Below are 71798 nucleotides of genomic sequence, written 5' to 3' on the forward strand. Positions count from 1 at the left end.
GCTGTGTTTATTTATTTATTTTATTTATTAATCAGATTTGTATGCCGCCCCTCTCCACAGACTCGGGGCGGCTCACAGCAATAACAATACAATGTAAACAAATCTAATATTTAAGTTAATTTAAAACCCCAATTTAAAAACCAATCATACACACTAACATACCATGCATAAATTTCATAAGCCTAGGGGGAGGGAAAGTCTCAATTCCCCCATGCCTGATGACAGAGGTGGGTTTTAAGGAGCTTACGAAAGGCAAGCAGGGTGGGGGCAACTCTGATATCTGGGGGGAGTTGGTTCCAAAGGGTCGGGGCCGCCACAGAGAGGGCTCTTCCCCTGGGTCCCACCAAACGACATTGTGTTGCTTGCAGCCCAACTCGTGTGAGCGATGGGTGCTGGCTGAGGGGCTCACAGCTCCACAATGAAATGTGCACGCATGTGCACCTGCCCCTCTCACAAAACCATCCCCCCCCCCCCTCTCCCTCCATGCCACCAATTGGGAAAGGGAACTCTTCCCAGCTGGATATTCAAGGGTGGTGGGTGATCGCCCCCTAGTGGCTGATTCACATATAAGAAACGGAAAAGCCTTGCCAACCTGCACAGGTAATTTTCGATTTACAAGTGTTTAATTTAATTTATTAAACTTAAAAGGCGCCCAACTCTTTGCAGTCATTTAGGCACCATTCAAAGTTACGACTGTACTGGGGAAAAAAAGTCGACTTGACCATGTTTCACACTTATGACCATTGCAATCCCCGTGGTCATGTGAGCAAAATTCAGACAATTGGTTCATATTTATGAGGGTTGCAATTTTGTATGTGTGTGTGTGTGTGATGCGGTCCCCTTCTGAAAGGCAAAGTCAATGGGGAAGGCAGATTCGCTTAACTCATCACATTGTTATATTTGACAACTGCGGCGATTCGCTGAACAAACTGTGGAAAGAAAGGTCGTAAAAGGGGGCAGAACTCATTTCATGGATCTGTCTCGCTTAGCCGCAGACATTCGTCCCCGCCCCTCCCTCAACGTTGGTCGTAAGTCGAGGAATATCTGCGTTCCCTAAAAGCGGGCGCGGGGGGGAGAGGGGGCGGGGCATGTGCTCGCTCTCGCTCTCTCTGGGCAGGTGGTTGTTTCGCGCGCATGCGTGTGCGCGCATCGCTTCCTCCCCTGCGGCTAGCGCGCGCGCGCGCCTTGCCAGTAACCGCCGCTGGGCCACGAGCGCGGTCGCGCATGCGCACCTCCACCCTCCCTGCGCTGGCTGAGGCGGAGCTTGGCGAGGCCGCGCCGCCTAGCGATTTCATCATGCGGAAGGCCGCGCCTGCCTCTCTGCCCGCCTGCCCGCCCTCGGCCCCGCTCCATGCCGTGGCGCTTTAGCTTCGCGATCGGCCGCCTCAGCAGCAGCAGCGCCCGCCTTCTGGCTACCCTCCTGCTCCGCGCCTCGCTCCACGCGGCCCGCCCCTCTTCCTCCTCCGCCGCTGCTGCCAGCACCCGGATCCACTCTCGCCTCCCCAGCCCTCAGGATCGCAGCCCCGGCATCGGCGCCACCATGGACGGACCCGCCTCCGAAGCGCTCCTGGCGCCGCTCAGGCAGGCGGTGCGGCAGCAGGTGAGGCCGCCTGGCGGAAAAACCCCGCCGGTCTCTCGACTACATATCCCATCTGTGGAGGATGGGCGCGGAAGTCTCGGCCGATCTTATGGGTGGGAAGGCGAGGAGGATCTAAGGAATCTCTCCCTCTCCCCCCTCATCCTCTCTAGGGCTGCAAAACACATACATATGGGAGAGGGGAGGAGCAGGAGATGATGGGAGTTGGAGTACAACCCCCTTCCTCCCACCCCTCACTCCCAGAGAGGGTCTCACGGGCAGAAAGTCTAGTATAGCAGTTGAGGTGGCTTTCCTCCCCTCCCTCCGTTATTAGATTAGAATTCTTTATTCGCTAAGTGTGATTGTACACACAAAGAATTTGTCACTGGTGCCTATGCTCTCAATGGACATAAAGTGAATAGAATACATTCATCAAGAATAAAAAGGTAGGAAAGGATAGAGTGGGATAGAATAGAAATAGAATTAGTATAGAATTAGAATAGCATAGAGTAGAGACCTGGCTTTTCCGGCAGGCCTGGGACCATGAATGACTGAATGTTATGAATGTTTTTATATTGTATTTCTTACTGTAATTTTATATTGTTTTTTATATGTTAGCTGTCCAGAGCCCACTGGAGTTGGATGGCTTGCAAACCTTGATAAGCATTAAAAATAGAATAGAATTGAATCCTTTATTGGCCATGTGTGTGAGATGCTCGCAGTGTGCATAAGGAGAATAAAATACATCCATCAAGAATAATGGGATAGAATAGGATAGAATTCTTTATGGTGGTTATGACCTTAAAAGCCCTACATGGCATTGGACCAGAGTACCTCCGGAACCGCCTGCTATCGCACGAATCCCAGCAACCAATAAGGTCCCACAGAGTTGGCCTTCTCCGGGTCCCTTCGACTAAACAATGTCGTTTGGCGGGCCCCAGGGGAAGAGCCTTCTCTGTGGCGACCCCGGCCCTCTGGAATCAACTCCCCCAGGAGATTAGAACTGCCCCCACCCTCCTTGTCTTTCATAAATTACTCAAGACCCACCTGTATCACCAGGCATGGGGGAACTGAGACACCTCCCCCAGGCTTTTATATTTCATGTTTGGTATGTATGTGTTGTTTGGTTTTAAATGATGGGGTTTTATATGTTTTTTCCCTTTTAATATTAGATTTGTTCCACTGTAACATTGTTTTTATTATTGTTGTGAGCCACCCCGAGTCTTCGGAGAGGGGCGGCATACAAATCTAATAAATAATCATTATTATTATTATTATTATTTATTATTATTATTATTATTATTATTATTTATTGGGCAAGTGTGATTGGACACACAAGGAATTTGTCTTTGGTGCATATGCTCTCAATGTACATAAAAGAAAATATACATTGGTCAAGAATCATGAGGTACAATACTTGATCATTCTCTTTGGCTGGGGAAGATGGGAATTGAAGTCCGGCATGTGTCCATGGTGAAGCCATATGCTAAGGAAAGTTGTTGCCCTGATGAGTTTTGGGAGAAATAAGATTCTGAATCAAAAGACCTCTTGAATCTTCTTCCCTTGCTTCAAACAAAATCAAAAACAAATTTCCATGATTGAGGGGAGACACTGGATCTTAAGGCTTTTATGGAAACCCCACTCCATGAAATAACCATTTCATTGGTTGAAGTCAATTAGTAATGCTTCCCCCCCTGGCCTCCACCCATTAAATCTGATTGACCTTCCCTGATGGTTACAGGAAGTAAATCTTTCTTATCTTTCTTATCACTGTTTTCTCTCTCTTCGGCTTTCTTGAAGGTAGTTGTCATGTAGTTTCTCAGCTACTGTGATCTCTTATCTGTCATTAGAGGTCTTATCACCTCCCTAGGGTCAGCTAGGACAACTTCAGAAGAGCAAATCCCATGTCTTTTATTGAAACAGTTGGTTTGGTTTGTCCCAATGAAACTGAAACTGTTCCCTTTAGGTGCTTCATGATTTGACTTCTTGCGCTTGGAAGATAATGTTGATAAGGTGTTTCTGTCTTCTCAGTAACTGATCTCCCTTTGTGACCTTTGCTCAGTTTCTAAGTTTGACCTCAGAAATCTACTCCCAGATTTATAGGCGTCGTGAAATTTTGGTACGTTTCATCCATTTTCCATTGTACAGCTTTTTGTTTTCTTTGGGAGGAAAAAAAAAATCCTTTCCAATTGTTAGTGTAACATTTTCTTTCCTTGGATCTGTTTTTATATCTTTTATATCTTATCCAGCCTCTCAGGCAGTAATTGCTACTCTTAAAAAGGCTGGGTCTATTTGGCTGTCAAATGTGACACTTATGCAAAGGGTACTATACAGGTAGCTCTTGTTTTATTACTTTAATTGAGACTGGAATTTCAGTCAGGTGTGGTCGTTAAACGAGTCATGTCATTACACCTGATTTTATTTTATGATCATTTTTGCACAGTTGTTAAGCGGATCACACATTGATCTGCTGTGTGGATCTTTAGGCGAATACAGCTTTCCCAAATGATTTTGCTTGTCAAATTGGGAAAGTTAGTAATTGTAATCAGTCACCGCAAGACGCTGTAACTGTCGTAAATGTAAGCAGGTTGCCAATCGCATGACTGTAGGGTATAATGGGCATATCTTTGAGGACGTAACGTTTTCCCAGGCTATTGCAAATTTGAATGGTCACAAGTTGAGAACTATAGAATATAGTTCTGTTTATTCAAGATTTACACTTAGTTAAATTCTGTTCCTGCAGAACTCCCCTGTGTGCCTCTTATTTTTTGCTTAGCTAGTCAGAGAGGGGAAAATGCATCAAAGTGTCTTTTAGGGAACAGGAATGGTAGCATCTTAATTGGAATAAGCTTTGTCTTTTTCTGAATCATCATGCACCTCCCAAAAACTGATTGAACTACAAGAAGTGCTTGAAGAAGAAAAAAAGCAAGGATCAGAGCTTGGAAGCAGCTAGGAAGAACCAGCAGAATAGACTTAACTCTTCAAATGCCTATGAATTTTCCATAGAAACACTCCTGCTTTTTTCCTGCCAGAGATAAGGGAACAAATTTTATAAAATCAGGTTGATCCAATGTAGAATTGGAGAATTACAATGTGACGTAATATTGCCATAAGAGGCTCCTTGGTCTGCCAAATGACGGGGAAGCTTATAAAATAGTTTTCAACATACAACAGTTCATTTAGTGGCCGTTTTTCATCGTTATGATCCTTGCAGCATCCCCATGATCATGTTATTAAAATTCAGATAGCGGTTCATATTTATGACTTGTTGTGTCCCAGTGTCATGTGATTCTGTTTCACGACCGTCTGACGAGCAAAATCAACAAGGAAACCAAGATTCGCTTAACTTTTCAACTGCAGTGATTCACTCAACAACCGTGGCAAGAAAAGTCATAAAGCAGGGCAAAACTCACTTAACAAATGTCTCAGTTAACAAGAGAATTTTTGGCTTCGTAAGTTGAGGACTACCTATAGTGACGTTTCCAGCCTTTGTTCTACAGCAGTGTTATTTACCTTGCCAACTTTCAGGTGGGTGGGTTTCAACTCCCAGAATTCCCCAGGCAGCCATTCTGGGATTAGAAAGTCCACTCATCTGAAGGTTGCCAAGGTTGAGAAACACTGCTGTAAAGTCATCCACCTTGTGTCAGTGGGGCAGGAAGTAGATCTCTTTTGAATCCACCCAGGAGATAGAAACATAGAAACATAGAAGTCGGACGGCAGAAAAAGACCTCATGGTCCATCTAGTCTGCCCTTATACTATTTCCTGTATTTTATCCTAGGATGGATATGTTTATCCCAGGCATGTTTAAATTCAGTTACTGTGGATTTATCCACCACGTCTGCTGGAAGTTTGTTCCAAGGATCTACTACTCTTTCAGTAAAATAATATTTTCTCATGTTGCTTTTGATTTTTCCCCCAACTAACTTCAGATTGTGTCCCCTTGTTCTTGTGTTCAAGATCCCCTTGATCAGAAATCAGTGTGGTTGGTAGGGGTTAATGTCTTCCTGCTGCAGTGGTGTCTGATGCAATAAGAGACTCTCTTTAAAGGGCGGATTCTCCTGCTTTGTATAGGACAAAGCTGCAATAAAATTTGCCACATCAGTATGGGGGGGGGCTCTCGAAGAAGAAGAGGTGACCATTGACCCACCCCTCCTTCTACTCTTCATCCCAGTTCCTTGCTGGAAAAGATGTCAGGAAATCTGCCCCTTCAAATGCTTTACCCAGGATTTCCTTTCTGTTTTGCTTTCACTTCCGCTAAGAGCACTGCTGATTTATTGTGTTGATTCCTGCAACAGCCAGTGTTTCTCTTTTCCTTTAGTCTGAATTTTCTCTTTAAAAAACCACTTTCAGTTCCCTCCCTCCTGCCACGTTTGCCTGCAAACAGCAGCTTTCTTTTAAAAATAGAGGCAGTTCTTGGAAACTGGCAGAGTTCTTTCTTTCCTGCTTGCATTGTTAGGTTCGTGGTTTGTCATATTTAGAGTTGCCCTCTTGTGGAGAGACCTGGGTTATAGAATTGCCAAGAGTTTGATATAACTGAATGGATAACACCATCATCATCAACAACCAATCAGAACAGTGCTGGAGAGGGTCTCAGAGGTCTTCTAGTCCAACCTCTAGTCCAAATTTCTGTTGTTAAGCAAGATACAGTGGTACCTCAAGATACGAACCCCTCGTCTTACGAACAACTCGTGATACGAACCCGGGTTTCAGAAAAATTTTGCCTCTTCTTACGAACTTTTTTCGAGTTACGAACCGGCGTTCGGAGACTGCTGGGAAGCCGCGCGGCTGTTTTAAAAGGTGACAGCCGGGCGGCGGGGCTTCCCAGAAGCCTCCCGAACGCCGGTTCATAACTCGAACAAAGTTCGTAAGAAGAGGCAAAATTTTGCTGAACCCCGGGTTCGGTTCGGGAGGTTGCTGGGAAGCCCCCCAGGCCGGCTGCGACCTTTTAAAACAGCCGCGCCGCTTCCCAGCTGTCTCCTGAAGCCGAACGCTAAAGCCGAACTTCCGCGTTCGGCTTCGGGAGACAGCGGGGAAGCGGCGCGGGTGGTTTAAAAGGTCGCAGCCGGCCTGGGGGGCTTGCCAGCACCCCCCCGAACCCCGAACCCGGGTTCGGGGGGTGCTGGGAAGCCCCCCAGGCCGGCTGTCACCTTTTAAAACAGCCGCGCAGCTTCCCAGCAGTCGCCGAAAGCCGTTTTTTTGCGGGGGGTTTTTTGGTTGCACGGATTAATTGACTTTACATTGTTTCCTATGGGAAACAATGTTTCGTCTTACGAACCTTTCGTCTTACGAACCTCCTCCTTGCACCAATTAAGTTCGTATCATGAGGTATTACTGTACTTGTTAAGCCGTGAGAGCCATCGTGGGGCTTCCAAGATTCGCCCACGTTTCTTCAACACTCCGTGGCTTGCATTGGCTGCCGATCAGTTTCCGGTCACAATTCAAAGTGTTGGTCATGACCTTTAAAGCCCTACATGGCATTGGACCAGAGTACCTCCAGAACCGCCTTCTGTCGCACGAATCCCAGCAACCGATTAGGTCCAACAGAGTTGGCCTTCTCCGGGTCCCGTCGACTAAACAATGTCATTTGGCGGGCCCCAGGGGAAGAGCCTTCTCTGTGGCGGCCCCAGCCCTCTGGAACCAACTCCCCCCGGAGATTAGAACTGCCCTCACCCTGTCTTTCGTAAACTACTCAAGACTCATTTATACCGCCAGGCATGGGGGAGTTGAGATAGCCCTTCCCCCTAGGCCATTACAAGTTATGCATGGTATGTTTGTCTGTATGTTTGGTTTTATAATAGGGGTTTTAGTTGTTTTTTATTATTGGATTGTACATGTTGTTTTTATTATTGTTGTTAGCCGCCCCGAGTCTACGGAGAGGGGCGGCATACAAATCCAATAAATTATTATTAATTATTATTATTAAGTGAGTTTTGCCTCATTTTAGGACCTTTCTTGCCACAGCTGTTAAATGAATCTCTGCAGTTGATAAATTAGTAAGCTGGTTTTTAAATGAATGTTGTTACCCCAATGGCTTTGCTTGTCAGGAAGTTGCAAAGAGGGAATCACGTGACCCCAGGATACAACAGCCACCATACATATGAACCTGTTGCCCAGTGTGAGAACATGCAGTGGTCGTGAGTGAAAAACAGTCATAAGTCACATTTTTCAGTACTTTTGTAACTGATTGTTTTGAAGTTCAGGGTAAATTCATATGTTTGATTTGTAAACTGAAATCACATTCGTGATTTGCTCTTTATTCTATTTCACATCTTTCGGAAAGTTAGAAAATTATTTATCAAATTTATTTTAGGGAGAGCTCGTTAGAAAATTGAAGGATGACAAGGCTCCTCAGATGGATGTGGACAAAGCCGTGGCAGAACTCAAAGTTCGGAAAAGAATCCTAGAAGCTAAGGTGAGTCTTCAAAATTCCTGTTTTATTTTATCCAGAGTAAATGATAAAATGTTAATTCAGAGTTTCGTAGGATAAAATATGCAGCAAGATTTTACACTTCTCCTCAGTTCCTTAGCAAAGTCAGACAAAAAAATTCATTTTTAATGAAATACAGTTACACTAAACGCCTGTTCATTTTAATCATGGCAGTTGGAAGCAAGACAGCTCCTATATTTTGTGTTGTATATAGTTTTTATATGCAGTCAAGTGCTGATTACTGCATATAAAAACTAATATCCAGATTTTCAGAGGAGCAGATGTAAGAATGAGTTGAAGTTAATTACACCAGAAACAAAATTTTCTGAGCCTTATAATTTAGGATTGCAGCAGCCAGAGGTCATTGCTTTCTGACTTCATCCTATAATACCACTTTGGTTGGCATTCTGACTGTTTCTGCTTGTTTGGAATAGGTTTCCTCTGCTCCTTTTTTGAAAATACAGGTATTCCTCAACTTATCACAATTGAGCCAAACATTTCAATTGCTAAGCGAGACATTTGCTAAGTGAATTTTGTCCTATTTTACAATCTATCCTGCCATGCTTGTTAAGTGAATTGCTGCAGACATGAAGTTATGAACACGGTTGTTAAGCGAATCTAGCTTCCCCTTTGACTTTGTTTCTCAGAAAGTTGCTAAAAGGCATCACATGACTCTGGGACACTGCAACTGTCATAAATATGAGTTGGTTGCCAAGCATCTGGATTTTAATCACACAACCACAGGGATACTGCAAAAGTCGTATGTGTGAGGAACAGTCCCTTTTCCCAGGGCTGTATAACTGAATGTTCACTACACATATTATAAGTCAGGGACTACTTGTATATCAATGTTTTGAAAAATGAGCCTGACAGCAATTTTTTATGCCATGGGGCTAGGTTACTACCCTGTTTCCCCGAAAATAAGACGTACCCCGAAAGTAAGGCATGTCAGAGGTTTTGCAGAATTTGCTAATATAAGGCACCCCCCGAAAATAAGGCATAGTCAAGTTTACATACGGTACGGTGGAAAAACATATGGTACCATTCAAAGCTGTTCATAGCGGTACTGTAATAATGTGGCGTCCCCTGCTGGCCCCTTCCATCGCTTTGTACCGTCCAGTACAGCAGACACAGTCTGCTGCTGTCTCACCGCCATTACAGTCTCCACTACAGTGCGTAGACTGTAGTTCCTCGGGTGGCTGCAAGCTGCAATAGCGGGAGTATACTGTTGTACCATATAAGTGCCGTCGTTTGTGTGTGTGGGTGCCATACTGACAGGTACCGTAATCAGTGTACCGTACGGTTCACTTTCTTTGGGGGTGTCAGCTTTTCTGCCTGTGAATTTGTCTTATTTGAGAAATATAAGGCACTCCCCGAAAATAAGACGTAGCACAACTTTTGGAGCAAAAATTAATATAAGACAGTGTCTTATTTTTGGGAAAACACGGTATATATGTCCATTCCATCAGATCTGGCAGAAGAGGCACATTTCACGTCCTGTCTGTTAAGGATCTTCAGGAAATGGCTTTTCTCCATGATGCCTTATGGAACACCCTCCCCCAAAAGATTTTAGCTGTATCCCTGTTGATTTTCTGGACATCCATGATTTTATGTGTTGCAGAATATCAAAGCATGAAAAGTATAATTGCACATTGTGGGTGCACATGGCCTATGTGTGTTTTATTTTTTAGGAGCTGGCTCTGCAGCCTAAGGATGATATAGTGGACAGGCTTAAAATGGAAGATACCTTGAAACGAAGATTTTTCTATGACCAAGCATTTTCTATTTATGGAGGTACTGTACTTCTCCACAGCATGGCATTCCTTCTTGTAAATTAGCTGTCAGTTTTATAACATTTATTTCATTCATTCATTCATTCATTTATTTATTTAATTTTTATGCCGCCCTTCTCCTTAGACTCATTTTATTTATTTTAAAAAATAAGTTTACAAATGAAAAATATTTAATTGGCAATAGATATCCTAATATTCTCAGTAATTATTATTATTTATTATTATTTATTGGATTTGTATGCTGCCCCTCTCCGCAGACTCGGGGCAGCTAACAACAATGATAAAAAAAACAACATGTAACAATCCAATTTAATAAAACAACTAAAAACCCTTATTATTAAAAACCAAACATACACACAAACATACCATACATAACTTGTAATGGCCTAGGGGAAGGAATATCCTAACTCCCCCATGCCTGGCGACAAAGGTGGGTCTTGAGTAATTTGCGAAAGACAAGGAGGGTGGGGGCCGTTCTAATCTCAGGGGGGAGTTGATTCCAGAGGGCCGGGGCCGCCACAGATAAGGCTCTTCCCCTGGGGCCCGCCAAACGACATTGCTTGGTCGATGGGACCCGGAGAAGGCCAACTCTGTGGGACCTTATCGGCTGCTGGGATTCGTGTGGTAGAAGGCGGTTCCGGATGTATTCTGGCCCAATGCCATGTAGGGCTTTAAAGGTCATTACCAACACTTTGAATTGTGACCAGAAACCAATCGGCAGCCAGTGCAGGCCGCGGAGTGTTGCAGAAACGTGGGCAAATCTAGGAAGCCCCACGATGGCTCTCGCGGCCGCATTCTGCACGATCTGAAGTTTCCGAACACTGTAGAGAGCGTTGCAGTAATCGAATCTCAAGGTGGTGAGGGTATGAGTGAACTCAAAGCAACGCAAATATTACGTACAGCTTTTTAAAAAAAATACTTATTTTAATGTTTGACACTGCTCTACATCACTGCAGCTGCATAAATATGTTAAAGAAATAAATAAACACAAAGGAAAAATTAACCTTGAAATAATGAAACAGCACATTAAAGCTTCAAAGTGGAGTGCTGGACTCAGCTGAAAGATTTCTTTCTCCCACGAAGAGAGGTAGAAGCATGTAGGAACAGAATGTTTTTCTTTTCCCTCACAGACAGAACAATGGAGGTAATATAAACCTTTAATGTTATAATTTTATAGGAACAATAGAAGAAGCCCAGTTTTCTGTAACTTATAGCTTGAACTAAGCACATACCTCTCTCCATAAAAGGTTAAGTATAGATTTTGTTGTCTGACAATCTGATTTGACTTCTTAGTATTCCAAAAGGTGATTACCTCCTTCCTTCCCATCTAGTCCTCCTCCTTTGCTTCAGTCCTCTCTCCCTCTTATCTCCTCCTTACTCTTCTATCCCTTCCTTTTCTCATATCCTTCCCTTCCCCTCCCTCAGATTGAACAGAAGATAACAGTATTTGTGGATTTGTGTTTACCAGTACTGTTTCTTGCAGGAGTAAGTGGTCTGTATGACTTTGGTCCTGTGGGTTGCGCTTTGAAGAACAACATAATACAAGCCTGGAGGCAGCACTTCATCCAGGAAGAACAGATTTTTGAGATAGATTGCACCATGCTGACCCCTGAAGCTGTTCTGAAGTAAGCACAGACCTTCTCAGTATAAAAACTAGCTTTCTAAATCCTCAATCTCTTTAAACATTTTTTAAAAAAATTCTCTTACTGCAACTTTCCACAAGCCCAGTTTTCCTTCTCATGGAATAATTATCTCTCTGTTACAAAATATGATCTGTCTGCCTAAAATTAAATTGTGTGATTGCATCTGGAATACAGTTTTCCCTCGATTTCCGCGGGGGATGCGTTCCGAGACCGCCCGCGAAAGTCAAATTTCCGCGAAGTAGAGATGCGGAAGTAAATACACCATTTTTGGCTATGGACAGTATCACAAGCCTTCCCTTAACACTTTAAACCCCTAAATTACCATTTCCCATTCCCTTAACAACCATTTACTCACCATTATTACTGATACTCACCTTAAATAAGACACTTAATGATCCTGATATTTATAAACATAATTATTTATTAACAATAATAATTAGTATTTTGTTATTTATTTGCAAAAGTTATTAGTTTGGCGATGACATATGATGTCATCGGGAGGGAAAAACCGTGGTATAGAAAAAAACCTGCGAAATATTTTTTAATTAATATTTTTTGAAAACCCATGGTATAGGCTATTTGCAAAGTTCGAACCCGCGAAAATCGAGGGAACACTATATTGTATATCTTTCTGGTCACTGCAATAACAAAGGCATAAAGTGAAGATGGTTCCAAGGAGGCTCAATCGGATGATCCAGAGACTGAAGCATCTTCCCTAGGAGGAAAAATTGCAGTACTTGGGCCTGAGCACTGAGAAACTAGTGTTCCCTCTTATTTTGGATGATATTTGTAATTTTCCTCGCAGGACCTCTGGACATGTGGACAAATTTGCAGACTTCATGGTGAAAGATGTAAAAAGTGGAGAATGCTTCCGAGCTGACCACCTTCTGAAGGGTATGCATTGTGTTATTTCATTGTCTCTGTCTAATGTCATCATAAGACCAGCTGGCATTGATGTTTAGGACCTGTCTGTGACTTCTTTTTGTCCTAACGTCCACTCCACGCCACAGCAACTGTTGGTGTCATACAGATAAAATGTTTGGAGAGTCTCAGTCATCCAGGTCATCATCCCAAAGGTGCTTTTTCAAGAGGCAATTGGACTTTGTTACCACCCACCACCCCCACCACCCTTGAGGCAGAATACAGTGATACCTTGTCTTACAAACTTAATTGGTTCCGGGATGAGGTTCTTAAGGTGAAAAGTTTGTAAGACGAAACAATGTTTCCCATAGGAATCAATGGAAAAGCGATTAATGCGTGCAAAACCAAAATTCACCCCTTTTGCCAGCCAAACGCCCATTTTTGTGCTGCTGGGATTCCCCTGAGGCTCCCCTCCATGGGAAACCCCACCTCCGGATTTCTGTGTTTTTGCGATGCTGCAGGGGAATCCCAGCATCACAAAAACGAGCACTTCAGTGGCAACAGAAGTCCGGAGGTGGGGTTTCCCAGCGAAGGGAGCATCAGTGAAATCGCAGCATCGTAAAAACACCAAAGTCCTCGAAACCCCACTTCTGGACCTCTGTGTTTTTGTGATGCTGGGATTTCCCTGAGGCTCCCCTTGTTGAGAAACCCCACCTCTGGACTTACGTTGGCAGCGAAGCACCCATTTTTGCACTGCTGGGATTCCCCTGCTGGGATTCCCCTGCTGGGATTCCCCTGCAGCGTCACAAAAACACGGAAGTCCGGAGGTGGAGTTTCCCATGGAGGGGAGCCTCAGGGGAATCCCAGCAGCACAAAAACGGGTGCTGCTGGGATTCCCCAGCATCCCAGCGGCGGTGGTGGGTTTGTAAGGTGAAAATAATTTGTAAGAAGAGGCAAAAATATCTTAAACCCCGGGTTTGTATCTTGAAAAGTTTGTATGACGAGGCGTTTGTAAGACGAGGTATCACTGTACTTTTGAAGAAGAAAAATGTCCACATTGTGGACAGAAAGTACTGCTGATTTGAAAGAGGCCACTTATGTTAATAGAGAGGGAGAGATACAACACCTCCCTCTTCACAATGCAGCTGTTCAGCAGTCCCAAGAAAGTTGTATTGGCCTCCTGATTCAAGTGATTCTGAGGGCACAGATAAACCCCCAATTGGTCTCCAGAGCTCTCGGGAAAAGTACTGATGACCAGGGGATCACAAAGAAATGCAATTTTCCCTCCCATCCTGTCAGAACTAATCCTTCTGTTGCCTCCACACCCAATTTACAACTGCTTTGCTTGGCAATGGGAATTTTGGGCTCAGTTGTGGTTGTAAATCAAGGACTATCTGTATGTGGAAGAATGGCCTATGAAGAAAATATCTCTGATATTTCTTGTCTAGGAACCCTGTTGCTTCTCAGTATTTGCCCAGGCTCCATTATTACTTAGGGGAGCATCACGGTGGCCTAGAGGTGGAGCTTTTGCCTTGCAATCAGGAGGCTGTGAGTTCAATCCTCGGTAGCTTCAGATAGTTCTCTCTCTAGGTGCAGTGAGTAATTTTTTGATGCAAACTATGTGTATGTGGCATCCAGCCAGTAAATGCTCAAGCTCCATTCCAGTTGCTCTAACTCCATCCTGATACAGGGGATTACAGGGTCATTCCACTGGTTAATTGTCCTCATTGTTAGGAAGTTTCTCCAGATTTCTTCTCTTCTTGATTAGTTTCCATCCATTGCTTTTTCTCCAAAGCATCAGAGGGGAGAACAAGAAACAATGGGTGGAAAATAATCAAGGGGAAAAACAAGCTGGAACGCCCCGAGTCTACGGAGAGGGGCAGCATACAAATCTAATAAAATAAATAAATAATAAAGAGAAATTTCCTAACAGTGAGGACAATTAACCAGTGGAACAGTTTGCCTTCCAGAGTTCCTTCCAGCTCTATTCTGATTGACTAAAAGAGGGGAAAAAACACTTATGGACACTATTTCCTTCTCTCCTTTTGCAGCCCATTTACAGAAGTTGATGTCGGACAAGAAATGCACCGCAGAGAAAAAAATGGAAATGGAGAACGTAATCACGCAGGTCAGTTGGCAATCTTGCAAGCAGAAATGGTGCTCTCATGCCCCAGAAATTGTGATTGTGATCCCAGGGACCTCTGAACCCCTCTGCACAGCATACATCTTGAAACAGCGCAGGAGTGGCTTCTGATTGTGCATCTCTTTATTATTATTATTATTATTATTATTATTATTATTATTATTATTTATTGGATTTGTATGCCGCCCCTCTCCGCAGACTCGTTGCAGACTTTGTTGCAAAAAGGCTTTTATAAAACATCTGTTTGGGGTTTTCTGTCAGCTAAGTAAGCACTCAGTGGCCTTGCTTTTCAAGTGGGGTGGGGTAGGGTGCACAGTTTGATTCCCCAAAAAGGAGAACCAGGATAAATAAGTAGCCCTTGACTTATGATTAAAATTGAACCCCAAATTTTTGTTAATGAGCAGGACAGTTTTTAAGTGAGTTTTGCCCCATTTTAAAGACCCTTCTTACCACGGTTGGTAAGTGAATCACTGTAGTTGTTAATTTAGTCACATGGTTGTTAAGTAAATCTATCTTAATCTGAATCCCCTTGACTTTGCTTCTTGGAAGATCGTCAAAGATAATGACCATCTGAATTTTGACCACCTGACCATGGGGATGCTGCATCAGGCATACATGGGAAAATTTGGTCCTAAAGCACATTTTTCAGTGCCATTGTAACTTTGCATGGTCACTAAATGAACTGTTCTACATCAAGGACTACCTTTATTAGGCTGGTTTGTATGTAAATAAGACAGTCTTCCTTTCCCCCCCCCTGCTAGCTGGACAACTACAATCAGGAACAGCTTGCGGATCTGTTTGTCAATTACAACGTGAAGTCCCCCCTCACAGGAAATGACCTCACTGCTCCCGTGTCTTTCAATCTCATGTTCAAGACCTCCATTGGCCCAGGAGGAAACATGGCTGGGTATGTGAGTGTGTAAAAATGGAGTGGAGTGGGGAGGAAAGAGACTGGCTTGGGTTTTGCTGGATTTGATGTTGTTCCTGCATTTGTAATTGCAGCTGGTTGAGTTTCCTTATTTGAGGGAGGATCTGGGGATCGTTGCTTCATTCTGTGGACAGGATGGCCCTTCTCTCCAAAGAGGAAAAAAACAGCAAGGTGTGCCTCAAAAAGTGCCTTGTACTTTTCCTCATGTGCTTTGGGAAGATCTAACAACACTAATGCCAGGGGATTTACATCAGAGATAGTTGGGGATTCGAGCAGTTGAAGTCCGTTCATCTCAGAAACCTTGCTTCAGTGGCCTAGGGCAGTGATTTTCAACCTTTTTTGAGCTGCGGCACATTTTTTACATTTACAAAACAATGGGGCACATTGGGGGGGGGGGGGCGCTAAAAAAAGTTTGGACAAAAAAATCCTCTCTCTTCCTCCCTTTTGCTCTATTTCTCTCTCCCTCTTTCTCTCCCTTCCTTTTTTTCTCTCTTCCTTCTTTTCCTCTTTTTTGCTCTTTCTCTCTCCCTCCCTACCTCCCTCTGTCTTTCTCTCTCCCACCGTCCCTCCCTCTCTCTCTCTCTTGCTTGCTTTCTCTCTCTTGCTTGCTTTCTCTCTTGTTTTCTTTCTCTCTTGCTCTTTCTTTCTTTCTTTCTCTTGTTTTCTTTCTCTCTCTGAGCTTCGCGGCACACCTGACCATGTCTCGCGGCACACTGGTTGAAAAACACTGGCCTAGGGCACAGTGAGAGTGGGAAGCATTTACTGAGCAGAGTATGAACCACAGAGTATGAACAGGACAGGTGTAGAGTGAGTTTGCTCAATGGTACGACCATTTTTGCCATAGTTGCTATTTATTTTATTTTATTAAAAACATCCGAAACATTAAAACAATTGAAAACCCTTAACATACATGTTAAGGAAATAATTCAGTTGTTATGTTAATAACATGCTTGTTAAAGGAACTGGGCTCCTCCATTATCAGAAGGAGATCTTCACAAAAGGAGATCACATGATTTGAGGATCCTGCAACCGTCAAAAAAATGAATGTTGCCAAGCCCCTGGATTTTGATCACATAACTATGAGGATGCTACAATGGCTATAAGTGTGAAAAGTGCTCATAAGTCACTTTTTCAGTGCCATTGTAACTTTGAGCAGTCACTAAACAAATGCTTGTAAGTTGAGGACTCTGTTCAACGATTAGTTCCCCAAGGTAGAAGAGGTTTTCGCAGAGATATATTTGGGAAGCTAGGCTGGCTTGTCTTCCCATCAGCTGCTAATCGTTCCTGCTTTCTCTTTCTTCCAATTATTGTTCCCCCCACCTTCTGATAGATACTTGAGGCCAGAAACCGCCCAGGGAATCTTCCTGAACTTCAAGCGCCTTTTGGAATTCAACCAAGGCAAACTGCCCTTTGCTGCTGCTCAAATAGGCAATTCTTTCCGGAATGAAATCTCTCCTCGCTCAGGTCTCATCAGAGTCAGGTAATTGATCTGGAAATTTGGGCAAAGAGCGGGAGGGAACTTGGTCCTTACTGGATTTGATAGATATCTCTGTGAAAACCTTGCAATATGTATGTATGTACGTACGTACGTACGTACGTACTTATTTATTTATTCATTCATTCATTCATTCATTCATTCATTTATTCATTCATTCATTCATTTCATTTCATTTCATTTTATTGGATTTGTATGCCGCCCCTCTCCGCAGACTCGGGGCGGCTAACAACAGTAATAAAAACAATGTGCGACAATCCAATACTTAAAAACTAAAAGCCCTTATTTTAAAAACCAATCATACATTCATTCATTCATTCAATTTTTATGCCGCCCTTCTCCTTAGACTCAGGGCGGCTTACAACATGTTAGCAATAGCACTTTTTAACAGAGCCAGCCTATTGCCCCCACAATCCAGGTCCACATTTTACCCACCTCGGAAGGATGGAAGGCTGAGTCAACCTTGAGCCGGTGATGAGATTTGAACCGCTGACCTTCAGATCTACAGTCAGCTTCAGTGGCCTGCAGTACAGCACTCCACCTGCTGCGCCACCCCGGCTCTTATTTATGTTATTTTTACTGGTTCATCCTGTTTCTTTAGCCACCCATTTCACAATCAAGGGACTCTAGTGGCACACAACGGAAGCTAAAATAATATACAGTAGTCTTCAAAATTTAATTTTGCTAACTGAGACACTTGTTAAGAACATTTTGCCCCGTTTTATGACTTGTTTTGCCACTGTGGTCATAAGTGTGAAACGTGATCACAAATCACTTTTTCTGTGCTGTTGTAGCTTCAGATGGTCCCTAGGCGAACTGTAATTTGAGGGCTACCTGTGTTGCTTTTATTGTTGCAAGCTGCCCAAAGTTGCCTTGCAGCAAAATGGGCAGCAAATAAATAGAATAAATAAACATATGTTACTTGCACAAGCTTGTAGGGGGACACTGCAGTGGTTGTTAGTGCAAGGAGTGATCATGAGTAACTTTTTCCAGGCCATTCTGACTGGACATTTGCTAAATGAATGGTTGTAAGTTGAGGACTATTTTTAACAACCTATAAACTACAGGCCACCTAATAAATCATGGCCTGTAAGATTTAAAGATCAAAATGACTAACTGATCATCTTTCTTACAAATGCCTCCTCCTTCTCGGAATCCAGTTGTACATCCAACTCCATTTGTCCTGCTATTAGCCTGAATCCGCATCTCCCCATACTCCACCCTAGTGATAAAATCACTACTCTCAGCTGCGTTGGCATGTGCTAGGTTTTCAAAAATATATTTTGTTAGCATATATCTCAGAGAATAGCAGCATTGGGGAAGGGGTTTTTTTTATGACAAAGAGGACCCTGAATATTTTGCTCTTTGAAGACGTAGTGCTTGAGTTACAATCTGCCTATTATGTTCATAAATCGTAACATTTGTAAAACAGGTTAGTCACTAGGTTGGTCACATATTGAGCACTTAGAGTTATATAATGCTTCACAGTGCTTTACATCCCTCTCTAATGGAATGGTACAACTCACCATAGGACAACTTGCTGAGGGACCATTTAATATTTCTAAAATACTTTAATTTTTTCCATTCACGTTTCATTCTGTCTCTTCCTTTTGCATCCTTTCTTTAATGATTCTATTCCACTATGTGTTTGATATTAGTGTAACTCTTCTCCCACAGCAAGTTGACCATGGCAAGTTAGCTTGGTGAGTTGACTGTGGCGAACTGTCATAGTCCCCTCTTTAAGCGGGTTACAGAGTCAGCCTATTGTGCTCAGGAATCTGGATCCTCATTTTACTGACCGTGGAAGGATGGAAGGCCGAATCAACCTTCAGCCGTCAAGACTGAACTCATGGCAGTGGGCAGGAGATAGTTAGCCTCCAATACTGCATTCTAAAATGTCATGTGACCACCGTGATTATTAAGCAAATGTGATGCTCATAAGTGCAAGCCCACCATTTGCAACCATTAGATCCAATAGTAATTCCCCTTGTAAATCCCCTTTTTCAGGCAGGTCATAACTTCGAACCGTTACTAAGCAGCCAATTGTAAATTGAAGATTGTCTGTGTCCCCCCAGTAAGATTTGCTCTCTTATCAAGAGCAGCTAACAATCTGAAGCATTTCTCTTTGTGTTTCAGGGAATTCACAATGGCAGAAATTGAACATTTTGTGGACCCCAATGAAAAATGTCACCCTAAGTTTCAAAATGTGGCTGACCTCCAAATCCTGTTGTATTCTGCCAAAGCCCAGACCAGCGGGCAGCCAGCGCGTGTCATGCGTTTGGGGGATGCTGTTGAGCAGGTAAGGACTGGGGAGCTCTTGTGAACAGGAGGGAATCCTCTCGACTTCCTTAGTTACATTCAGTGTGGAAGGAGAATGAAATCAGACACAGACAACGCCTGAATTTGTAGAAACATACAAAGCGGTGTGCTTTATAGCAGCTGGGTTTAACTCTCTACCTGCTCAGGGTTGGGTTTCTAATCCCATGATCTCTACCCATTCTCCGCTGGGGTTTAAGTTCAGAGAAGCCTGGGCAGCCGGCTAGCTGGGGAATTGTGGAAGTTGAAGCCCACACATCCCAAAGCTGCCTCAGTTGAGAAACGTTGAAGTAAAATAGTCATAACTGAATACTCACCGTGCCCTATAAGGGTTCACATAAAGTGTATCTGAGAAGAGCTTTCAGAAATTTGAAGGGAAATGCAGAAATGCCTTTCTGGTGAAACTGGGGAGCAGGGGGAGGGAATCATGTGGACTAGGACTTAAGGTGGCATGGTAGTAATTTTCCAGGACTTCAGGGGCTGCCACAGAGAAGTGGAGATTGACGTATTGACGTCAGTCTTCTATGTTTCTATGATCTGAGGTTAGTTGGGGGAAAGATCAGAGGCAACGTGAGAAAATATTTTTTATTATACATACAACTATATGTTAATATGTTAAAATACGTTAGAGGGTTAAATAAGGTTCAGGAGGGAAGTGTTTTTAATAGGAAAGTGAACACAAGAACAAGGGGGCACAATCTGAGGTTAGTTGGGGGAAAGGTCAGAAGCAATGTGAGAAAATATTATTTTACTGAAAGAGTAGTAGATGCTTGGAACAAACTTCCAGCAGATGTGGTTGGCAAATCCACAGGAACTGAATTTAAACATGTCATAGATCCGTGCTAAGATAAAATACAGGAAATAGTATAAGGGCAGACCAGATGGACCAGGAGGTCTTTTTCTGCCGTCAGACTTCTATGTCTATGCTTATGCCTATGTATTCTTCAAAGCAGCTGAAGGCAGGACAAGAAGCAATGGATGGAAACTTAATTAAGGAAAGAACTAACCTAGAATTAAACAGAAATGTCCTTAGTGGGCAGTGGGAACAAAATGTAACAGTGGAATGGCTTGCCTACAGAAAGTGTGGGTGCTTCAACATTGGGGGTTGTTAAGAAAAGACTGGATAGTCACTTGCCTGGAATGGTGTAGGGCACAGATGGCAAACCTTTTTTTGTCCGTGTGCCAAAAGGGGTAGGTATGGTGTGCTAACATGTGTGCAGGTACTCACACCCCTTCCCTCTCCCCCATGCATGTACTCACACACACACCACGCGCATGTGCACAGGCCTTTTTGAAGCCTGGTAGGCAATGGTGGATCCTACGGATCTTTTTTCTCTGGCATCTCTGTATCAGAAGAAACAGTTGCCAGGGGAAAAATAGCCAAAAATCAGTGGATTCCTACCGGTGCGGCACTCAGGACTTCACCGGTAGGAACCCATCACTGCTGGTAGGTGGGGAAAAAATGCCCAAACGGGCAAAGCGGTAATGTGTTTTTCCAAACTTCTGGTTTGTCCAATGGGGGATTTTTTATTTAATTTAATTTTTTTCCCTCCGGGGCTTCAGAAAGCTTCCCTGAAGCGTCCAGAGGATGAAACGACCTTTTCCAAGGCCGAAAATCAGCTTGCATACACTGGAGGTAAAACATAGCAAAGTCTGGCGTGCCCTCTGATATGGCTCCATGTGCCATCTGTGGTGCGTGTGCCATAGTTTCACCATCACGGGTACAGGGTCTCCTGTTGAGCAGGGAGTTGGATTAGAAGACCTGCAAGTTCCTTTCCTACTCTGTTGTTCTACATTTCACTGGCTAAGAATTTGCAGAAACGCATTGCCAGGATCCTTAGAGGTTCCAGGTGTGGGAAGGCTTGGAAGTTTTCTGGAGAAATGTTTTCTGCTCCTTAAATAATAATAATAACAATAATAATAATAATAATAATATAATAATAATAATATTATAATAATAATAATAATATTATTATTATATTAGATTTGTATGCCGCCCCTCTCTGAAGACTCGGGGCGGCTCACAACAACAATAAAAACAATATTATACTGGCACAAATCTAATATTAAAAAACTAAAAACCCTATCATAATTAAAAACCAAACAGCACATACATACCAAACATAAATTATAAGGAGCCTGGGGGAAAGATGTCTCAAATCGCCCATTTATTTATTTATTTATTTATTTATTACTTAGATTTGTATGCCGCCCCTCTCCGAAGAGAGGGGCGGTATAGGTATAGGTGGGTCTTAAGTATTTTACGGAAGACAAGGAGGGTGGGAGCAGTTCTAATCTCCGGGGAGAGTTGATTCCAGAGGGCCGGGGCTGCCACAGAGAAGGCTCTTCTCCTGGAGCCCGCCAGACGACATTGTTTAGTCGACGGAACCTGGAGAAGGCCAACTCTGTGGGACCTTATCGGCCGCTGGGATTTGTGCGGTAGCAGGCGGTTCCGGAGGTACTCTGGCCCAATGCCTTTATACTTCCTTACTGTTTTTGTTCCTTTGAAAAGCCTCTTTGCTTCTCTTTGCTTTCCCAGGGTGTGATCAACAATTCTGTCCTGGGCTACTTCATTGGCCGGATCTACCTCTATCTCATCAAAGTTGGCATTACCCCAGAGAAGCTTCGTTTCCGGCAGCACATGGAGAATGAGATGGCTCATTATGCCTGCGATTGCTGGGATGCGGAGTCCAAAACCTCCTACGTAAGCAGTAGCACTTGTATACAGCTTAATAGTGCTTTATAGCCCTCTCTAAGCAGTTGACAGAGTCAGCCATCTTCCCCCAACAATATGATCCTCATTTTATCATCTTCGGATGGATGGAAAACTAAGTCAACCTTGAAACAGTCAGGATCAAACTGCTGGCAGATGGTAGAATTAGCCTGCAATACTGCATTCTAACCACTGCGCCACCACCCAAATCCTAAGCTTTTCAGTTCTTGGGTGGAAAGCTCAAGTCGTGGGCACACGTGCACATGCTTCTTAAGGTGAAGTTTGTGATGAAAGCCGAGATTAAATTGTCAAGAGGTGCCTCCCCAAAGGAAAACCTACGAGTTCCTCTTTTAAAATGATCCAGTTATTATGCTTCTGAAATTGAGTTTATAAAAGATTCTGGATTGCCTTAGGAAGTATGTTGCTTCTAATCACTTTCAAACTCCTTCCTTATCTCCCAGCTGTCCAATTCGCCACTTCCAACTCGCTCCAGCCAGCTCGCCACAGGGAAATTAGCCGCAGCCAGTCAACCACAGGACAACTTGCTGTGGGTCAAGAGTTACGCTAATATCAAAGAAATGGTGGAATGGAATCATTAAAGGATTGGAAAGGAGGGACAAAATGAAACGAGAATGAGAAAAATTAAAACTATTTCAAATTTATTTTAAACAATTGAATTGTTAAATTGTCCCGTGCCAAGTTGGCTGTGGTATGTGGGTGGTGAATTGGCCTCGGCGAGCTGGCCCATTCCGTGCAGGTTCAGCCGATGGACACATGGTGTGAAAAGCTAAGAAGAATCAGACTTGGCTATGATTGGAAGGGAGGCCACTGGGAAATCCTAGGACAGTTGGTTAGATTAGAGCAGTGTTTTTCAACTAGTGTGCCTTGAGACATGGTCAGGTGTGCTGTGGGGAAATTAAACATGGGTCCTCAAACTACTATTCCTGCCAGGATCTCCCTTTTGTGTTCATTGAGACAAAACCAAGTTTCACACTAAGTGAGTATAAATACATTTAGAAACTATATTATTAACTGTATGTATAATGTGGTACTGCGTTAAGAGTGTCATTTTGGTTGGTGGTGTGCCCCAGGATTTTGTAAATGTAAAAAATGTGCCACCGCTCAAAAAAGGTTGAAAATCACTGGATTAGAGAGTTGAAAAGGATAATTGGAAAAAGACAACGAACACTACTTACTGTATTCAGGAAAATATTTTGCACATCCTGAGAGCAGCTGAATTTGACTTAAAGGGGATTTTATTTATTTATTTATTCGATTTTTATGCCGCCCTTCTCCATAGACTCAGGGCGGCTTACAACATGTTAGCAATAGCACTTTTTAACAGAGCCAGCCTATTGCCCCCACAATCCGGGTCCTCATTTGACCCACCTCGGAAGGATGGAAGGCTGAGTCAACCTTGAGCCGGTGGTGAGATTTGAACCGTTGACCTACAGATCTACAGTCTAAAGGTTTTGCAGGCACATGTGGTTGTGCATGTTCAGAGTGGCTGAGCTGCAAGTACCTTAAAGTCTATTTTTATGAACTGAATTGGACATGAAATAGAAAGAAGAATTTGTAAATATCAGAAATTTTATACATCAATATGTTTCAATGGGAACATTGTGGTTATTATTTTCAATTATTATAATTACAATAAATCAGTAAGTACACATAATATTATATCAAACAATAACATAACATACTTGCAACTGGAGAGTTGCCCTCTCTCTCTCTCTTCCTCTGATGAGATGGATATTGCAAGATGTTCCTTGAACTTCTCATGGAAAACAGTCTTAACCCCATCCAAACCCACACATGATTTCAGACCATAGGGACTGTTATAAAAAGAATATCTAAAGCACAGCAATTAAAAGTAATTTTATAGTATATGCGGAGCAAGTATGAGCTCTGGCAAAGGCTTCTTGTTGCATTTATAGACATTTTATGCGATCCAGTACAGTTATTCCTTGACTTACAATAGTTCATATAGTGACTGTTCTAAGTTACAACAATACTCCAAAAAGTGACTTATGACCGTTTTTCTCCCTAATAATTATTACAGCATCCCCCCATGGTCACATGATCAAAATTCAGACGTTTTGCAACTGACTGATATGACAGTTGTAGTGTCCTTCCATGTGAAAGCAAAGTCAATGGGAAGCCAGACTGACTTTGTAGCTATGTTACTAGTTAAACAACTGCAGTGATTCACTTAATAACTGTGGCAAGAAAAGTGACAAAATGGGGGGGAAACTCACTTAACAACTGTCTCACTCAGCAACAGAAATTTTGAACTCAATTGTGATTGTAAGTCAGTGACTTACCTGTATCCTTTTCCTTGCATTCTGCCAAAGCCCAGATCAGAGGGTAACCAGCCAGTGTTACATTTTCGGAACTATTTATGTCAGTAGGATATCCTGGTCTAATGCATGTTTGATGGCATCCTTGCAAGTAAGGAAGTTGTAATTTAACAAGACGCAAACATTTCTTAGATAAGTACAGGGTGAAAGACCTGCTGGGGTTTCAAACTGGGCAGGATCACTTTGACGTCATGATTTGTCTATAGCAGACATCTTCAAACTTGGCAGCTTTTAAGACTTGTGGACTTCAGCTCCTCGAATTCATAGCTGGCTGGAGAATTCTGGGAGTTGAAGTCCAGAAGTCTTAAAGTTACCAGGTTTGGGGACCCCTGGTATAAAGCGATGGTTTCATTCTTGTTTTTTTTACTTTTTAACTTTTCCAGGGTTGGATTGAAATCGTTGGCTGCGCTGATCGCTCCTGCTACGACCTCTCCTGCCACGCCAGAGCCACCAAAGTCCCTCTCGTTGCTGAGAAGCTTTTGAAGGAGCCGATATCCTTTTTTGAAAGAAGACTCTGGCTGGTTCTGCCCATTTTGATGTGGATGAGCTTTACAAGCGTTTGGGGCTGCTAGGGTGAAATCAAGGAACTGCTCTGAGCTAAGAGCTGTGATGTTGTTGTTGTTTTTGTGATGCCAGCATAATCCTTAAAAGGGATATCAACAGTAAAGGTAGCCCTTGATTTGCAACTAACCAGTTAGTTACAACAGACCCTGGAAAAGCTACTTATATCTAGGATTAATACTTTGTGCCCCCCTCAGGTCATGTGACTGCATATTGGGCACTTGGCATGCGGCCCTCACTTTCTGCATCATTCTGTGGTCACGTGACTGCATTGTACTTTTTGTTTGTTTAAAAGTGGTGTTTATTTCCCGTTTTCAGAAAAAAGCAAAAGCTATATAGTGCATAGTTGGTTCACTTAACATAGAAACATAGAAGACTGATGGCAGAAAAGACCCGTTGAACTTACCTGAACGGTCTTCTCAATGCCCTGGAAGGAGAGTCCAGCATGGGTTTAGCTCAAGTCTTATTGGTAGGGACTGAGTTTTAAATTAATATCATTAACATATTAAGTAGGTACCGCCCCCTTGCTGCCCCAAAGGCTCAGTTTTAAAAAACGAAGTAAGTAATAATAATCATAATAACATTTATCAATCAACAACCATAAAAAAGAATGAAATACAACAACTGTCCATGGTACCAGATTGGGAGGGTTTGGACTCTCCTTCCAGGGCATTGAGAAGACCGTTCAGGTAAGTTCAACGGGTCTTCTCCCATGCCTCTGGAAGGAGAGTCCAGCATGGGATATACCAAAGTTCAGTATTCAAGGGAGGGAGATCGCTGAACCATGGACTTATTCTGATCACACACTTATCGTAGACTGAGTTTTTTAACACTGAGCCTTTGGGGCAGCAAGGGGGCGGTACCTACTTAATATGTTAATGATATTAATTTAAAACTCAGTCCCTACCAATAAGACTTGAGCTAAACCCATGCTGGACTCTCCTTCCAGAGGCATGGGAGAAAGACCTCCTGGTCCATCTAGTCTGCCCTTATACTATTTCCTGTATTTTATCTTACGATGGATATATGTTTATCCCAGGCATGTTTAAATTCAGTGACTGTGGAACCTCTATGACTTCTGCTTAAAGACCACTCAAGGTTGTGAAATTTGGGTACAGTCACGTGGTGACCCACAATCTCCATGCTTAGTAACAGAAGTTCTGGTCCCAATTGTGATTGCAAGGAATACCTGGCAAAAGGAGTGGTGGGAAAGACCAGTTTAAGAAAGCATTTACTTGCCCCACGTGACATCCTAGGCACAAACACACCTGCAGTTGGATTCCTTAGTGCCACCTGTACAGAATCGCTAACGTCGTTCAGTTTGAAGCAAACAAGGGAGCCATCGGGAAGGCATACAAGAAGGATGCCAAGCTGGTGCTGGAGTATCTTGCCATCTGTGACGAGTGTTACATCAGTGAGATGGAGACACAGCTGAACAAAAAAGGGTAAGATGACCCTGGCAGAACTTGGGAGCTGCATGAGTCAAGATTTTTAGACACAAAAATCTTCCAACCCAGTCTGCATTGGTTGCCGATCAGTTTCCGGTCACAATTCAAAGTGTTGGTTATGACCTATAAAGCCCTTCATGGCACCGGAGCAGAATATCTCCGGGACCGCCTTCTGCCGCACGAATCCCAGCAACCAGTTAGGTCCCACAGAGTGGGTCTTCTCCGGGTCCCGTCAACTAAACAATGTCGCTTGGCGGGACCCAGGGGAAGAGCCTTCTCTGTGGCGGCCCCTGCCCTCTAGAACCAACTTCCCCCAGAGATCAGAATTACCCCCACCCTCCTCACCTTTCGTAAGCTCCTTAAAACCCACCTCTGCTGTCAGGCATGGGGGAACTGAGATATTCTTTCCCCCTAGCCCTCTACAATTTATGCATGGTATGTTTGCATGTATGATTGGTTTTATAATAAGGGTTTTTTAGTTGTTTTAGTATTGGATTGTTACATGCTGTTTTTTATCACTGTTGTTAGCTGCCCCGAGTCCACGGAGAGGGGCAGCATACAAATCCAATAAATAAATAAATTGTGGAAATTGTCTAGGCCTCAAGAAGGGCATCCAGCCAGTAAACGCTCAGCTCCATTCAGTCACCCTGACTCCATCCCGAAGTAAGGGATTATGGGTTGTAAAAAAATAAAAAACGTCTCTTATCTCACAATACTTATTGATGGATGCCTTACTTCTACTCGTGGGACCGCTTTTTGCCATATGAGTACCAGCAACCGGTTAGGTCCCACTTTCTCTAATGTCACTTTGCAGGGCTTAGGGGATGAGCCTTCTCTCTGGGGGCCCCGGCCCTCTGGAATCAGCTCCACCTGGAGATTTTGTATTGCCCCCGCCTTCCTTGTCTTTCTCAAGAATCTTAACACTCACCTATGCCACCAGTCTTGGGGCGATTAGATCTCAGCCCCCTGGCCGATGAATGCTTGCATGATTGTTGTTGAATGGGTATGACTGATTTTTAACACAGTTGGGGGTTTTAGATTGTTTGTTTAATTTTAATTTAATTGGGTTTAGCTGTTGTAATTGTTGTTTTTACCTGTTGCAAGCCTCCCCGAGTCCTCAGAGAGGGGCGACATATAAATCCAATAAATCAATCAATAACCATCTGCTCTTCTTTGGAAGAGAGAAATGATAATAAAACCAGTAACAATAACCAGTAGTTTCCAAGTGACTTGCAAAATCAGCTTTTGTAAAGAAACTTGGAGCTACCTAAAAGTAAACTGAAGAGTGTGCAAGTCACAGTCCTAAGAGCTAATAAGGTTCTGTTGGTGCAAATCCATCTTTTATAGGAATCTTTTTGCTTTTGAGCTGAAATTTCCTCTTAGCATCAGAGTACATTGATTGCAATCTCTACTCTCTAGTTCTGTTTATTATTTACTAACTAACTATATATTCCACCCATTACACTGTCAAGCTACATACAAATCGAATAAATAACAACAACAACAACAACAATAATAATAATAAGCTAGTTTTAGCATACAGCAACATAAAAGCATAAAACAATGAAAACATCATCCCACAGGTGTCTTTTCCCCAGAAGGCAACTGGACTTTTTTCTTTGGGTTATTTTTCCTTTGAAAACATTTCACTTCTCATCAATGAATTAAAGAAGCTTCTTGAGTGTTGTCAAGGAAAAAACAAAGTACAGTTGCCTTTTGGAAAAAGCAGCTTTGGGACCGCCGTGAGCAGAATAATTGAGAATCTCCATAAACATTAACAACATTAAAATATTCTAGAATAAGAATAATTGAAACAAAAATGTAGATAAAGAGGGATCAACATATAAACAGGATCGAGATGGGATCTTCTAATCTAAACACGTCTAGAGGGGGAAACAAAAGAAAAAATTATTCTGGATCAACTGGCCAGAATTCCTTGACTGATGGGGACCGTGACGGGCCTCTTTGGCTGGCACAGGTGGGGGCAGACCCATCCCATTTGGGATGAGACATTCCTTCGATAGCCTGGACCCATGGAATAAAGGGCTTTCCAGGTGTTAATGAAGGCCTTGAATTGGAGCTGGAAAGAAATCGGTTACACAACAGCGGTGTCACGCATGCCACTCAAGGGACTTCCAGAAGTGTCAGCCCTCTGCAACCTGTATTAGACTGTACCTTCCAAATATCCCTTTGCCTCCACAGTTCAGCATCTTTTTCACACCTCTTTCTCTCCCTGGTAGGGAATTTACGATTGAGACAGAAGGTAAAACCTTTCAAGTAACGAAGGACATGGTCAGCGTGAAGAGATTCCAGAAAACCTTGCATGGTCAGTCTTCCCTCAGCTCTTCAAAAAACAGAGCCGCTTCAGCTGAAGTGCCCAAAATAATCTTGAGTGGGCAGCAGAATGTCACAATCCTTCCTTCCTTCCCTTCCTTCCTTCCTTCCTCCTTTCCTTCCTTCCTTTTCCTTCCTTCTTTCCTTCCTTCCTTCCTTCTTTCCTTCCTTCCTTTTCCTTCCTTCTTTCCTCCTTTCCTTCCTTCCTTCCCTCCCTCGTTCCTTCCTTCCCTCCCTCCCTCCTTCTTTCCTTCCTTCCTTCCCTACCTCCTTCTTTCCTTCCTTCCCTCCTTCCCTCCCTCCCTCCTTCTTTCCTTCCTTCCTTCCCTACCTCCTTCTTTCCTTCCTTCCTTCCCTCCTTCCCTCCCTCCCTCCTTCTTTCCTTCCTTCCCTCCCTCCTTCCTTCCCTCCCTCCCTCCTTCTTTCCTTCCTTCCTTCCTTCCCTACCTCCTTTCCTTCCTTCCCTCCTTCCTTCCTTCCCTCCATCTTTCTTTCCTTCCTTCCCTCCCTCCCTCCTCCTTCTTTCCTTCCTTCCTTTCCTCCCTCCCTCCTTCCTTCCTTCCCTCCCTCCTTCTTTCCTTCCTTCCTTCCCTACCTCCTTCTTTCCTTCCTTCCTTCCCTACCTCCTTCTTTCCTTCCTTCCCTACCTCCTTCTTTCCTTCCTTCCCTCCTTCCTTCCCTCCCTTCTTTCCTTCCTTCCTTTCCTCCCTTCCTTCCTTCCCTCCCTCCTTTCCTTCCTTCCTTCCTTCCCTCCTTCTTTCCTTCCTTCCCTCCCTCCTTCCCTCCCTCCTTCCTTCCTTCCCTCCCTCTTTCCTTCCCTCCCTCCCTCCTTCTTTCCTTCCTTCCCTCCCTCCTTCTTTCCTTCCCTCCCTCCTTCCTTCCCTCCCTTCCTCCCTCCTTCTTTCCTTCCCTCCCTCCTTCCTTCCCTCCCTCCCTCCTTCTTTCCTTCCTCCCCCCCTCCTGATGCTGATGATAAAAGCAGTCTTAAACCTGGAAACTCACTGAATCTGAACCACAAACATTAGATCACTGTCTTTCGTTTTCTAGTGGAAGAGATTGTCCCCAACGTGATTGAACCTTCATTTGGGCTTGGAAGAATCATGTATACAATATTTGAGCATACATTCTGCATCAGGGAGGGAGACGAACAGCGAACGGTAGGATTTCTTGTAGCCCATAAGGCTAAAATTTACCTAGGGAATTCTGAATTACAGTTAAGTCCTCAACTTAAGACCACAGTTTAACCAAAATTTTATGTTGCTGAGCAAGACAGTTTTTAAGTGAGTTTTACCCCCATTTCACAGCCTTTTCTGCCCCGGTTGTTAAGAGAATCCTTGCAGTGGTTAAGGCAGTAACACGATTGTTGAGTGAATCTGTATTCCACATTGGCTGCTGATGAGAAGGTTGCAAAAGGGGATTGCGTGACCCTGCAACCCTCATGAGCATGAACCAGTTGCCAAGTGTCCACATTTTGTTCCTGTGACCATGGGGACGTTGCAACAATCCTCAGCCGGGAAAATGGCCATGCCAGATTTTTCAGTGCCACTGTCATTTTAAACAGCCCCTAAATAAAATGTTGTAAGTCGAAGACTCCCTATATTTATTAAATGTTCATCCTGTTTTCATTACTTTATAAACGAGTCAAGGTGGTGAGCATATTTATTATCCATGCCTCCTCCTATTAATCCCACAGCAATAGTCCTATGATGACCAAGGCGAGGCTAGAGCTCCCTGTCTCCTGGTGATTGACCCAAAGTCACCCAGCCGTCTTTCATGGCTAAAGTGGGATTAGAACTCATTGTTCCTGGGAATTGACTCAAACTCCATTGGTTTTTGTGCCTAAGGCAGGACTAGAACTTATTGCCTCCAGGTTTCTAAACCAGCATCATAACCACTATACCAAAATGGTATAGAAAGGCAGAGCAAAAAGTTAAGGCTGTTTAGTATTGTGCCATACTGCCAAGAGTCCGAAGTTACTGCCTGTTTTAGTCCCCAAGACCCCCTTCCCCCTGATTTTTATTTTCACTTGCATTTTATAATATACAGTGATACCTCGTCTTACAAACACCTCGTCATACAAACTTTTTGAGATACAAACCCGGGGTTTAAGATTTTTTTGCCTCTTCTTACAAACTATTTTCACCTTACAAACCCACTGCTGCCGCTGGGATGCCCCGCCTCTGGACTTCTGTTGTCAGCGAAGCACCTGTTTTTGTGCTGCTGGGATTCCCCTGAGGCTCCCCTCCATGGGAAACCCCACCTCCGGACTTCCGTTGCCAGTGAAGCACTCATTTCTGCGATGCTGGGATTCCCCTGCTGGGATACCCCTGCAGCATCACAAAAACACAGAAGTCCGGAGGTGGGGTTTCCCATGGAGGGGAGGCTCAGGGGAATCCCAGCAGTGCAAAAACGGACGCTTCGGCTGGCAAAAGGGGTGAATTTTGGCCTTGCACGCATTAATTGCTTTTCCATTGATTCCTATGGGAAACACTGTTTCGTCTTACAAACTTTTCACCTTAAGAACCTTGTCCCGGAACCAATTAAGTTTGTAAGACAGGGTATCACTGTATTTTAATATTTTTTTTTTAACTGGGTGGGTCTCACAATGTTTCAAACTGGGTGGGTCTCACAGACAAGGGTTGGTTCTGCCAGCTCCGTTTTTCTGACTGTCTGTTTGCCGTTTCTTCCTTGCACCAGTACTTCAGCTTTCCTGCTGTGGTGGCTCCTTTCAAATGCTCCGTTCTTCCTTTGAGCCAGAACCAGGAATTCATTCCATTTGTGAAGGAACTCTGTGAGTGAAATGCTTCCCTGTAAATAAAGATTATTTGAATTATTTCTGGAAATGGGACCTACACATAGACCTTCAAATTTCTGTGGCTAAGAGAGACATTTGCTAAGGAATTTTTGCCTCATTTCATAACCTTTCTTGCCACGAATGTTAAGTGAATCACTGCGGTTGACATGTCAACAACACGACTATTACGTGAATTTGGCTTCCCCGTTAACTTTGCCTGTCAGGAGGTCACAAAAGGGGATCACATGACCACTGGACACTGCAACCGTTATAAATTTGAGTCAGTTGGTCTTAATTTTGATGCTGCAACATGGGATGAAAAAGTCATACATTTTTCAGTGCGGTTGTAACTTTGATTGGTCACTAAATGAATGGTTGTGAACCGAGGACTACCTGTATGGGGATGGAAGTTGTTGTTGTTGTTATTATTATTAATATTATTATTAATATTATTTATTAAATTTGTATGCCTGTATCGTATGTCTGGATTCTCCCCTGCACTGTTCGGAGAGTCCAATGTGGGTTGTTCTTCAGCCTCATTGGCAGGGACTGAGTTAAAAATTAACATAATTATGTCCCGCCCCCCTCTACCTCCTCAGGTTCAGTCTTAAAAACTCAGTCATAGTGTAGGGACTATGAGTTTTCTTCTCACAGTATGTGAGATTTATAGGATGTTTACTAACAATAATTTTTTCTCCTTTTTTTCCCTTTCTCTATAGGAGGAAGACCTGGATCTCGAGAACCACTGCCCTCCGGGGTATTGTTCTCCGTCTCTTCAATCCCTGAGAGGCCACTGCTCTCCGGAGTATTGCCTTGCTGAAAGGGATCGCTGGATTGGGGTCCCTGACGCCCGCGATCAGACCCCCCCCCCCAACCACTCTTCCAGCGCAACGAGTCTCCGAGTATCGGTTCTTACCGATCAGAGGAGCAATCAGTACACAGAATTTCCCCATGGGGGGAAATCAGCTGTAAGGCGATCCCAGCAGCTCCCAGACAGCGTTCCTGCCGATCGGCAATGGAAAAAGAAAAAAAAAAGATCAGCTGTTCGGAGGCCCTTTGCAGCCACCTTGTTCCCGATCGCTCAGAGGAGCAGAGATCGAAGGAATTGAAGGGGGGGGGGTGCAGAAGGTGATTGCCGAGCTGCCCGAAGTTGCGCCCGCCATTTTGGCGCAGGGCCAAAGCCTCTGAGTCCCCCTCCGGCCGTTTGAGAAGCAGAGCTTTTCCCGCCTGATGTCACGGCCGCCATCTTGTTTGCTAAGGGGTCAGAGTGACTAGGCTCTTTTCAGCCTATCCCAGGGCCGCCATCTTGCTTCAGGGCGTTGCCAGGACAACGAAGCTATTATGGGCTTCTACCTAGTATCCAGCCAATCACGAGCAGGAAAAACAGATGACATGTTATTTAGGGGACACCAGCTTCCCTAGTCCACCATTTTACTTGCTTTTAAGCAGTAACCTCGTGTTTTTGGCTCGGTGTTGTTACAAACATGTCTCAATCCAGTCCCAGCGCTCCTGTGCCCTCCTCCTCCAAGAATAAAAGTAAGGACAAGGGGCCCAGCTCAAAATCTAAGGGGAAAAGCTCTCAGTCCTCCAATGCACTAAAGGAGGCTGAGAAGAAAATAAAGGCCCTCGAGGCCCAGCTGGACAAAGCAAAACCAAGACAAGGGCCTAGCCCCTCAGCCATGGTTATTCCACCCGTTTATCAAAGCCCGCTGGGTCCTCCTCCCCTGTCATCGGCCACCTTCGAGGGGCCTCCCTTTCAAAGCGCTGGGGGTCTTTCACCAGACCGCCCATTAAGTGCCCCCCCACCATCTGAGGGATTTCAGAGATCAGAATGGAGCAGGCCTGCCTCTCAACCTCCAGCAGCTACAGCCACATTCACGCCCACAGCAGCAGGGCTCAGGGGCTCTACAGATAACTGGCAAGCCATGTCTCCCTCGGTACAAGACATGATTGCTTCAGCTTATGCACAGGGCATAGCAATTGGGGCCCAACAACAACATCAATCCCCACTGCCACCTCGCCCCAGCAGGCAGGATATCTGGTCAGCTCCTGCACCTGCACCTTCCCTGCATGACTCTTTTCAGGAGGAGCAAGAGTTCAGAGAGGCCTTTTCAGACCCAGAGAATGAGCTGTCGGGGGATGAAGCCACCTTACCAGAACAGCCTGTATTAGCAGGCTTATTCAAGGCACCCCTTTTCAGGGTTCTCCTAAACAAGGCCAGAACCACACTAACTTTGACCAGTGCCCAAAAGACGGCTGACCAGGATGTGGGCACATTACCCGCTTCCAGACTCATTAATGAGCCTCAAAGGGACTCAGAAACTATCCCTGCAGTGCCCATATTTGCAGAAAACATAAAGAGGCCCTGGCAGCAACCAGCAGCAGCTCTGGGTCCCTCAGCTCTGGACAAGAAGCTTTACTCCTTCGATCCAGAAATAGAGGATTTGCTCCAATACCCGGCTGTGGATACCCCGGTTACCTCGCTAATTTCCAATGCCCTGGTTCCATCGGAGATGGCGGATGGTTTGCGGCCCGATGATAGGAAGGCCGAGAACCTGATCCGGAGAATGCACCAGCTATGTGCCTGGTCCTTGAGAGCTGCTATGGCAGCCTCCTTCAACCGGGCCTCAATCCTTTGGCTTCGAGACATCCTCCCCAGGTTGGGCCCGGAGGACGCTCGCCTTCGCCAAGACATTAATAAATTGATCGCCTCCACGGAGTTCTCCGCCGATGCCACCTTGGCTGCTTCTAGGTTTTCATCCAGGGCGATGGCTACCAACCTTTCCACTCGACGCCTAATATGGCTCCGCTCTTGGCAAGCGGACGCCAAATCGAAATGGCGTCTTGCAACCGCGCCCTACCAAGGGACCACACTTTTTGGAGAATCACTAGATAAAGTCTTGATCGAGGATAAAGACAAGAAAAAGGTGCTGCCAAGGTCGGCGAGGAGGCAAGACAGGCGGGCGGCCCCATACTACAGAAGGCAGCCCTTTCGAGCGGACACGGCCGCGCCTGCGGCCTCAAACACCAGGCCATATGGACAGAGCTCCTACACGCAGCCATCCTTCAGGTCCGACAGAACAGGTTATGGAGACAGGAACCGACAGTTCCAACAGCCCCGCAGATCCTTTCGGGGCGGGAACAGAGGAGGGTACCGAAAACAAAAATGACTTACCCATCCAGGTACCCATCGGTGGACGCCTGCAGTCCTTCTCAGGCTCTTGGGCGGCTATTTCCACCGACATTTGGGCGCTAGATACCGTGAAAAATGGTCTGCGCATCAACTTCCTACAGACTCCTCCGGACAGATTCCTACAATGCCCGTCGCTATCTCAACCAAGATGTTCCCTGATTGCCAGGGAAGTACAACACCTGTTGGACATTGGGGCAATAGAACCGGTGCCAGTACATCAACAAGGACAGGGGTTCTACTCTATCGTGTTCTTGGTCCCCAAGACGTCCGGCGGCTACCGCCTGATTCTCAACCTCAAGCAGCTGAACATCTATGTTCGCTACCAACGTTTCAAGATGCATTCCTTACAGTCAATCCTGGCATCCATCCGACACCACGACTGGATGACCTCCATCGACCTCAAAGAGGCGTACCTGCACGTACCAGTTCATCCACATCATCGACGTTTCCTCCGCTTTTGTATACAGGACCATCATTTCCAGTACAGGGCAATGCCCTTCGGACTTTCATCGGCCCCCAGAGCTTTCACCAAGCTTCTGGATGTACTGACAGCCGACCTGAGAACCAGATCCATTCGTCTCATGGCCTATCTGGACGACGTAATCATCTTGTCCAGCAGCCCTCAACAGGCCAGACTAGATCTACAACGGACAATACGTTCTCTAGAGACCTGTGGTTTCACGATCAACTATGTGAAAAGCCACCTGAATCCAACCAAACAGCTCTTACATTTGGGAACTCTGATAGACTCTGCAGCCGGAATCGTTTACCTGTCATCAGAGAGGCAGCAGAGGGTGAGGACGCTGATAGCTTCTATTCAGCACCGCACCAGGGTCCCCTTGGCCCTTCTATCCCAGCTGCTAGGAGTCTTCATCTCCTGCATCAGCATCGTCCCATGGGCGCGGCTGCATGCCCGCCCGCTTCAATGGCTCCTCCTCCCCTTCCAAAGAGCACGCATGAGCCACTCCAAACACCAGGTACGTCTCACGTTACCCGTCCGTCACTCTCTGCCCTGGTGGACGTCCCAAGCGCTGACCAGAGGCTCTCCCTTCCTACACCATCGGGAGGTGACGATCACTACAGATGCGAGCCTCTCCGGCTGGGGAGCACATTGCGGCTCCAGAGTGGCCCAGGGTCTCTGGACAGCAGACGACCTGAGGGACCCCAATATCAACTTACTAGAACTAAGGGCAGTCTTCAAGGCACTCCACTCCTTCAAAGACCGGGTAGAGGGACAGCATGTCCTCGTCATGACGGACAACGTAGCAACAAGGGCCCATATAAATCATCAGGGAGGTACGAGGTCGGGCCGTTTGATGGAGGAGGCTCACTCCCTGATGTCTTGGGCGGAAACACACCTGGTCTCGATCCAAGCAGAACACATCTCAGGATCAGACAACACCCAGGCGGATTGGTTGAGCCGCACAACCATCGACCCGGGGGAATGGTCATTGAACCCGGAGGTTTTCCAGGACATTATACACCGTTATGGGGAACCGGTAGTGGACCTGTTCGCGACCCACCTCAACAACCAAGTGGTCCGATTCTACTCCCGGTTCCCATGCCCGGGAGCCGACCGTATCAATGCGCTCCTCTCCCCATGGCCAAGGGGTCTACTCTACGCCTTCCCTCCGACTTGCCTTCTACCCAGGGTAGTCTCCAAGATACTCTCGGAGCAGGCGGAGGTGATTCTCGTCGCCCCCTTTTGGCCCAGACGACCATGGTTCGCGGACTTGATGGACCTCTCAACCTCCCCGCCATGGAGGATCCCATACCACAGACTCTCCCTCACCCAGGGGTCGTTGGTGCACCCAGAGCCTCAGTGGTGGAGGCTTGCCGTGTGGAGATTGAGGGGGACCGCTTGAGGGCGGAATCCCTGTCGGAAAAGGTCATCCATACCATCCAATCGGCTCGACGCCCGTCAACGACTCGCATTTACCAAGCGACATGGGCAGCGTTTTGTAGATTCTGCAGAGCTCGAGAGATCCCCCCTCGCTCAGCCTCCATCTTACATCTATTAGACTTCCTACAGAAGGGGCTGGACGAAGGGCTGACCCCAAACACCCTTCGCAGGCAGGTGGCAGCTATCGCCACGGTCTTAAGACCAGACCCCCTTCGACCGATTTCCCATCATCCATGGGTTAAAGACTTTCTCCGAGGAGCCTCGAATCTTTCTCCTCCAGTTATCCATCACTTCCCATCCTGGGATTTGACTTTGGTCTTACAGGCCCTTACAGGACCTCCTTTTGAACCACTGAGAGAAATCACGCTTCGCCTTCTATCAATCAAAGTAGCGTTCTTAGTGGCCATCACATCTGCTCGCAGGGTGTCGGAACTCGCGGCATTGTCAGTCCGGCCGGACCTTTGCGTGTTCCACCCAGATCGGGTTACTCTTCGGTTAGATCCCAGCTTTCTGCCGAAGGTCAACACAAGATTTCATAGATCCCAGGACATAATATTACCGGACTTCTGTACCCACGGTTCACACCCGTCAGTCTTACGCTGGCACAAAGTGGACGTCCGTAGAGCTCTAAAGATTTACATTCGACGGACCAGCTCTTTCAGGAAATCAGAAGCATTATTCGTTTCCTTCTTCCCAGGATCCATGGGCAACAAGGTGTCCTCTAAAACTATCAGCCGATGGATCCGGTCCTGCATTATGGAGGCATACAGGACACGTGGGACACCTTTGCCAAGGACAATCACGGCTCACTCTACCAGAAGTGCAGCCACCACTGCCGCCTGGAACACACAGGCGTCAATCGATGACATCTGTCGGGCCGCAACCTGGGCGGCCCCCACGACTTTCATCAGACACTACCGTATAGACTCATTCGCTTCATCGGAAGCGGCATTCGGTCGCAGAGTGCTGCAACGGGTTTGTGTTCAGACACCCCTGGTCCAGCCTATCCCGCCCTAGTTGGTTTGCTTGGGTATATCCCACATTGGACTCTCCGAACAGTGCAGGGGAGAAGGACCGTTGAACTTACCTGAACGGTCTTCTCGCTGCACTGTGAGGAGAGTCCAAACCCTCCCGGCTTCTTGGCCCAGGGGTTCAGTTCGTTACCAGTTTAACTTCTTAGTTAATAAAATTGGTTTGTTTACACTATTCCTTCGTTTTTCTTGACTGAACCTGAGGAGGTAGAGGGGGGCGGGACATAATTATGTTAATTTTTAACTCAGTCCCTGCCAATGAGGCTGAAGAACAACCCACATTGGACTCTCCTCACAGTGCAGCGAGAAGACCGTTCAGGTAAGTTCAACGGTCCTTTTGTCAATGATAGTCATGTTCACCAAACAAATGGACGTATTGACCTGTATTATGGCATTACCAGCACTAGAGATCTGCAAAGAATAGGAAGCCTGATGAGGGGCCAATACTTTATGCTCTTCCAGGTTCTTCCTCATTGAGGGGAGAGGAAACCTCAAAAAAAGAATTATGAAAACTCTTTGTTTCTTTTATTATTATTATTATTATTATTATTATTATTATTTTATTATTTTATTATTATTTTATTATTATCGTCTATTCATTAAACCTATATGTCACCCATCTCGCTATCCAAAGTGATTCCAGGTGGCTCCCAATCCAATAAAAATATAGAGAATGTATAGACATATATAACTATAAACGCTACATAGAATTATAATTATAAACATAACAGCAGTTAAGACCACAAGAGTTGAACACCAACTAAAAATCGAGAACTTGAAAGGGGCCTTTTCTGTCAACTGCCTAAAATATAAGCTGTCTTTTCATTCTCTATTTGAGAAATGGAAAATGGACATTTAGGATATTTTGGGCTTCAATTTTGGTTTTCATTTGGGGAGACTTTGTGGGATTCCTGTTTTCCTTATTTAGGTTGTAAAACATCATGTAGAGTTTATGCTATATTTTTGGGACATGAGGAGGGCTGTATTTTTCTAATGATTTTATCCTATCCTGTAAATAAGACTGTCTTTAACTTATAGATGCTAAGTTTGATAGCAGTTTGGTGACCTGTACTGCATTCATCTTTACAGAGTGACCTATGACCAGTTGTTTAGTGATCATTTAAAATTAGGAGAAAAATATTATTTACAGTTAAAAATCTGGTGGCTGTCCCCCACAATTACGTGATTGGTCAGCAGCTGGTCTGCATTTATTTATTTATTTTATTTATTAATTAGATTTATATGCTGCCTCTCTCCGAGGACTCGGGGCGGCTCACAACATATAAAAGAACAATGGTGGAATGGTGGAAGGTCTTAAGCATAAAACGTATCAGGAAAGACTTAATGAACTCGATCTGTATATTCTGGAGGACAGAAGGAAAAGGGGGGACATGATCGAAACATTTAAATATGTTAAAGGGTTAAATAAGGTTCAGGAGGGAAGTGTTTTTAATAGGAAAGTGAACACAAGAACAAGGGGACACAATCTGAACTTAGTTGGGGGAAAGATCAAAAGCAACATGAGAAAATATTATTTTACTGAAAGAGTAGTAGATCCTTGGAACAAACTTCCAGCAGATGTGGTTGGTAAATCCACAGTAACTGAATTTAAACATGCCTGGGATAAACATATATCCATCCTAAGATAAAATACAAAAAATAGTATAAGGGCAGACTAGATGGACCATGAGGTCTTTTTCTGCCGTCAGTCTTCTATGTTTCTATGTTTAATGCGATCCAAATCCACTTAATATGAACCCACTAATCTAAACTAAAATCCCCATTATTAAAAATTAATCATACCCACTCAACAACAACATACATGTCATTCGTCGGCCAGGGGGCTAGAGTCTAATGGCCCCAAGCCTGGCGGCATAGATGAGTCTTTAGGCTCTTATGGAAGGTGAGGAGGGTGGGGGCAGGAAGAATCTCCAGGGGGAGCTGATTCCAGAGGGCCAGGGCCCCCACAGAGAAGGCTCTTCCCCTAGGTCCTGACAAGAGACATTGTCTAGTTGACAATGGAGAAGGCCGACTCTGTGGGACCTCACCGGTCGCTGGGATTCATGCGACAGAAAGCAGTCCCACAAGTAGTCTAGTCCGATGCCATGTAGGGCTTTATAAGTCATAACCAACACTTTGAATTGTGTCTGGAAACCAATTGTCAGCCAATGCAGTCTATGTCTATTCGTAGCATCAGGTAGTCACATGGCCATGATTTATGATACTTGTTTTGCTGTAAACTGGCATTTACTCATTGTTTATTTATTTTATTTATTGGATTTGTATGCCTCCCCTCTCCGTAGACTCGGGGCGGCTAACAACAGTAATAAAAACAGCATATAAACAATCCAATATTAAAACAGTTAAAAACCCTTATTATAAAACCAAACATACATACAGACATACCATGCATAAAATTGTAAAGGCCTAGGGGGAAAGAGTATCTCAGTTCCCTCATGCCTGGCGGCAGAGGTGGGTTTTAAGAAGCTTACGAAAGGTAAGGAGGGTGGGGGCAATTCTAATCTCTGGGGGGAGTTGGTTCCAGAGGGCCGGGGCCGCCACAGAGAAGGCTCTTCCCCTGGGTCCCGCCAAGCGACATTGTTTAGTTGACGGGCCCCGGAGAAGGCCAACTCTGTGGGACCTAACTGGTCGCTGGGATTCATGCGGCAGAAGGTGGTCCTTGAGATAATCTGGTCCGGTGCCATGAAGGACACCTATAAAACACTGCCCATTGTGGACTATGTATTTACTTCAAGAACACACATTCATTTAACAACAATTTACTTAACCATCAATGCATGTATATATGTATATTAAAAAAATCAGGCATAACCATGTGATGACCCATTTAATGTCCTTAAAGTCTAGGTTCAACCATGGTCATATGTCAAGGACTACGTGTAAGCTTTCTCAGATTAGATAAATCAGTAAGGTACTATGCTTGTAATAATGAATTAATTCTCCCTCCCCCCCCACCGCACTTTTTTTTTTTTAACCAGCTGAAGCTCTGACCAGGAATGGGGTCTCCCACAAAGTGGACGATTCTTCTGGATCCATCGGTCGGCGGTACGCGAGGACGGATGAAATCGGGGTGGCTTTTGGGATTACAGTTGACTTTGACACTGCCAACAGGAGCCCCCACACAGCCACCTTAAGAGACCGCGACTCCATGCGGCAGATACGGGCCGAGGTAAGATGGCCTCCGGTCAGCCAACTAGAGGCGGCTTTTGCAAGGGTTGGGGGAGTAAAATCTGCACAAAATAAAAATATCCTTCCTTGGGAAGGAATGGTGGAGAGAGAGAGAGAGAGAAAGTCTCACAATCTAAGCTGAGCAGTGAGCAATCGCTCACTTAAAAATCATCATCAACTCAGAGTTTTCCAAACCTGCCCAGAAGCCGAGAGGGAAAGAGTGAGAGGGAAGGAGAGAGAGAGGAAGAGAGAGAAACAGATAGAAAAAAGAGAGGAAGGAAAAGAGAAAGAAAAAGAATGGGAGTAAGGAAGAGAGAAAGAAAATCAAAATCTACTTTGAAACTAGCTCAACTATTTAAGTGGCATTTTGATATTGATAGAGTTGCCCTATTATGAGCTCACTGTTATAGACACACAGTACAGTATTTTATTTTGAAATTCTCTGAGGCAAAACAGGGTGGGTTTTTTGTTTGTTTGTTTGTTTGTTTGTTTGTTTGTTTGTTTATTTATTCTGTGCCGCCCAATCCCAAAGGGACTGCCACTCAGACACTATACTTTCTCCCCCCCCCCCCGAAAAAAAATTAGAAGGAACACTGCTCACAATACACACCAGCAGAATCCATATCCATCTCTATAAAATCAGCATTTTTCAACCTCAGCAATTTTTAAGTCGTCTGGAGGTCAATTCCCATAACTGGTTGAGGAATTCTCGGGGTTGAAGTGCACACGTCTTAAAAGTACCCTCCTTACATCAGGAGAAGGAAGGAGACAAGAGTCCATGTAGAGTGGTCAGAGTCATCCTCTTGGGTGGAAATTGTTGGACAGGAGACACTTTTCTCTCGTGGTGAACGTCTGTGGGGACTCTCAATCATCCAGATTGCGGTTGTTCTCAAAAGCAACTGGACTTGTTTTGTTTTTCCTTGAAGACTTTTTGCTTCTGATCCAAGAAGCATCTTCAGCTCTGACTGAAGAACTAAAAGAAGAACCAAAGAAGCTTCTTGGATGAGAAGAGAAACATTTTCAAAGAAAGAAGTCCAGTTGCTTTTTGGAAAATCAATGTTGTGTTCTCTGGCCATGGGGGTATGTGCGTTTGCCTTGCTGTGTGGAGAAACTCACGCCACTGCCCACTGGACAATTCCCTTTGCATGACTTCCTTGCATTCAGTCCTGGATTGATTGGCATGTCACCTGTTCTTGCTTTTAGATCTCGGAGCTGCCAGCCCTGGTGCGCGACCTGGCCAACGGCAACATCACTTGGGCTGACGTGGAGGCCAAGTACCCTCCCTTCGAGGGTCAAGAGACAGGCAGAAAGGATGCGATAGAGGTCTGAAGCTTATGCCGGAAAGGAAACCACATCACGAAGCCCACTTTTAATTGTCCATGTTAATAGAGTCAGTATCATGTGTATTATTTGACACGGCTTTTTCCGCACACCCAGGGGCCCCCTGGTTATCCGGTCCTTGGTCTCTGCCTGATTTTTAACTCCCATCTCCAATAATCCCAATTATAAAATGGCTTAAAACATGCCAGGTTCTCTTAAGGTCAAGTCTCTTCTCTGTAGGAGGCCACCAGTTTGGTCTAGCGCAGGGATCTCCAGACTTGGCAACTGGTGGATTTGAGCTCCCAGAATTCCTCAGTCAGCCATGCTGGTGGAGGAATTATGGGACAGGAGATTCACAAGACCCGTCAGGTTTGGAGACTCCTGGTCTCTAGTGGTAGAAAGAATCAAGACTTCATGCCGCACCTTAGCCATGAAACCCAGGTGGGCTGACCTTGGGCCAGTCTCTCTCAGCCCAACTCGCCTCACAGGGTTGTTGTTGGGAAAATTAAGAGGAAGATATGTTGGATAGTTTTGAATTGGTTTAAAAAAAAATAAAGCTGGGATAAGAAGTAAATAAATAAAACAAGTTCCTTCCTCAACCTGTAGGTATTTCTTGGCTCTTGACTGATGGCTTAGCTGTTATTTGAAATTAAAACAGACAATCAGGAGTATTTACAATCCAGTTCTGAATTTCTGACAGCTGCCCCTCCGCCTCCAGCCACGTGACCACACATCGATGCTCAGCAGCCGGCCCAAATTAGCCATGTGCAGCATCCTGCAGTCACGTGACCACAACTTTATGAAGATTTTGCTGAAAAATTTGCTGCTGCTTGCTTCCAGTTTTTAGCAAACTGGGTTTTTAATATAATGATTGCCACGTGAAAAAAGGTCATAAAATCAGGTTGGTCACTTGGGTGATTCATTTTACAACCGTAAAGACGGGCTCCATTATGGCTGTAAATTGAGTTCTGCCTGTCTAGAAAAATGTTAACAGAATTCTCAGGTGAAATACCGAGGTGACATTTTCCCTAATTTTTCTGAGTAATTGTTCTTTGCTTGCTTTTGTGGCTTTTTGTTGCCTGTTCTTGTCTGTTCCCGGGAACAAGTTTGGAAAGAGTGTATGTTTGTAGGTGCTTCTAAGCTTAACAAAGACATTTTGAGAACACAAGCCTGTGTGTGTGTTTTTATTACATTCATGTCGCCATCCTCTTGAGAAGGTGGCTAGGGTGATTTACAGAAACTTGTGCCATCAAATTTTCTAAAGGTTGTCATGCAATTTTGCTAATACGTACGTGATTTTCAGCCACATTTAATGTTCATTGGTAATACTGAGCTGCAAAGTACAAATGTAGCCAAAACTTTATTCATTGCAGGTAGTTCTTGACTTAGAACTACACGTATTTCTTTATTGATCATCCGAAGTTGTAACAGGACTAGGGAAAAAAGTGACATAGGACCATTTTTTTATACTTACAAAGTGCAGCACATTTTGTTGCATCCCCACAGTCATGTGATCAAAATTCATATTTATGACCATTATGGTCCTGGGTATTCTATCTGGGTCAACGATCCTTCCGAGGTGGGTAAAATGAGGACCCGGATTGTGGGGACAATAGGCTGGCTCTGTTAAAAAGTGCTATTGCTAACATGTTGTAAGCCACCTTGAGTCTAAGGAGAAGGGCGGCATAAAAAATGAATAAATAAAATAAATAAATAAAATAAATGATCAGAATTAAAAGCCACACACGCTCCAAAGATGATTAAAACACGTTCAGGGCAAAATTGGTTAACTCTAATTTAGTTCATTCTGGCAGCGTTCCCTGCTGAATGACTTGGACAGAAGAACAATTCAGGCTGGGAGCCAAAGAGTCATTAGGATTTGTCTTTTGAAGTGATTCTGGCAGATTAACCGCACTTATAGTTTCTTGAAGCTTTGCAGACCATAAAGTTTGCATAAGTGAAAGTGCTCTGGAATCAGCAATGGCGCTCTCAGCTCCAATTCACACACCACCATTCTTTACAAACGTCCACCACGCCCGCTCAGGCCTCATTGACTGACAGGTGAGTCAACCCACATCCGGCTGCTATCTCCTCCGTCTACAAAAATGACCGTTCAGGTAAGGAGGCAACGGTTCAATCTCAAAACAATATAAGATTATTTAAAATAAAAAAGCAACATTCTTTGAAAGAAAGGAGAACCATCTCTGTAACATCTGGATTTTTATGATAAGCCTTAAATTTTATACCTCTTACTGAACATTTTACTGAATTATAGGTAGTCCTAGATTTACAAAAGTTCATTTAGTGACCAGAGACACTGCAAAAAGTGACTTAGGACTATTTTTCAACACTTATGACCACTGTAACATCTGCATGAGATTTACATTTGGATGCTTGACAACTGGTTTATACTTACGATGGTTACATATGATCCCCTTTTGCAACCTTTGACAAGCAAACTCACAGGGAAAACCATATTCACTTAACAACCAGGTTACTATCTTATCAAGTGCGGTGATTCACTTAACAACCGTGGAAAGAGAAATCATAAAATGGGGCAAAGCTCACTTAAATGTCTCAGCTAGCAACATAAAGTCGCTCTGAGTCTTGGGAGAGGGGTGGCATACAAATCTAATAAATAATAATAATAAAGTTAGCAACAAAATTGTGGCCGTTAAATCGAGGATTACCTGTACTTATTTAGTGAATTGCACCTCATTTCCACCAGATGGCGGTACAGGACTTAAAAAGTTCCATTAAAAGAACAATTACTGTATTCCTTTTCAGAACAGAACAGAAATGTACTCTCTTATATAGCCACATAGAGACTATTCAAAATTATGACTAAACCCCCCAAAAGGTTCAGATTATCTATTCTGGAGCAAACACACACACACTCAGAGTTATCTGACCTCATTTTGGATGCTTGTCCACTGGCGCTCACGTTTATAAGCTGGTTGCAGTGTTCCATAATAGCATAGAATTCTTTATTGGCCAAGTGTGATTGGACACACAAGGAATTTGTCTTTGGTGCAGATGCTCTCAGTGTACATAAAAGACAAGACACATTTGTCAAGAATCATAAGGTACAGCACTTAATGATTGTCATAGGGGTCAAATAAGCAATGAAGGAACAATCAATATTAATAAAAATCTTAGGATACAAGCAACAAGTTACAGTCATACAGTCCTAAGTGGGAGGAAATGGGTGATAGGAATGATGAGAAAAAACTAGTAGAAATAGTAGTGCAGACTTAGTAAATAGTTTGACAGTGTTGAGGGAATTATTTGTTTAGCAGAGTGATGGCGTTCGGGGAAAAACTGCTCTTGTGTCTAGTTGTCTTGGTGTGCAGTGCTCTGTAGCGACGTTTTGAGGGTGGGAGTTGAAACAATTTATGTCCAGGATGCGAGGGGGTAATTACAGTAAATCCTCAACATATGACCACAATTGAGCTCAACATTTCCACTGCTAAGCAAGTGAGTTTTACCCCATTTTTTCTCCCACCTTATTTTAATTCCCTCCGAGCATTGACTTTTGTATTTCAGGCATAAAATTACAGTTGGGGACCAAACCTGGTTATGTCAATGGGATGAGACTGACCAGGAAATTGTGGCTTATTTAGGGATATGATTGCAATTTAGCGGAACGGTTGGAGAATGGCCTCACAATCAATAAGGCTGTGAGTTCAATCCTAGGTAGCAGCAGATATTTCTCTCTCTGGGGCACAGTGAGTAATTTATCTGCTGTGAACTCTGCATTTGCAACAGGGAGGGAATCCAGGCAGTAAGAATTTTGTTCCATTCCCTGACTTCACCCCGATGTGTCCACTTACGGCCACAATTGAGTAAAATTTCCATTGTTAAGACAATTGTTGACTGAGTTTCGCACCATTTTAGAGGCTTTCTTGCCACATTTGTTAAGCGAATTGTTGCGGTTGTTAGGTTAGTCAGACAGTTTGTTGAGTGAGTCTTGTCTTCCCCGTTGATTTTTTTCTTGCCCGAAGGTTGCAAAAGTTGATCACCTGACCCCAGTAGTGGATTGCTACCGGTAGGGTAGAGGACAGCGCACTAGTAGCGGATGCCCTTAGATTATCTACGGTTGACCTATCCAGATTCCTAAGAGGTCAGTAAGGGGCGAGTACAAGTGCACTAGAGTGCCTTCCGTCCCCTGTCCTATTGCTCTCCTATATCTCCTATACCTTTCTTCTATTCCTATATCTCTTCTTCTATTCTTTCATTGATATGTTCTATTACTATATCTTCTATTCTTTCTTAGATATATTTTACTATGAGTTTCTCCTCTATAACCTTCATCATGAATTTTACTATGTGTATACTGTATAGATATATACCCACTAAAACTCTCATTGTGTATTGGACTAACTAACTAACTAACCAACCAAACAAACAAACAAACAAACAAACAAACAAACAAACAAACAAACAAAAAATAAAATAAAATAAAATAAAATAAAATAAAATAAAATAAAATAAATGCCAGATAGGGCAATTTGAGCATGGCAGCTACAGTGCCAGTCTTATGGGCACCAACTTTTTTCTATATTTTTCCTTCGTGCGCACGTACAAGAGCAAAATCTCGCTAGACATGCGCATGTGAGATTTCGGCATTTTTTGTTGCTTCTGCGCATGCGCGGAAGCAAAAAAAAAAAGTCAAAATCTCTCGTGCATCCCCTTGTGAGATTTTATTTTATTTTACTTTATTTATTAGATTTATATGCCTCCCCTCTCTGGGGAGTTTTGTTTCCTGCGCATGTGCAGAAGCAAAAACATGCTGGGACGTGTGTACATAGAATACGCTCACACAAGAAAATAATAATAATAATAATAATAATAATAATAATAATAATAGTAATAGTAATAATAATAATGAGAGGGGCGGCATACAAATCTAATAAATAAATAAATAAATAAAAAATAAATAAATAATAATAATAATAATAATAATAATAATAATAATAATAATTTATTAGATTTGTGTGCCGCCCCTCTCTGAGGACTTGGAGCGGCTCACAGCAACAATACACAATGTACGAATCTAATGTTAAAAACAATTAAAAACCATTATTATAAAAGACAATCACACAACCTAACAGACCATACATAACAAACCATAGTAGCTAAGGGGTATATCAGTTTCCCCATGCCTGGCGACATAGGTGGGTTTTCAGGAGCTTTCGAAAGGCAAGGAGGGTGGGGGCAGTCCTAATCTCAGTGGGGAGTTGATTCCAGAGGGTCGGGGCCACCACAGAGAAAGCCTTTCCCCTGGGTCCCACCAGACGGCATTGTGGGACCTAATCTGTCGCTGGGATTCAAGGTAATTGATGCAGTGCACTGGTAGCAGCAGTAATGGCCTCTGTGTGACTCCCATGTTAGTCTGCAACCATCATAAATACAAGTCAATTGCCAAGCATCCAAATCTTTGATCCAATGGGCACGGGGATGCTTCAACAGTCGTAAGTGCGAAAAGCGGTCATAAGTCACTTTTCTTGCAGTGCCGTTGAATAATAATAATTTATTAAACTTGTATGCTGCCCGTCTCCGAAGACTCAAACCTTGAACGATCAGTAAATGAATGGTTATAAATCACGGGCTTCCTAGTGTTCTGCCGGCGTGTCTCAACCGTCCGTAATTGCAGGGTAATTAGTCCAGGAAAACAGACACCACACGATACAAGGAAAACCCAAAAGTTTTTATAAACAGAAAAACAGAAACAGCTCCCTTTCTAAATGTCAAAGGGATTTTCTGGTACACATAAGGCACAGGTTAAATGCAGTCCAATTGCTCACCCAAGAACTGGGAAATTGAGTCCAATTCTAGAGTCCAGAGTCCACACACACAATCCTGAACAGCAAAAACCACGATCTTGACGAAACAATGAATCAGATAAACTGCCATGAGGCTAAAACACCAGGCTGTACTTTTATCTGTAGCACTAATTACAGCAGCCCCACCCAACCACAGGTGGCCTCATTTTCTCTTGTAATAATCCTTCAGTTGTTGTCTCCTATGCATCACTCTACGCATGCATGGATGTGTCATTAATTCTTGTTCAGAATCCAGGGTTGATATAGATGACGGATCTCCTCCTGGGCTGTCTGCCAAACTCCCCTCTTCCCTGTCACTCATGCTTCCTTGGTCAGAGGAGACTTCGTCGGTAGATTCTACTGGGAGCAAAACAGGCCTGTGGCATGTGGATGTCTCCCCCACCTCCACCTCCACATTCCTTGGGGCAGGAGCTGGGCCAGAGCTAACCACAACACCTAGTAGTGCAATTTCAAATATTTCTTTTGCTGGAAACTGGCCTTTTTGACTGTTTCTTGGCCAAAAAAAAAAACCCAATACCACCAACTCCCCTTGACATCTAGGAATATATTGACTCATTTAATGACCACAGCACTTGCTTAATGACTGTCATGTTTGCTTTTCAAACATGGTATTCCCTTAATGAGTGCCACAAAAAACCACAAAAGATTGTAAAATGGGAGTCAGTCATATGGGTGCTTTGACCTAACAACTGTCATGACTTAACGACATAAATTCCAGGCTCCATTAAGGTCATAAGTCGAAGACTAGTATAATCCAAAGTAGTCTTCTACAACAGTGTTTCCCAACCTTGACAACTGAAGATATCTGGACTTCAACTCCCAGCATTCCCCAGCCAGCGAATGCTGGCTGGGGGACTTCTGGGAGCTGAAGTCCAGATATCTTCAAGTTGTCCAAGGTTGGGAAACACTGTTCTACAAGACTGCCTCCCTTTTGAACAGAATTAAAGGCAGTCTATGCCAAATCTCCATTTATACAAGAGTTGGAATCGGCATTTCAATTCTTCCCTGTGCCTCTTGGGGCATGACTTGCTTAAAACAATTTTTCAAATGAGAAACTTGCTATTTAAGTTCGGAATATTTTTCCCTTCTGAGCAGTTAAGACACACAGGTAGCATTTGCTTGGATTAATATGCAGGCTAAATTCCCCATGCCGGCTTTCATTGGAGCAACTGTTCCTTGGTTCCAGGTCTTCTCAGGCGGATCGCCCAGCAGATTATTTTAATCTCCCTTCTGATATGGAAGAGTGGTTTTAAATTTTCCCCTCCCTACATTAAAGTTGAAAAAGCTTCGTAAGCCATGATTTGACTATGGTTTCACTTATTGGCTGTTTACCTAAGATTTCTGGCCAAAATGCTAAGATTTTACAGGTTATCACAGAGGATATAAGCCATGATCAAAATAAAATAAAAGCTGTAGCAACAATGTCAAATGTGTAAATTGTTGAATGTTTAAGACTTGATGTATAACTGTAACTATGAAAGACAATATCCTTATGTTTGTATAGGTCATGTTTTGTTTTTTGTTTCTGTTTGTTTGTGGTATTTATGTATTTTTTCTTAATGTAAATAATTAATAAAGATTAACATGAGAAATGTTATTTTACTGAAAGAGCAGTAGATGGTTGGAACAAATTTCCAGCAGACGTGGTTGGTAAATCCACAGGAACTGAATTTAAACATGCCTGGGATAAACATAGATCCATCCTAAGATAAAATACAAGAAATAGTATAAGGGCAGACTAGATGGACCATGAGGTCTTTTTCTGCTGTCAATCTTCTGTGTTTCTATTTTATAAAATAAGCCATGATCAGACATGGTTGTCTTTGGCTTAAGTGTTTGGGGGGAACATTTATTTATTCATTTATTTAATTCCATTTGTATGCCACGCAACTCCCTAGGGACTCTAGGCGGCTCACAACAAAAAATAAATACTGTAAATAAAACATACAGTATAATATTAGGACATCTTTTAAAAACACAATTTAAACAATTTCAAACCCACAGTAAAGAAAAACCATACATGCCATACATACACTAGCCAATCAACGGCCCCAAGCCAGGTCTTTATGGCTTTACGGACGGCCAGTAGGGTGGGGGCAGTCCGGATCTCAGGAGGTAGCTGGTTCCAGGGAGGTGGAGCCAGTGCAAAGAAGGCCCTGTTTAGCTGTCAGGACTCGGAGAAGACCAACTCTGTGGGCCCTTATCGGTTGCTGGGAGCAATGTGGTAGAAGGTGGTCTTGAAGATAGTCTGGTCCTAAGTCATGTAAGGCTTTAAAGGTAATGTCCGAAACCTTGAACTGCACTCCAAGACCAATTTGGAGCCCGTGCAGCTCGTGGAGAGTTGGTGTAGTGTGGGAGTACTTAGGTGGACCCACAACTGCTCGCGCGGCTGTATTCTCGACCAGCTGTAACCCCTGAACGCTCTTCAGGGGTAGCCCCATGTACATTGCGTTGCAATAATCCAACCGTGAGGTGACAAGGGCATGCATGACCATCTCTTTTGTAACTATTTGTGGATTTTCATCCAGAATTTTTTTGTCTTAGAACATGACCACATGTGGAAGGTAACATTATTTTTTTTATACTGCCAACAATTTGGGCTCAGTTTTGGATATATTTTAGCTAATTGGGTCGGTGCCAAATACCATCGCTAACACATTTTGTAATAATTTCCCTTATATTCTACTTTACTCTACTTGTTCTATTATCATTCTATTCCATCCCATCCACCTCATTCCACTGTGATTGGGAAGAACAAAAGCTCACCGGTTGGGGAATTTTGGGAATTTAAGGTCCACACACGTTTGCCCAGGTTCGCCTGGTGCACCAGTTGTGGCCCTATTTGGACAGGGAGTCATTGCTCACAGTCACTCATGCCCTCATCACCTTGAGGTTCGACTACTGCAACGCTCTCTACATGGGGCTACCTCTGAAAAGTGTTCAGAAACTTCAGATCGTGCAGAACGCAGTCGCAAGAGCCATCGTGGGGCTTCCAAGATTCGCCCACGTTTCTTCAACACTCCGTGGCTTGCATTGGCTGCGGATCAGTTTCTGGTCACAATTCAAAGTGTTGGTCATAGAAACATAGATGTCTGACGGCAGAAAAAGACCTCATGGTCCATCTAGTCTGCCCTTATACTATTTTCTGTATTTTATCTTAGGATGGATATATGTTTATCCCAGGTATGTTTAAATTCAGTTACTGTGGATTTATCTACCACGTCTGCTGGAAGTTTGTTCCAAGGATCTACTACTCTTTCAGTAAAATAATATTTTCTCATGTTGCTTTTGATCTTTCCCCCAACTAACTTCATGACCTTTAAAGCCCTACAAGGCATTGGACCAGAGTACCTCCGGAACCGCCTGCTACCGCACGAATCCCAGCGACCGATAAGGTCCCACAGAGTTGGCCTTCCCCGGGTCCCGTCGATTAAACAATGTCGTTTGGCGGGCCCCAGGGGAAGAGCCTTCTCTGTGGCAGCCCCGGCCCTCTGGAATCAACTCCCCCTGGATATTAGAACTGCCCCCACCCTCCTTGTCTTTTGTAAACTACTCAAGACCCACCTATACTGCCAGGCATGGGGGAGTTGAGACACCTTTTTTTTTTAAATATACTTTGTTTTATGTTTGGTATGAATGTGCTGTTTGTTTTTTAAAAATGTTAGGGTTTTATATGGTTTTTAATATTAGATTTGTTCCACTGCTATATTGTTTTTATTACTGTTGTGAGCCGCCCCGAGTCTTTGGAGAAGGGCGGCATACAAATCTAATAAATAAATAAATAAAAGTGACCAAATTTGGGGGGGAAACCCCAGCAGTTGAATCCATCTAGGAAAAAACATTATCCCTGCCTAAAACCCTACTTCAGCTGGAATTGTACCCCATAATTTGGGAGTGTCCAATCCTGAACTCGCCCCATCTCTTGTCCCAAGTGTTAAAATCTTGCAGAAAATAAAGTTTTGGCACTGTTGTTTCCTAAAAACGAAAAAAAAAAATCTATAATATGTAGTTATAGGTGCCTGGAATAGGGAGCATTCTGTTCCAACATATACCCTGAAAAATAAGTTTAAAAAAAACACAAAAAACCCCAAGAAAAATCCTAACAACCAAAAGCATACAACACCTGTATTTGTTGTAGAAAATAAAAACACAAATTTCCTAGCAGCGACACGTAATTTTTATTATCTTTACTCTTTTATTGATTAGTTACAGAGTCGAACGTTCTCAGGTGTTAAATCTAATGATAATCTCCTCCAATGTTTATTCTCAGCCCCTGCCCGAGCACGTTAATCCTTTTGGCTGACCTCTCTGAGAGTTTACAGAGGTAGATTTTATATTTAAAGTTCGTGGTTTCCATAAGCAAAGTAACTGGGCCAGTCTCGTTTTAGGCACTCGCTTAGGAGGATTAAAGTGGCCATGCCGTTGGATTAGTGACCCAGTTTTACACCTTTATCTCTCATCTATATGCAATTGCTTCTTACTCACCTGCTCCCATCAGCCTGGACAATATGTGCCACCGATTTAACAAAGTAAACAAAACCAACAAATGAGATACGTCTGGGATGAGTTTATGGACTTGCTAACTAATTAGGTCTGCCTTGAATTTCAGATAGGAAGAGTTAGGGGGGGGAGGTTTTCTAGAGGAAGGTAGGAAATCTCACCAAAGCTTTGGTGGTCCGACCCGGCTGGTAAAGTAGTCCTTGACTTATGACAACAATCAAGCCCAAAAATTCTGTTCCTAAACAAGAGAGTTACTGAGTGAGCGTCCTCCCATTTTTACTGCTTTTTCTTGTCCCAGTTTTTAAGTGAATCACCACAGTTGTTAAATGATTGATCAACGATAAATATAAAAATACAGATAGACTGTACCTATAGAAGATATATAAATATAAAAAGAGAGATGATATAAATATAAAGATACAGATATATAGATGATATATAAATATAAAATTAGACAGATGATAAAGTATCAAAATATCGCTATATAGATTAAATAGTAGATGTGATATAGAGATAAGATAGATGATGACAAAGAAAGAGAAAGAGGAAAGAAAAGAAAGAAGGAAGGAAAGAAGGAAAGAAGGAAAAAGAAAATTCTTTATTGGCCAAGTAGATGTGATATAGAGATAAGATAGATGATGACAGAAAGAGAAAGAAAAAGAAAGAGGAAAGAAAAGAAAGAAGGAAGGAAAGAAAGAAAGAAAGAAAGAAAGAAAGAAAGAAAGAAAGAAAGAAAGAAAGAGAATTCTTTATTGGCCAAGTATGATTGGGCACACAAGGAAGTTGTCTCTGATGCATTAGCCCACAGTCCATATAAAAAGCAAGTAATGGGTCACAGGTCATAAAACAGTTCCATAGTATCGCAATTAAGTGAATCTGCCTTCCTCAGTAACTTAACTTGTCAGATGGTTGCAAAATAGGATAATATGACTGGGACACTACAACCTTCCTAAAAATGAGTCAATTGCCAAGTGTTTTAATTTTTATAACGTGACAATGGGAATGCCACAGAGGTTGCGTGAAAAGCACAACCATGGCACTGTTTTTCAGTGCCGTTGTACCTTTGAACAGTCACTAAATGATGTCATAAGTCAAGGACTCCTAGGAGACTCTACACTGGGGAAGGGATGGGAGGAGGTGAAGTAGCCAGGAAGAATGGGAAGAGAAAATAGAAAAGGAGGAGAGGATGGAAAGAAGAGGGACCAGGAGGAGCTTGGCTGTTTCCTTGAAGACGTTTCATTACCAAACTTAATAACATCATCAATACTAGGAGGAAGTGGGGTCCACGGAGAGGAGGAAGAGGAGAAAATAGAAAAGGAGAAGATAGAAGAAGAGCAGGAAGAGGAGGAGGAGAATGGTTGTGGGATCCTAGGTGCTCTTCGAGCTTGGCAGTTTTCCTGCAGACGTTTTATTACCATACTTGGTAACATCATCAATGCTAGAAAGGACTGGGCTTCATGGAGAGGAGGAAGGGATAGAGAAGGCGAAAATAGGAAAAGGAGAAGAAAATAAGAAATATAAGAAGGAAAAAAGGAGAAATAGAAGACGGGAAGAAAATAGATGAGAAAATACCACTTTTTTTAATCAATAAGAAAACTCCACTAAGATGTCAGAACTTCAGATTGTGTCCCCTTGTTCTTGTGTTCAATAGGAAAGTGAACACAAGAATAAGGGGACACAATCTGAAGTTAGTTGGGGGAAAGATCAAAAGCAACGTGAGAAAATATTATTTCACTGAAAGAGTAGTAGATCCTTGGACCAAACTTCCAGCAGACGTGGTTGGTAAATCCACAGTAACTGAATTTAAACATGCCTGGGATAAACATATACCCATTGTAAGATAAAATACAGGAAATAGTATAAGGGCAGACTAGATGGACCATGAGGTCTTTTTCTGCCGTCAGTCTTCTGTGTTTCTATGTTGAGATCAACCTGGCGGGAAGAAACGTTGATTTTTTAAGATGCACAACAGTTTCCAAAGCAAAGAGGCCACTGGTAATTCAGTTTATTTATTGAATTGTTCAACTCTGCCCAACATTCGACGGCAACCCCAACAAATCCCAAGCATGTCGGCTAAAACAGGAAAAACGTGCTACAGGAGTGGGTGTATCAAGTCACGCGATGCCAAATAGGGAACGGACAAGCCTATTTTCACCCTGGGTTTTTTCATGTTGTGCTTAAAAGAGTTTTGACATAAAGTTCTCTTACATTTTCTAGGCTTCACATACAAATATACAGTGTTCCCTTGCTTTTCACGGGGGATGCGTTCCGAGACCGCCCGCGAAAGTCGAATTTCCACGAAGTAGAGATGCGGAAGTAAATACACTGTTTTTGGCTATGAACAGTAAAGCTCTATTTCTGCTGCAACAGCCTCCTATAATTCTCTGCCCTGGCAAGCTCCATTTTCACTGACGGAGGCACAGTCAGCCGGTCCTTCGCTGTTTCCAAGGTGGCCCCGCCGGCCGATCTAAGCATCCCACAAGCCAGATCTGGCCCCCAGGCTTTGAATTTGACACCTCTGACCGACACTGACTAACACTGACCGCTGATTTCCTCTTAGATTGACAGGGCTGGACAGAGCTTTTGGGTGAGGGTAGATCAAAAGGGTAGTTTTGCCGTATTCCGGCTTTAAACGTCTAGTCACACGTTTCCTGCTTCAACGGGTAGTCCTCAACTTCCGGGGACTTGAGCCCAAAAGTTCTGTTGCTAAGTGAGACTTATTATTTTCGCCCCATTTTATGACCTTTCTTACCAGAGTTGTTAAATGAATCGTTAGTTGTTAAATTAGTAACACGTTGTTAAGTAAATCTGTCTACAAGGGTGAAAAACCGGTCTGTAAATCACTTTTTTCAATGCCGTTGTAACTTTTAACGGTCACTAAACAAGCTGTAATTGCACAGAGGAATCTTGCTACATGATTCTGGAAGCAGAACTGAAATCAAGGGGTTTTTTTAGAACTGCCCTGAGGACTAGATGCTTTAAAATCATCCCCATCTTTGACCATTAGCCATATTACATAGTTGGCCTGTAGGAGACTGGGCAAAGAAACACCGACAATGAAACAGCAGATTAAGAAACCGTGCACAATACATAATGCACAGAAGAGAAAGAGGCTCAGATGGGACCAAGGAAAAACAGCAGGAGATTTGAGTTTTCATGCTCCCAAGATTCTGCAAATGCAGCTTTACGATAAAGTAGAATTAGATCAACCTACCTGGTTTATCCAAGACCTGACATGTTGGCTAGAGAAATGCAGGAAGTAGAAACCGCCTACCTCTTAAATCAGTGTTTTTCAACCAGTGTGCCGCGAGACATGGTCAGGTGTGCCGCGAAGAAGGAAGCTCAGGTTCCAGTCTCGCAACTTTTTGTTGAGAGAGTGAGTGAGAAAGAGAGAAAGAGAGAGAGAAAGAGAGTGAGAGAGAGCGAGAGAAGGCAAGAGAGAGAGAAAGAAAGCAAGAGAGAGAGAGAAAAGGAGAGGGAGAGAGAGAGAGAAATGAGCAAAAAGGGGAGGAAAAAAGAGAAATGAGAAAATGATTGAGACAGAGAATGAGAGGAAAGAGAAACAAAAGAGAGAAGTGACTCTTGATTTAAAGCATATGATTAAAAGCACCCAAAGAATAAGAGAGGAAAAAACCCAGCTCTCACCTGTTTTTGGAAATGGTTCAAGAGTGTGTATACACACATACACACACACACACAAGGGTGGGGAGGAGACAGGGATGGAAAAAGAGAGGAGAGTATCTTAGGGTGTCATTTTGTGTCATTTTGGTTGGTGGTGTGCCCCAGGATTTTGTAAATGTGAAAAATGTGCCGCAGCTCAAAAAAGGTTGAAAATCACTGTCTTAAATAACAGGGTCATTGGGCTGAGACTGTAACAGCAATTATACTGTATACATGTGTGTGTTTTTCTACCCAAAACTTTCCTGGAGCCATCTTGTGCATCTTACACAACAAATCTAGCAAATTTATATAATCTCTTTTTTTTTTTTGGCACAATTTTTGTTAGGTGAAGAGGAAGAGGAGGAGATGGTCAATTGCTTGGCAGAATGAAGCCGTCAATATGTATAAACAACAGAAATGAAATTAGTAGGGATTAATTTCTAAATCCACTTGTTTTGAAAGTATCTTAGCAGCTAGAAAGTCGGTGCCTTCTGTATCCCCCCCTCACAACCAGGGCAGAAATTCACAATGACACGGGTTCTATTCCTCCTAGCGCTACGTTCTGCGTTCCTGGAGAACACCCACAAAATTTGTCCTTTGAATTAGCACACATACATACATGGTGAAACACGCTGCTTTAAGCCCCCAAAGACTGCAAAAAAGCAGGATCCTATGACAGCCCCCCTCCCCAAATATGATTAAGCATGTGAAACCTCCATATTTCACTCGGGTGTCCGGATCTCCAGGTATGTCTACAGGCAGTCCTCGTTTAGCGACCATAATTGTTGACCGCTAAGGGAAGCAATTGCTATGTAAAATCACAACTATGCTTACGATCTTCCTTTCTGCTTTCCTTCGGTTTAGAAACCTGTAAAGGTCACGAACGGAAAACTGGTTGCCAAAAATAAAATAAAATACTGTTTCATTTTCCCCGTGGTTAACTACAAAGGGTCACTAAAAGAGACGGCCGCTAAGCAAGGATGGCCCTCGCTGGCATTCTGAACTTTCCCCAGGCCTGAAATTCCAGTTCTTCTTTCCAAACCTGGGTCACTCCGTCTGAGTTCCATGAAAATTTGGGATGTCGCGACTGTGGATTTTCTGATGTCGCCGGAGGTATTTTTTCAAGCGGAATTGCTTCCCGCAAATGAAGCATTTTTGGTCTCCCTCGCTCAGGTGCAACTTTTGGTGCTTCACCAGGTACTTCCTCTGCGTGAAAAATTTCCCACATTTGGTACAGTTGCATGGTCCCATTTGCAGGTGGATCATGCGGTGTCTGAAAAGATTCGTCTTTTGGTTGAAGGTTTTCTCGCACTCGGGACACTGGTACGGCGCCTCTCGCGTGTGGATCCTCTGATGTCGGATCAAGTTGGATTTCCGGCTGAAGCTCTTCCCACAGTCGGCGCACTTGAACGGATCGCTCAGGTGCATCCGCTGGTGTCGGAGGAGCTGGCGGTTCATGCGGAAGCTTTCCCCGCACTTGGCGCACTTATACGACCCTTCCATCGTGTGGATTTTATGGTGCCGGGTGAGGTTGGATTTTTGGTTGAATTCCTTGCTGCAAACAGGGCAGGGGAAAATTTTCTCGGCTTTCGGCTCTTCCGGGACGTTGGGGATGTTTCTCTGGGGTTTGGAAAAGCTCCCGTCCTCTTTTATAAAGATGGAGGTAGGGCGCCGTTGGCGGAAAGCGGAGGGCGGCTCAACATTTCCCCCACACTCCGAATCCAGGGGAGGGTTGGCGCTAGATTCCTTTTTGACCTTTTGAGATAGAAACGGGACAGGTTTTTGGCATAGAGCCCACTCATATTCGCGGGGTTCTAAATCTTCCTCTTTGATGCCGATTTGGGATGCGCCCGCTAAGCAACTGGCGTGTATTTCAATATTTTCTGCTTCCTCCTCCGGTTGAAATTCCAGAGGAAAATCAGAATATCTCTTTGGCGAGTGTTTTTGCTCAGCTGTGTCCAGGAACTTTTTCCCACTGAGGTTTTCCAAATGAAGAGCCAGGTCTTCTCCCATAGAAAGATTCCAGTCCGGACTCATCTCTATTTCTTTTTTATTCTGAATAAGCCAGGAATTTTTAACTCTCTTTGGATTATTTGCACCTTCCCAAAAAGAATCTCTCTCTTCTGATGCCATCTGCCCGAGTTTTGGGCATTTCCTAGGAAAACTCTTTTATTTGTTGTGTGTTGTTTGAAACCAAATTAACCAGTTGATTCCATCACCTGGTGGTATTCTTTTCTCGCCAGGGCCATGCATACAAATGAAATTCCTGAGAAGGAAAGTGTAATGATGGATCAGGTCACACAGATCTATTATTTTCCACACCTGAGCAAGGGTGATTTTTAACATTTCCTCAATATCCTTTTCATCGTGTTTGAAGGATGCAGAGTCCTTTTTGAAACTGACCTTGAACTTAGAGTAAAGGAAGACTCAATGACTCACTTTTCACGATACTTTTTCAATTCTTCCATCAGAGATGCTGGCATGTGTGATACATAGTGAAACAATTTTTCCACGGGAAAATATTTTGATAGATTTGATAAATTATCTCTCAAAGCCAAAAACCTTGTTATATTTGTCACTTGATATGCAATTCTTAATTTAGTTTTTTTCCTTTTCTTTCTTCCTTCCTTCTTTCCCTCCCTCTCTCTCTTTTGAGAAATGAAACAGAGTTTGTGTAAGTTTGTTCAAATGAACCTTTTCTTTCAACTTCAGCTTGGATTTTTTATTGACATGTTCATTCTTCTACTAGGACAGAAGAAACACTGTTGTAATCAATGTAATCATATTTTAATCCTCATGAACTTCTTTGGATATTCTTAGCCTTCACCTGTTTGATGGGAGAAAACAAACAAAGAAATATATCTTAAGGGGATTGCAAAATATCTGCAGCCTTTTGTTTCCCCCCCCCCATCTTATTTTAATTCTCCCTCTGCATTTACTTTTGTATAAAATTACATCTGGGGACCAACCCTGGTTATGTCAATGGGATGAAAATAATCAGCCAATTGTTAGTTTATTGGGGGATATATTTATTATTTTATTTATTAATCAGATTTGTATGCCGCCCCTCTCCGCAGACTCGGGGCGGCTCACAGCAATCGCCATACAATGTAAACAAATCCAATATTTAAATTAATTTCAAAACACCACAAGTTAAAACCAATCATACACACTAGCATACCATACATAAATTTTATAAGCCTAGGGGGAAGGAACATGTCAATTCCCCCATGCCTGACGACAGAGGTGGGTTTTAAGGAGCTTACGAAAGGCTAGGAGGGTGGGGGCAACTCTGATATCTGGGGGGAGTTGATTCCAAAGGGTCGGGGCCGCCACAGAGAAGGCTCTTCCCCTGGGTCCCGCCAAACGACATTGTTTAGTTGACGGGACCCGGAGAAGGCCAACTCTGTGGGACCTAACTGGTCGCTGGGATTCGTGCGGCAGAAGGCGGTCCCGGAGATATTCTGGTCCGGTGCCATGAAGGGCTTTATAGGTCATAACCAACACTTTGAATTGTGACCGGAAACTGATCGGCAACCAATGCAGACTGCGGAGTGTTGGTGTGACATGGGCAAATTTAGGAAAGCCCATGATAGCTCTCGCAGCTGCATTCTGAAGTTTCCGAACACTTTTCAAAGGTAGCCCCATGTAGAGAGCATTACAGTAGTCGAGCCTCGAGGTGATGAGGGCATGAGTGACTGTGAGCAGTGACTCCCGGTCCAAATATGGCCACAACTGGTGCACCAGGCGAACCTGGGCAAACGCCCCCCTCGCCACAGCTGAAAGATGTTTCTCTAATGTGAGCTGTGGATCGAGGAGGACGCCCAAGTTGCGAACCCTCTCTGAGGGGGTTAGTGACTCCCCCCCAGGGTGATGGACGGACAGATGGAATTGTCCTTGGGAGGCAAAACCCACAGCCACTCCGTCTTATCCGGGTTGAGTTTGAGTCTGTTGACACCCATCCAGACCCCAACAGCCTCCAGGCACCGGCACATCACAATCTCAATTTAACTGGGAAATGCTTGTTTGTTTTCTAATTTAAGAAAGTACCAACATGAAAATATTTTTATATGTGTTTAAATGTATGTTTATTTTATTTTTTTATTTATTTATTTGAGTTGTATGCCGCCCCTCTCCGTAGACTCGGGGTGGCTCACAGCATACAATAAGACAATTCATAACAAATCTAATGAATTAAAAAAAAACATTTAAAAACCCCATTATTAAACCAGACATACACACAGACACACCATACATAAATTATATAGACCCGGGGGAAGGAGGGGGAATGCCTCAATTTCCCCATGCTTGACGGCAGAGGTGAGTTTTAAGGAGTTTACGGAAGGCAAGGAGGGTGGGGGCAGTTCTAATCTCCGGGGGATTGGGGCTGCCAGAGAGAAGGCTCTTCCCCTGGGACCCGCCAGACCACATTGTTTAGTCGACAGGACCCGGAGAAGGCCAACTCTGTGGGACCTAATTGGTCACTGGGATTCGTGCGGCAGAAGGCGGTCCCGGAGGTATTCTGGTCCGGTGCCATGAAGGGCTAACAACACTTTGAATTGTGACCAGAAATTGATCGGCAACCAATGCAGACTGCATTGTATGTTGTGTTTGTCCTTTTTTAATGTATATATTTAATAAAAATTACTTTTAACGAAGGAAAGTGAGAGACATTTGGCAAAAGTCTAGCGTGAACTGGTGAAACAATGGCAGCGACAACTCAGTAGTCCTTGATTTATGATCACAATTGATAAAAATTTCCCTTGCTAAGCACGACAGTTGTTAAGTGAGTTTTGACCCATTTTCTGGCCACAGTTGTTAAGTGAATCTAGTTTCCTCCACTGACTTTGCTTGTCAGAAGGTCGCAAAAAAACAAACAAAGATCATGTGACCCTGGGACATTGAAACAAGTCACAAATAGAAATAAGTTGTGAAGCTTCTGAACAACAGTCGTAATGGTGAAAAATAATCATACTTTTTCCCCCCAATACGGATTGTCCTCAACTTATGACCACAGCTGAGCACAAAATTTCAATGATTAAATGAGACATTTGTTAACTGGCTTTTGCCCCTTTTCATTATCTTTCTTGCCACCGTTGTTAAGTGAAGCACTGCAGTTGTTGAATTAGTAAACATGGTTGTTAAGTGAATTTGGATTATCTATTGACTTTTGCTTGGGGGGGACATGATCAAAACATTAAAATATGTTAAAGGGTTAAGGTCCAGGAGGGAAGTGATTTTAATAGGAAAGTGAACACAAGGACAAGGGGACACAATCTGAAGTTAGTTGGGGGAAAGATCAAAAGCAACATGAGAAAATATTATTTGACTGAAAGAGGAGTAGATGTTTGGAACAAACTTCCAGCAGACGTGGTTGGCAAATCCACAGTAACTGAATTTAAACATGCCTGGGATAAACATAGATCCATCCTAAGATAAAATGCAGAAAATAGTATAAGGGCAGACTAGATGGACCATGAGGTCTTTTTCTGCCGTCAGTCTTCTATGTTTCTATATGTTTCTATGCTTGTCAGAAGGTCACAAAAGGGGATCGCGTGGCTCCCCCCCCAAGACACTGCCACCGTCATAAAACTGAGTCACTTGCCAGACATCTGAATCTTGATCATGTGACCACAAATGGTTGTAAGTGTGAAAATGGTCATAAGTCATTTTTTCCCAATGCCGTTTCAATTTTGAATGGTGAACTGTTGTAAATCAACAGTTGATGTGATGGCGAACGCAGAGCCATCTTGGAGGGCACGTGAGGTGTTGCCCTATGTCAGCTCCAGCACGCACACATGTGATTTTCAGCCTGGAGGAAGGCTGTTTCAACCTCCGAAGGCTGAGGCAAACCAGAAGTTTGGAAAAATGAATAAAATAGAATAGAATTCTTTATTGGCCAAGTGTGATTGGACACACAAGGAATTTGTGTTTGGTGCAGATGCTCTCAGTGTACATAAAAGAAAAGATACATTTGTCAAGAATCATGAGGTAAAAAATGCTTAATGATTGTCATAAGCAATGAAGAAACAATCAATATTAATAAAAATCTTAGTATTGATTGTTTCTTCATTACTTATTTGACCCCTATGACAATCATTAAGTGTTTTTTACCTCACGATTCTTGACAAATGGACAAATGGACTTCCGGTTTGTCCGTTGGGCTGTTTTTTGCACTCTGGAGGCTTCAGGGAAGCTTCCCTAAAGCCTCTGAAGTGCAAAATACAGAACAATGGGTAAACAGGAAGAAGTCTGTTTTTCCGAAATTCCGGTTTGCCCATTAAGCGGGTTTTTCCTGTTCCAGTGAGGCCTGGGCGCATGTGTGGGGTAGGGGGTGATTGTCCGCATGCAGAGAGGCAGTGTGGGGTGAGGGGGGCATGTGGAGGGGAGGGAGTGGCTGCGGACTAGTGTGCGCATAGTAGCACACACACACCCTTTTGGCATGTGAACCAAAAAAAGGTTCGCCATCACTGCCCTATACATTATTGGATCACTGGGGCTGCATTCTTGACTTTTTAGACTTCCTGGTAGATTTCCCCATCTGGTTCAGCCAAGGCACTGACCCAAATACCTCCTAAAATTACCCCATTTCCCAGAAAATAAGACTCTACTACATTTTTTTTGAACCCCGAAATAAGCGCTGGGACTTATTTTCTGGGAGGTCTTATTATTTTGGGGTATGTGGAACAAGATGTGTCTCCTTTTATTGTCTTTCCAGCTCTATTTCTCTAACCATTGTGCCACTCCCCCCAAAATAAGCCCTCCCCTGAAAATGCCATTTCCTCTTGTTTAAATGGCATTTTCAGGGGAGGGCTTATTTTGGGGGGAATGGCACAATGGTTAGAGTACAGCATTGCAGGCTACTTCAGCTCTCTGCTAGTTGTAGTTCAGCAGTGCAAATCTCACCACCGGCTCAAGGTTGACTCAGCCTTCCCTCCTTCTGAGCTGGGTCAAATGAGGACCCAGATTGTTGGGGGCAAGAGGCTGATTCTGTAAACCGCTTACAGAGGGCTTTAAAACCACTATGAAGCAGTATATAAGTCTAAGTGCTAATGCTATTATTTTTGGAGAAACATAGTACAGTGTTCCCTCAATTTTCGCGGGTTCGAACTTCGCGAAGTCTATACCACGGTTTTTCAAAAATATTAATTAAAAAAATACTTCGTGGTTTTTCCCCCTGTACCACGGTTTTCCCCGCCCGATGACGTCATATGTCATCGCCAAAATTTCATCCGTCTTTAATAAAATTTTTTTTAATAAACTTTAATAAATAAACATAGTGAGTAATAATCTAAATGGTTGCTAAGAGAATGGGAAATTGTAATTTAGGGGTTTAAAGTGTTAAGGGAAGGCTTGAGATACTGTTCATAGCCAAAAATAGTGTATTTACTTCCGCATCTCTACTTCGTGGAAATTCGACTTTCGCGGGAGGTCTTGGAACGCATCCCCCGCGAAAGTCGAGGGAACACTGTAATGCCAACCATATTCTCATGATCCTTCAAAAAAATCTGACATAAGTGTGGGTGAAGTCTTGTGGATGTGGCCTTAGATAATGGGGAAGGAACACATTGAGGTAGAGGCTTGAAGAAGAGACGTGGCGCGAGTTTCCATGGTGAATCCTGTAAAAGCAGTATAAGCAGTTTGTTTAATGACTGTTCAAGGTTGCAGCAGCACTGAAAAAAGTGACTTACAACTGCTTTTCAGAGTTACGACCTTTGCAGCATCCATAATGGTCACACGATCAAAATTTATGACTCATATTTTTGACGGTCTCAATGTCCCAGGGTCAAGTGATCCCCTTTTAGCGACATCCCAACAAGAAAAATCAATGGGGAAGCCAGATTCGCTTAACAACCAGATTACCAATTTATCAACTGCAACAATTCACTTAACAACGGAGGCAAGAAAGGTTGTAAAATGAGGGGGAAATTCAGTTAACAAATGTCTTACTTAACCACAGAAAAATTGGGGTTCAGTTGTGGATGTAAGTTGAGGGCTATCTATATTCTTTCCACGCGTTTTCAAAACAACTTAAAAGAGGTGTTTTGTTTGATTTTATTTTAGTGCTTGTTAATATCTGACCAGAAGTTAACAATATAACATCGGATTAAATGGGGAAATTAATTAAAACGCTTCCCTAAATTGAGTGCGGGGTGTAAATTAATGCAAAGAAAAACAAACATTTACAAAACAGCAATTCAAAATCCTAATAAAAACTGGTTTGGAAGGATGGAAACCTTATGCAGATAATCCTCAACTTATGACCACAATCGAGCCCAATATTGCTGCTGCTAAGTGAGACATGCGTTAAGTGAGTTTTGCCCCCATTTTACCTTTCTTGTCACAGTTAAGTGAATTTGGTTTTCCCAGTGATTTTGCTTGGCAGAAGATCGCGGAATGGGATCATGTGATCCCAGGACACTGCAACCGTCATAAATATGAGTCGGTTGCCAAGCGTCTGAATTTTGATCACGTGATCCCTGGGATGATGCAATGGCCATATCATAAAAGTAAATGGTCGTAAGTGATGTTTGTAACTTCAAATGGTAACGGAATGAACTGTTGTAAGTTGAGGACTATCTGTATGGGCTTTTTGTAAAAGAAAAAAAAGGAACAATGTAATGATTTTAGGCAGGTCTCCAAACTTGGCCACTTTAAGAGTTGTGGACTTCAACTCCCAGAATTCTGGGAGTTGAAGTCCACAACTCTTAAAGTGACCAAGTTTGGGGACCCTTGATTTTAGGATTTGAAGTTTGACAAAAACATAGATTAAATGGAGGAGAGAAGGGATGTATAATATTTATGAGGAAGGAGGAACAGTCAATTCTAATGATCTGTTGGAAAGGAGGCTGGAAATATTCCATATATTTCTTAATATTTATGTTTTATTTCCTTCCTTCCTTCCTCTTTTCCTTCTTTCTTTTCCTTCATTCCTTTTTTTCCTTCCCTCCTTCCCTTCCTCCTTCCTTTTTTTCCTTCCTTCCTTTTTTCTTTTCCCACCCTCCATTCCTTCTTCTTTTCCTTCCATCCTTCTTCCTTTTCTCCTTCCTTCCTTCCCTCCCTCCTCTTTTATTTTATGAAAACGTTCTTAATTAACACGAGTTGTTAAACCAACTGTTTGGCCCAGGGAATGTGGCCATTCATCTAATGGCTTCAGTGCTGCCTTGACTACTGCCAGGGGCTCCCCTTGAAGACATAGCACCTTCAGATCCTATCGCCCACTTTCAGCACTACCCCCTCCCCAGAGAGTGGATGGGTGGTCAACTTTCCCAATATCTCCACCACCTCCCCCAATCCCATGGGCTTTGACAAATTCACACAACCCGCAAACTCCAGAGTTTACTCGTCACTCTGGGCCCCATTGACCCGGTTCGGCTGGCTTTGCTCAAGCAAGCCCAACTCCTACATGCCACCAATCTAATGCCACACGGGGAATCCGCGGGTTATGGGAAGCCACAACCTGCGGGATTTCCCCATGTGGGCTTTTCGTTGGGCGTCTCGTGTGAACGCGCCGTAATTGGGTCGTGGGACTCGTGGATGGTGGTGATGATGAGGATGGGGGGGGGGGGAGGGGAACGGCTTTACCGAAGGGTTGTTTTTTTTTTTTTTAAGGGCGGCGAGGTGAATGCAAACTCGGACGCGGGCGGGTTAGAAGGAGGACGTGGGAAACGGCCTTACCGAGCGAGCTCCGTGCAATCCTTCCGGGGCTGAGCTCTCGTGTGCCAAAGGCAGGCGATGAACAAGCAGGGCGCCCGAGCTGCAATTAAAACAAAGGGAAGGCAACTTTTTGCCCCGGGCAGGACCAAGGGATGGGGGGGGATCCTGTCGGCAGGATTCGTACAAAGGGCGTTCGTGGGAGAGGGAAGGGGTGTCTCCCTTTGCAATCTGGCTGCCCCCACCCCCCGGAAATCGCCTCCTCCAGAAACACGGTGGCATGCCAGGACATGGGCACGGGGCCGCAAGGCTTCCTGGGAATTGTAGTTCTTGTCCGCACGACCCTTGCCGGCCCCCAATTTCCCAAAGAAAAGAGAAGCTCTGCGTTGGAGGGGGGGGGGGGGAGCGTGAGAAAACGAGGATCCGCTAAAAACCGGTCTGGATTAATGAGTCTCGGAATAATGCGTCCAGTTCGGTTCGCCACGATGTTTTTTATTTTTAAAACCCAACCAACACAGATGTTGAGACTCTAAGAAAGAGCGCAGAGAAGAGCCACAAGGATGATTAAGGGACTGGAGGCTAAAACGTAATTATATTGTTTTTATTTATTTATTTTATAAAGACTAGGCGCAGTGGTCAGACTACACCAGCGTGCCTACCGTCCCTTGTCCTAATGTTTCTCTTTTAATAATATCATGTATATAAAGGCGTCCCTGGGAGAGGGAATATCTTTGTATCTTTGTATGTTATATCTTTGTACACCTCCAATACATAGTTGACAACACAAATAAATAAGACAGGATAGAATAGAATAGAAGATATAATTTTTTATTGGCCAATTGTGATTGGAAACACAAGGTCCAAGATATAATAGGTGATAGATAGGTAAGTAGGTAGATATATGATAGGTAGATAGGATAGATAGATAGATGATAGATAGGTAGGGAGATGATAGGTAGATAGGATAGATAGATGGATAGATAGGTAGGTAGGTAGGTAGATAGATGATAGGTAGGTAGGTAGATAGATGATAGATAGGTAGGTAGATAGATGATAGGTAGATAGGATAGATAGATGGATAGATAGGTAGGTAGGTAGATGATAGATAGGTAGGTAGATAGATGATAGGTAGATAGGATAGATAGATGGATAGAGAGGTAGGTAGATAGATAGATGATAGGTAGATAGGATAGATAGATGGATAGATAGATAGGTAGATAGATGATAGGTAGATAGGTAGATGATAGGTAGCTAGGATAGGTAGGTAAGTAGGTAGGTAGATAGGTGATAGGTAGATAGGATAGATAGATGGATAGATAGGTAGGTAGATAGATGATAGGTAGGTAGATAGGTGATAGGTAGATAGGATAGATAGATGGATAGATAGGTAGGTAGATAGGATAGATAGATGGATAGATAGGTAGGTAGGTAGGTAGATAGATGATAGGTAGATAGGATAGATAGATGGATAGTTAGGTAGGTAGATAGATGATAGGTAGATAGGATAGATAGATGGATAGATAGGTAGGTAGATAGATGATAGGTAGGTAGATAGATGATAGGTAGATAGGATAGATAGATGGATAGATAGGTAGGTAGATAGATGATAGATAGGTAGGTAGATAGATGATAGGTAGATAGGAAAGATAGATGGATAGGTAGGTAGGTAGATGATAGGTAGATAGGATAGATAGATGGGTAGGTAGGTAGGTAGATGATAGGTAGATAGGTAGGTAGGTAGGTAGGTAGATGATAGGTAGATAGGTAGGTAGGTAGGTAGGTAGATGATATATAGGTAGGTAGATAGATGATAGCTAGATAGGATAGATGGATAGGTAGGTAGGTAGGTAGATGATAGGTAGATAGTATAGATAGATAGATGGATAGCTAGGTAGGTAGATAGATGATAGGTAGATAGTATAGATAGATGGATAGATAGGTAGGTAGATGATAGATAAGTAGGTAGATAGATGATAGGTAGGTAGGTAGATAGATGATAGGTAGATAGGATAGATAGATAGGTGGATAAGGTAGATAGATTATAGATAGGTAGGTAGGTAGATGATAGGTAGATAGGATAGAAAGGTAGGTAGATGATAGGTAGATAGGGTAGATAGGTAGTAGATAGATGATACATACATAGGATAGGTAGATAGGTAGATGATAGATAGGTAGATAGGTAGGTAGATAGGGTAAATAGGTAGTAGATAGATGATACATATATAGGATAGGTAGGTAGGTAGATGATAGATAGATAGATAGATAGATAGATAGATAGATAGATGGGTAGGTAGGTAGGTAGATGATAGGTGGATAGGATAGATAGGTAGATAGATGATACATAGATAATAAGTAGGTAGATAGGATAGATAGGATGGATGATATGTACGTAGGTATATGATAGATAGGATAGATAGGTAGGTAGATGGGACAGATGATGTATATGATAGATATAATAGATGATAGGTAGGTAGTCAGGTAGATAGATAGATGATAGGTGGAATATATATAAATGAAACTTGAAAAATTAGAACATTATGCAAGTTCATTTATTTCAATAATGCAACTTAAAAGGTGAAACTAATATGAGACAGACTCATTACATGCGAGGTAAGATAGTTCAAGCCATTATTTGCTATAATTGTGATTATGAGGTACAGTTCATGAAACCCCCAAATCCACAATCTCAGAAAATTAGAATATTTCATGCAATCAATAAAACAAACACATACATTTAAGTGAAGTTTTATTGCATGCAGCTTTCTCAAAGGCTCACCACCTCCAATACTGTATACCCTACGTAAACATGACAAAAATTTAAAAAATCCAAAACTAAAAGAAAATAATAATAATAAGTTGACTTCTTGGTCTACATTCTAGGGCTATGGATAACTCTCAATGCCATCACAACTAGATTTATGCACAATTTGGCTAGGGTTCACCTTCCCTTAAAAGATGCAGAAACTCAGCTGCAAACACATATGTGTGTTATTGAAAATTTCCCAAGGGCCTGCTTTGTTGAAGTTGTGTATTCTTGTCTTGTCTTAAAGTGGACGAAGCAAAGTTTGACATCACTCAGTTGTTTATGACACCAGAAGTGGCTGCTGAAGAAAGGATGGACGATGATGCCTCTGAAAAAGTTGAGGTGGGAAGCTGTTTTCGTCCTCTCCGGGCATTGAATTATGGATGTGGGCACTTGCACATGCACGATAGCGCGCAACCATGGTCTTTTGGCACCCAAGGAAAAAAATATTTGTCATCACAGTTCTAGATCAACCGCCTACTCAATCAGGAGCCGCTATAACCATGTTGCCAAACTTTTGAGCACCGAGGGTCGAAACGGAGGTGTGCACAAGTGCCAGAAATAGGAAAGAGCAGCCACACGGTGTTCATGCATGTGGTGAGATGATCTTCCGGTTTCTGGCACACCCATACGCACCACCCAGCTGGTCTTCCGGTTTCTGACATACATGTGTGGGTATGAAGACCAGCTGGCTGGTGCGCACGCATGGCAAAACTCAGAAGATAATCTTCCCACTTTGCACATGTGCACCGGGCGGCTATTCTTCCGGTTTCTGGTCCTCCAGCGCATCTGAACACCAGCTGGCTAGTGCCCCAAAACCTGGAGGAGCAATGGGCTACGGCTCATGTGGTCAGAGAGATGGGTCTGTGTGCCACTTCCGGCGCACATGCCATAGGTCCACCATCCCAGCCCTATACCATTTCAGACAGATGGCTGTCTAGTCTCTTCTTTAAAACTTCTAGGGATGGAGCATCTCCAACCTCTAGAGGCAAGTTGTTCCACTGGTTAATTGTCTTAAACCGACCAACTTGAATTGTCAGGAAATTCCTCCCCAGTTCCAGGTTGCTTCTTCCCTTGATGAGTTTCCATCCGTTGCTTCTTGTCCTGCCTTTCAGGTGCTTTGTAGAATAGGTTGATCTCTTCTTCTTACTGGCAGCCTATGAGATATTGGGACACTGCTATTATGTTCCACTTAAATCCTTCTTTTGTCCAGAACACTCAAGGTGTTGGTTATTATCTATAAAATCCTGCATGGCTCGGGGCCAGACTATATCTTTTCTTCTATGCTCTCATTGATATATTTTATTCCTATACAGTATTTTCTGTTCTATTCCTTCCTTGATATATTTCACTTCGAGTATATCCACTATAACCTTCATTGTGTATTAATGTGTATTGGACTGACTATCTGTCTGTCTGTCTGTCTATCTATCATCTGCATCTATCTACCTACCTACCTACCTTTCTATCTATCTTTCTATCTATCTATCTATCTATCTATCTATCTATCTATCTATCTATCTATCTATCTATCTATCTATCTATCTATCTATCTAACTAACTAACTAACTAACTAACTAACTAACTAACTAACTAACTAACTAACTAATTTACGGGACCGTCTCCCGCCACACACCTTCCAGAGACCAATAAGATCACACAGGATTGGCCTCCTCCAGGTTCTGTCGACTAAGCAATGCAGGTTGGCAGGACCGGGGGGAAGGGTCTTTTCTGTGGCTGCCCCAGCTCTATGGAATCAACTCCCCCCCCCCCCAAGGTCCATACTGCTCTCACCCTACTGTCCTTCTGAAAGGCTACAAAAACCTGGCTTTACCAACAGGCTTGGGGGGCATGAATTGTACATCTTTCATGGGTAAATTGTATTGAATGATATGTATATTTTGATTGGATTGCTGAGTGGTGGGTTTTAATAGGGGTCATTGTTTTAATTTGTATTTGACTTCTTTTTATTGTTAACTGTACTTTTTTTATATTGTTGTAAGCTGCCCTGAGTTCTTTGGGATTGGGCGGCATAGAAGTCGAATGAATGAATGAATCAAATCAAAACAAATAAATAAATTTAAAATATTGATTGATTGATTGATTGATTTTGTCCAATACACAATGAGGGTTTTAGTGGGTATATATATCTATATCTATATACACATAGTAAAATACATGATGAAGGTTATAGAGGAGATACTCATAGTAAAATATACCTAAGAAATAATAGAAAAGAAGATATAGTAATAGAACATATCAATGAAAGAATAGAAGAAGAGGTATAGGAATAGAAGAAAGGCCTAGGAAATATAGGAGAGCAATAGGACAGGGGACGGAAGGCACTCTAGTGCACTTGTACTCGCCCCTTACTGACCTCTTAGGAATCTGGATAGGTCAACCGTGGATAATCTAAGGGTAAAGTGTTGGGGGTTTGGGGATAACACTATGGAGTCTGGTAATGAGTTCCATGCTTTGACAACTCAGTTACTGAAGTTGTATTTTTTACACTCAAGTTTGGAGCGGTTAATATTAAGTTTAAATTTGTTGGGTGCTCTTGTGTTGTTGTGGTTGAAGCTGAAGTAGTCGCCGACAGACAGGACATTGCAGCATATGATGTTGTGGGCAATACTTAGATCATGTTTAGTTCTAAGCTTTCTAGGCCCAGGATTGAAAGTCTAGTCTCGTAGGGTGTTCTGTTTCGAGTGGAGGAGTGAAGGGCTCTTCTGGTGAAGTATCTTTGGACATTTTCAAGGGTGTTAATGTCTGAGATGCGATATGGGTTCCAAACAGATGAGCTGTATTCGAGGATGGACCTGGCAAAAGTTTTGTAAACTCTGGTAAATAGTGAGAGATTGCCAGAGCAGAAGCTACGTAGGATTAGGTTTACAACTCTTGAAGCCTTGGCTATGTTGTTGCAGTGGGCTTTGGCACTTAAATCTTTTGTTATTAGTATACTGAGGTCTTTAACCGAGTGGGGATTATCTGTGATAATTTGATTATTCAGTTCGTATTTGGAGTTCAGATTCTTTTTCCCAATGTGTGGGACAGAGCATTTGCTAGTTGAGATTTGGAGTTGCCATGTGTTGGACCACTCAGAAACAGAGTTCGGGTCTTTTTGGAGACCCAGTTCCTCCAACAATTCTTCATATATTTTAGCCTCCAAGCGTTTACTGACCCAAGTTGCTCTTTAATCATCCTGGTTAATTGAAGTTACAAAATCCATGGCTAAGTTTTGAGGCTTCTTTTCAGTAGACAGGATAGAGAACGGCACCTTACACAATTTTTATACATTCTCTGGCTAAT

At 43.4% G+C, this 71798-nt stretch overlaps 2 protein-coding genes and 1 long non-coding RNA gene across 3 annotated transcripts in view; 2 read left to right on the forward strand and 1 right to left on the reverse strand.

Annotated features, from left to right (window-relative positions):
- The first annotated feature begins 1271 nt into the window (after positions 1-1271).
- Positions 1272-43197, forward strand: GARS1 (glycyl-tRNA synthetase 1). The gene is made up of 17 exons (XM_070766887.1): positions 1272-1600; positions 7888-7989; positions 9696-9798; positions 11281-11422; positions 12246-12334; positions 14353-14429; positions 15206-15351; positions 16703-16852; positions 19004-19166; positions 21723-21887; positions 24640-24747; positions 26117-26262; positions 28506-28591; positions 29647-29756; positions 31297-31390; positions 40520-40710; positions 41913-43197. The coding sequence occupies exons 1-17, from the start codon at positions 1352-1354 to the stop codon at positions 42036-42038; spliced, it is 2247 nt and encodes a 748-aa protein (XP_070622988.1). The 5' UTR covers positions 1272-1351; the 3' UTR covers positions 42039-43197.
- Positions 43198-54365: 11168 nt separating this feature from the next.
- Positions 54366-65927, reverse strand: LOC139152968 (zinc finger protein 501-like). Its single transcript, XM_070726444.1, has 2 exons — positions 65714-65927; positions 54366-58862 (listed from the first exon to the last, which is right to left on the reverse strand). Exon 2 carries the CDS (start codon positions 58166-58168, stop codon positions 57083-57085), a length of 1086 nt encoding a protein of 361 aa, XP_070582545.1. The 5' UTR covers positions 58169-58862; positions 65714-65927; the 3' UTR covers positions 54366-57082.
- A 227-nt stretch (positions 65928-66154) lies between these two features.
- The window catches only part of LOC139153454 (uncharacterized), a 13210-nt gene continuing 7566 nt past the window's right edge, over positions 66155-71798 (forward strand). Inside the window, exons 1-2 of the long non-coding RNA XR_011556833.1 lie at positions 66155-66275; positions 68740-68834. This is a non-coding gene — a long non-coding RNA (uncharacterized lncRNA). The remainder of the gene's footprint in view (positions 66276-68739; positions 68835-71798) is intronic.

Source organism: Erythrolamprus reginae, chromosome Z (genome assembly GCF_031021105.1).
Source record: "Erythrolamprus reginae isolate rEryReg1 chromosome Z, rEryReg1.hap1, whole genome shotgun sequence".
Classification (NCBI taxonomy): domain Eukaryota; kingdom Metazoa; phylum Chordata; class Lepidosauria; order Squamata; family Dipsadidae; genus Erythrolamprus; species Erythrolamprus reginae.

Excerpts from the sequence above, each read along its gene's own strand:
- GARS1 (XM_070766887.1), top strand. The coding sequence starts at position 1,352 with ATGCCGTGGCGCTTTAGCTTCGCGATCGGCCGCCTCAGCAGCAGCAGC. Across the intron at positions 12,335-14,352 it reads AGCTGACCACCTTCTGAAGG|CCCATTTACAGAAGTTGATG; the intron begins GTATGCATTGTG and ends CTCCTTTTGCAG. Across the intron at positions 16,853-19,003 it reads TCAGGTCTCATCAGAGTCAG|GGAATTCACAATGGCAGAAA; the intron begins GTAATTGATCTG and ends TTTGTGTTTCAG.
- LOC139152968 (XM_070726444.1), bottom strand. The coding sequence starts at position 58,168 with ATGGCATCAGAAGAGAGAGATTCTTTTTGGGAAGGTGCAAATAATCCA.